General features: G+C 33.1%; 1 long non-coding RNA gene across 1 annotated transcript; it reads right to left on the bottom strand.

Moving 5' to 3' along the window:
• Positions 1–21,179: 21,179 nt before the first annotated feature.
• Positions 21,180–62,441, bottom strand: LOC141503006 (uncharacterized). Its single transcript, XR_012472738.1, has 5 exons — positions 62,261–62,441; positions 61,713–61,877; positions 49,398–49,461; positions 25,237–25,312; positions 21,180–21,684 (listed from the first exon to the last, which is right to left on the bottom strand). It is a non-coding gene; the product is annotated as an uncharacterized LOC141503006 (long non-coding RNA).
• Between the last annotated feature and the right edge of the window lie 9,648 nt (positions 62,442–72,089).

Below are 72,089 nucleotides of genomic sequence, written 5' to 3'. Positions count from 1 at the left end.
AGTAGCCTCACTTCATTTACATCTCACCAGTGATGAATGCCACAGATGTATAGTAAATACAACTTCTGTGGAATTTAATGGTTGCTTTAGATAATTCAGATCTTATTAGAAAAGGTCACCCATTATCCTAGCTCTGGTGATTAATGCAAGCTCTTGTATTTTTATGGGATATTTCTGCAATATGCATTGCGTCAATGACTGTTTGTTTCTCATTTCAGACTCTACCAAGGTTTAAAATTCAAAATAAATTTAGATGTGTTAAAGAAGGGAAAATGCCTCTCTACAAACCTCAGAGTTGTGTAGGTTGCTAGCCCTGATGAGAGAAAGCTGAAATCTTGGGGGCTAAAAAATACTCGAAACCCTTTCTCATATAATTTTCCCCAGCAGGTTTGTTTAAAACCATGCTCAGAACTCTATTTACAATAATAAACAAATTGCTGAATCTGCACAGCAAGGAGTGCTTCTTCAGAGGGGTTGGGAAAATTCAAACTAGAAGCATTTTCTTTTGAAATGTGATCAGTTCAATACCACCTGGCAGCTATTACCAAGGACAATGCATTCTTATTTTCTTCTTAAAACCACAAATTCCCTGTACCTCATTCGATAATGGGGATTATGGCATCAATGAATACTGGCTGTAAATTCCTTGAGGGATCATAGGATCATAGATCTAATTTTAGAAGAAACCTAAGAGATCCCATCTGGCTATACCTCCTCTACACCTCCCCATCCTTATATTACAGTTGTTGATATTAAGATCCAAAAATATTAGGTGACTTACTCAAGGTTAGAATCTGTGTTTTATGAAATAATAGCAACTACAACACATATTAATTTTCATCCTGAAAATCCTGGGATGTGAGTCATTCAAACATTACTATCCCCATTAGACAGATAAGGGATGTGAGACCAGGAGATATTAAATGAATCACCTAAACTCTAGCACTCTAGCACATAACTAATAAATATTAGGGCCAGGAGTTGACTCTATGAACAATGTTCTTAATCCATTCTGACTCCCCTTGCTCCTAGTATGGACTACCTATTAGGTACTGAATAAATATTTCTAGAGTTGATTTTCATTGAATTTTATTGATTATGTTGTTTAAAAGGATACTAAGGAACCAATGGATATTCAAATAGAAATAAATTAATTACAGAGAAAACTGAAAACATGCTGAACAGTTGAGTTAAAAAAATCAATATGGCTATTTAAGTTCAAAGTTAATAGAAGTTAACCAGGAGAAAATAAAATGAATTAATTTTACTGAATCAAGCTTTGAGTTTTTTAAAAGAGATAAACTGAATGTACTTGAATATAGAACTGATTGAATTTTGGATTAAAAGAACTACATACTTTGCTATCATGTATACATTATCTAGAGATGCCATTAATATACAACAAATAAGCCCAAAATGGTAAAATTAGATCATAGAGGTTCTATTTGTGGACACCATGTACTTTTTTTTTTTTTTTGGTTTTTGCAAGGCAATGTGGTTAAGTGACATGCCCAAGGTCACATAGATAGGTAATTATTAAGTGTCCAAGGTCAAATTTGAACTCAGGTCCTCCTGACTCTAGGACTGGTACCCTATCCACTGCATCAACTAGCTGCCCTGATACTACATACTTTGCAAGTTACCCTATAACTGAATCTTAGAGGGATTTGTACAAGGACACAAAGTTAGGTAGGACACATGATAGGGTTTGGAATGTAGACTTCTCCTAGATGAATTATCTTTTATAGTAATGTTTTCTTTTACATTGCTTCTTCAACTTCTCACTTTCCCTAATCCTATATATCTAACCAGTTGCAGATTTTTCCTTCAAGGCCTTAATGAGACCTTCATCACCTCTCATCTTGATTGTTGCCACAGGTTCCTTACTGATCTCTCTACCTTTTCTCTCTCCACTAAAACATCTTACACAGAGATGCCAAGCATGTTTTTTATAGGCACAGTTTTGTGAAGTCCCTTCCAGACTCAATCAATTTTTTTGGCTCCCTACTTCTAGAATTTTTTTAAAAGATTTATATTTAAAATTTTTCGTTTGGAATTATCTTTCCTTCCATTCTCTCCCACCTCCCTGAGACAATAAGCAATCAAACATAGATTGTACATATAAATCATGTAAAATATTTCCATATTAGTCATTTTTACAAAAAGACAAATGAAAAAATGAAAAATATCATGCTTTAGTATATATTCAAACAATAACAATTCTTTCTCTGGAGGCAAATAGTATGCTTTTATCATTAGTGTTCTGAGATTTTCATAGATCTTTGAATTGCTAAGAATAACTAAGTCATTCACAGTTGTACATCTTACAATTATTGCTATTAGTGTGTGCAGTATTCTCCTTGTTCTTTTCACTTCACTTCTGTTCACATCAGTTCATGTCCTTCTAAGATTTTTCAGAAATCATTCTGCTTGTGTAATGACCCAAGGGTTGCCAAAATCTGGGGTGAACACGTACACCCTGCTCTTCAGCACATTGGATAAAAGTCCAATACAACTACATACCACAGCTTGTTTCGTCATTTCCCATTTGATGGGAATTCCTTCAATTTCCAATCCTTAGTCACCACAAAAAAAAAACCCTGCTATAAATATTCTTTTATAAATAGGTCCTTCAAATCCCCCCCCCACGTTTTTTTAATATCTTTGGGTTATTGACTTAGTAGTGGTATTACTGGATCAAATTTGATATCCCTTTGACCATAGTTCCAAATTGCTCTCTAGAATATTTATATCAGTTGACATCTCCACCAATGGTGTATAATATCCTAGTTTTCTCACATCCTCTCCAACATACAACATTTTTCATTTTGTCATATTAATTAATTTGCATTTCTTTGATCACTAGTGATATAGAGCATTTTTTTCATGTGACTATAGATAGTTTTAATTTATTTCTCTTAAAACAGCCTATTCATATACTTTGACCATTTGTCAATTGGGGAATGATTTGGGTTTTTTATAAATTTTTATTAATTATATATATATATGTTTGAAAAAATGAATCCTCTATCAAAAATATGAATTGTAAATTATCTCCCCATTTTTCTGCTTTCCTTATAATTTTGGTTTTGCGTTGGGTTTTTGTGTAAAAACTTTTTCATTTTATATAATCAAAATTACCTATTTTATAACACTTTCTATATCATTTTTGGTCCTAAATTCTTCCTTTATAAATAAATCTGACAAATAAACTATTCCATCCTCTTTTAATTTGCTTCTGGTATCAATCTTTATATATAAGTGATGAACCCATTTTGACTTATCTGGATATATTGTGTGAGATATTGTTCTATACCTAGTTTCTGTCATATTGTTTTCCAGTTTTCCTAGCAATTTTTTTAAAATAATGTGTTTTTGTTTCAAACAAAATCTTGGATCTATTCCATTGATCAATTTCTGTACTTCTTAAGCCAATAACAAATATTTTTTTCAGTTTTCTTTGATATCCTTAAACTTTTGCTCTTCCAGATGGATTATTTTTAATAGCTCTATAAAATAATTTTTGATAAGTTGATTAGTATGGTTCTGAATAATTAGATTAATTTAGATAGAAGTATAATTTTTATGATTTGTTCAGCCTTTCTATGAGCAATTATTATTTTTCCAGTTGTTTAGATCTGGATTTGTGTGAAAAGTGTTTTGTAATTGTGTTCATATAGCCTCTGGGTTTTTCTTGGCAGGTAGACTCCCACATATTTTACATTGATGACACTCATTTTAAATGGAATTTTCTTTCTCTTGCAGCTGGACTTTGTTGGCAATATATAGGAATGCTGATGATTTATGTGAGTTTATTTTGCAACTTGCAACTTTGCTCATTTGTTAATAGTTTCAAATTATTCTTAGTTGATTTTCTAGAATTTTCTAAATATTACATCATATCATCTGCAAAGAGTGATAGTCTTGTTTCCCAATTGATCATTTCCATTCCTTTTTCTTCTCTTATCACTATAGCTAATATTTTCAGTATAATATTAAATAACAGAGGTAATAATGAACATCCTTGCTTCACCCTTAATTGCACTGGGAATGCTTCTAGCTTATCACCATTACAGATAATTCTTCCTGATGGCTTAGATAAATATTACTTAACATTTTCAGATAAAGTTACATTTATTCCTATGTTTTCTAGTGTTTTTAATAGGAATGGGTGATATATTTTGTCATAGATGTTTTCTCTATCGAAATAATCATTTGGTTTTGTTATTTGAAGTGGACAGTTTTGTTGATGGCTTTCCTAATATTGAACCAGCCCTGCATTCCTGGTATAAATCCCATCTGGTCATAGAGTATAATCTCTGTGATATATTACTGTAATCTCTTGGCTAGTAATTTATTTTAAATTTTTGAACCAATATTCATTGGAGAAAATTGAGCTATAATTTTCTTTCTCTGTTTTGACTCTTCCTGGTTTAAGTATCAGCATCATATTTGTGTGTCATACAAGAAATTTGGCAAGACTTTCTTCACCTATTTTCCAAATAGTTCACATGGTATTGAAATAATTGTTCTTTAAATGTTTGGTAGAATTTGCTGGTGAATCTATCAGTCCTGGGAAATTTTTCTTATGAAGTCCATTAATGGCTTGTTTGATTTCTTTTTTCTAAGTTTGGGTTATTTAATAATTTTATTTCTCCTTTTGTTAATCTGAGAAATATATATACACATACAATTCATTTAGATTGTCAAATTTATTGGCAGATAATTGAACAAAATAACTCCAGACAAATATCCTAATTTCCTCTTGATTGGTGGTAAATTTATTCCTTTCATTTTTGATACTAGAAATTTGGTTTTTCTTCCTTCCTTTTTTGGTCAAATTAATCAATGATTTACCAAATTTATTTTTTTTATCAAACAAAAGTCTAGGTTTATTTATTACTTCAGTGCTTTGTTGTTGTTTCTTACCTTCAATTTTATTCATCTCATCTTTGAATTATTAGGATTTCCAATTTGGCATTTAATTGAGGATTTCTAATTTATTCTTTTTCTTAGTTTTTTTTTAATTGCATGACCAACTTGTTGGTCTGTTTTTTTCCTCTAATTTATTGATGTAAACAATTAGAAATATACATTTTCTCCCAAGTATCACTTTGTCAGCATCCCATAAATTCTGGTAAATTGTCTCATTGTCATTTTCTTTAATGGTTTCTTCTTTGACCCATTTGTTTTTTAGAATTATGTATTAATTTTCAATTAATTTTAATCTATTTTCTATTGACGATTATTGAATAAAATTTCTATTGTATTATGATTTGAAAAGGATGAATTTACTATTTCTACTTTTCTGAATTTTGTTGTGAGGTTTGTGAACGGTCAAGAAAAAAAGTTACTATCTTTTCCAATTTAATTTTCTCCAGAGATCTATCATATATAAATTTTCAGGAATTTTTATTCATCTCTTTAACTTATTTCTTGTTATTGTTGTTTTGGATTAGTTTTATCTAATTCTGACAGGGGGTAATTGAAGTCCCCCCCTACTTGTATGGTTTTATTACATATTTTCTCTTATAACTCAACTTCTTCGGATGCCACATCTTTTGATGTATATATGTTCAGTGATGATATGACTTCATTGTTTATGATACCTTTCAGCAAGATATAGTTTCCTTATCTCTTTTAATTAGATTTTTACTTTTGCTTGAGATCATGATTGCTATTCCTGCTTTCTTTGTTTCAGGTAAAACATAATAATAAATTCTGTTTCAGGGCCTTATCTTTATTCTGTGTGTAATTCTCTGCTTCAGATGTTTTTCTTTTAAATCACACACTATAGGTTTCTGGTTTTTCTTAATTCATTCTGCTATAAACTTCTTTTTTTATGGGTGAGTGCATCCATTCACATTTATAATTCTGGTAATAATTATGTATTTGCCTCCATATATTGTTTTTCCTTGTTTATGCCCACCTCTTACTCCCCACTCTTTCTCTCCTCATAACTGTTTTACTTTTGATCACTGCCTTCCCTCGTCTATCCTCCATTTTGTCAGTCCTTCTGTACCCCTTCCTTTATCCCATTCCTTTTTAACTTCCTTATATGACAAAATAGATTTCTGAATCCAATTGAGTGTATATATTATTCCCTTTTTAAGTCAATTTTGATGAGAGTAAAGTCTAAGCTTTGCCCCTCCACCCTCCCTCCTATCTTCCTCTCCATTATAATAACTCTTTTATGCCTCTTTTATATAATACTTCTAATTGCTCTTATAGTAATAAAGTTCTTAAAAGTCATATATATATATATTATCTTGTCTAATAGAAATATAAACAGTTTAACCTTATTTTATTTCTTACATTTTCTCTTTCTTGTTTCTTTTTTACCTTTTTATGTTTACCTTGAGTCTTGTATTCAGAAATCAAATTTTTTATTCAATTCTGGTCTCTTAATTAGGAATGTTTGTATGTCTTCTATTTTGTTAAATATTCATTTTTCTCCCAGAAATATTATATTCAGTTTTGCTGGGCAAGTGATTTTTGGTTTTAATTCTAACCCCTTAATCTTCTGGTATATAATATTCCAAGCTCTGTCATTCTTTAATGTGGAAGTTGCCAAATCCTAATACTGACTATAAGTCCACAAAAGTTAAATTAATTTTTTGGTTGCTTGTTGCACTTTTTCATTGATCTATGAGCTCTATAATCTGGCTATGATCCTGGGAGTTCTCATTTAGGATCTTTTTCATGTGTTGATTGGTGGCTTCTTTTCATTTCTATTTTTGCCCTCTAGTTCTAATATATCAGGGCAGTTTTCTTTGATAGTTTCTAAAAGATGTCCAGGCTTTTTTTTTTATTATGGCTTTCAAGTAGCCAAATAATTTTTTTATTATTTCTTCCAGATCTATTTTCTGGGTCCTTTGTTTTTCCAATTAGAATTTTGACTTGTTTTTCAATATTTTATTTTGTTTTATCATATCTAGCTCTTTCATAGAATCATTGCCTTCCATTGCTAATTTACAACTTTGTAGGGAATTATTTTCCTATTTTTTTTCTATTCTTTAAGATTTTATTTATTTTGAGTTTTACAATTTTTCCATTAATCTTCCCCCCCACACACACACAGAAGGCAGTCTGTTGATCTTTACATTGCTTCCATGCTACACATTAATCTAAGTTGAATGTGATGAGAGAGAAATAATATCCTTAAGGAAGAAAAATAAAGTATAAGAGATAGCAGAATTATATAATAAGATAACGAGTTTTTTTTTCTAAATTAAAGGTAATAGTCTTTGGTCTTTGTTCAAACTCCACAATTCTTTCTCTGGATACAGATGGTATTCTCCATCGCAGATATCCCAAAATTATCCCTGATTGTTGCACTGATGGAATGAGCAAGTCCATCAATGTTAGTCATCACCCCCATGTTGTTGTTAGAGAGAACAATGTTTTTCTGTTTTTTGCTCATCTTGCTCAGCATCAGTTCATACAAATCCATCCAGGCTTTCCTGAATTTCCATGCCTCCTGGTTTCTAATAGAACAATGACATACATATACCACAGTTTGTTAAGCCATTCCCCAATTGAAGGGCATTTACTTAATTTCCAATTCTTTGGCACCACAAACAGGGCAGCTATGAATATTTATGTACAAGTGATGTTTTTACCCTTTTTTCATAATCTCTTCAGGGTATAGACCCAGTAGTGGTATTGTTGGATCAAAGGGTATGGGCATTTTTATTGCCCTTTGGGCACAGGAATTATTTTCTTCAGTGAGCTTTTGTACTTCCTTTTCCATATGACAAATTCTATTTTTAGAGTATTATTTTCCTCAGTAAACTTTTGTATTTCTTTTCTCATGCTATCAACTCTATTTTTTATGATTCTCTTGCATTATTTTCATTTCTTTTCCCAATTGTTTTCCTTTTTTAAAAATCCTTTTAAATTTCTTCCAGGAATTCTTTCTGGGTCTGAGACCAAAATATATTTTTTGAGGTTTCCTATATAGACATTTTGATACTTATTCTCCTCTAAGTTTATGTTATGATTTTCCCTGTTATCACAGCAACTTCCTATAGTTAAACAAAACTTTATTTGTTTGTTTTATCCTTATTTTTCTGCCTTTTGTGACATGGTGTTTTTATATGAGAACTGAGTTGTCGTCTTGCAGTGTCTCAAGCTTTGTAAGTTGGGGTTCATGGTATTACTGCTTGTTTTCACTGGAGGACGGGCATTCCTTCTGGCTTGTACTGGTGGGTAGGCCTCCCTATTGCTCTCCCCTGGGGGTGGAGGTTAGCTGCTAACCTGCCCCAGAGATGGGGCTCTTCTACTGGGTTGCTATGGAAACAGAACTTTTCTGATAGTAGACCCTGGAGGAGTAATCTGGCTGGTCAACCTCAGGTGTGGCACCTGCTACTGGGTGTGATGATAACAGGGTCTCTCCTGGAAAGTCCCATGGCTGGTCTTCGCTACTGATCTGCAATTGGGACAAGACCCCCCACAACTGGTTTTTTGCTGTAGGTGTTTGCTCAGGTGGACCCTTGCTGTGCTGCATAGATTGCTCACTTGCCTGGGGACTACTGGTTTGCAGGAGGACAGGTGGATAACACTAGACTTGTAACTTTGCTGCAGGGCCCCTGCTGAGAGGATGGCTGCTGCTGCAGCTGCTGCTGCTGCTCTTAGACCTCATTCCACTCCCATTCCAGCACCATAGCCCTTTTTTCCTTTGCTGGTTAGCTTCTAGACAATCCGGAGACAGTTATCTAATTGTTTGGAGGGGAATTTGAGAGGGCTTCTAAGGGCTCCTTCCTTACTCTTCCACCTTGGCCCCAGGATTAAAGAAAAAAATCTGCTTTTTGACTTTTATAAGACTTTGTGACCTAGCCACAAACATTCATTCCTAAACTATGTTTTGGTCAAATTGGACACCTTACTTACTCTTATGAAGGACTAACTGTCCCACATGTCTGGAATGAACTCTCTTCTCTTCTCTGATTTATAGAATGCTCTCTTTCTTCAAAGCACAGCTAAAACATGGCTTTACATTTGTTTTTATTCTCTATTGACTAATGCCTTTACTCCTAAACTCTTGCATTTACTTATATTCTCTATCTTTAGATTTATTCTGTATATAATTATTTCTTTTTTTACCCATTAGAATTCATTCATTCTTTGAATGCCTACCACCTAAAATAGTGCCTGGAACAGAATAGTTACTTTATAAATGTTTATTAACATTTATTGACTAAATGACTAGATGGTCTCTAAGGTCTTTTTCTCACTAGAGTCACGATCCTAAGATTCCAAATACTGATCTCTCCCTTCTGCATCATTTTACCCTCATCTCCTTCAATATCCCAGTAGTTATCTGGTACAATGGATAGAGCACCAGGTCTAGAGTCAGAAGAATCATCTTTGTGAATTCAAATCTGGCCTCAGATACTTATTAACTGTATAATCCTGGGCAAGTCACTTAACACTTTTTACTTCAGTTTCCCCATCTGTAAAATGAACTGCAGAAGGAAATGGAAAATCACTCCAGTACCTTTGCCAAGAAAGCCCTAAATGGGGTCAGAGTCAGATACAACTGAAAGGATTGAACAGTAACAATACTTCAACACCTATCTGCAAGAAAAAGCCTTCCAATATTATCTTTAATCAGTTGTGATTAGTCTATGCTTGAAGACATTCAGTGACTGAAAACTTGTTACAGGTAAAGAAAGCATATTCAATGTCTTTGGACAACTAATTATTAAGAAGCTTTTCCTTAGAGTGAACTAAACTCTGTTTCCTTATCATTTGCATATTAGTAATAGGTGTTCCTTTGGAGATAAGCAGATCTAAATTCCTCTTTGTTGAAGTATTTGAGGGGAATGAATATGTTTCCCCTAAATCTCACCCTCTTAAAGGTAAACATTTCCATTTCTTTAAACTTTTTTTCATGGTTTAGATTTGAATCCTTCACCATTCTGAATTCCCTGTTATGAAGAAGTATTAACTTTTGCCAATATTCATTCTAAAAATCAGTGGCAAGGATTACATGTAATATAGCATTGGTGTAACAGTGGTCTCAAGCACTCTAAAGGAGTTTGAGCATAACTAGGTGATAGTAGTCTATCTTTGAATCTAAACCAGAAAACCTGAGAGCAGATTGGGGTGAAAGCCAACATAGAGAGTGATGGATACCTACATACTTTGTCTGAAAACTGAAACAATAGATACACATTCATGCATGCTTATATGTGCTCGTGTATGTTAGTATGTGTGCATTTGTATGTCCATTTCACACTTCACACAAGGTATGTCAGAACCCACTATTCTCTGGGCATGTATATTTTTGTCATTGGTAGGTGACTAGTCTCATGTCACACAATTCTACTATTCCAGTTCTGAAACAAAAATGAATGATGTATTTATGAGAAAAATCTGCATCTGATATAATCATGAACTCTTTTTTTCCTTATATTTATTAAATGCAAAAAAATATAAAATTTGCTTAGATACCATAACACAAGTCTTCAGCTATAAGTCTAAGACATGTTCATGCTATTCTTTGATGTCCTTGAAATTATGCTTCTTTAATGAATAGCTTTCCAGTTTTTAATAAATTAAAGGTCTTTTATCTATTTCTATATAACTTCTTTCCATTAAAGTAAGACATCATTTGACATTGGTTATGAAGGATTTTGAATGTTTTTTTTTGTTTGTATCATAGCTCTATTTTAATTATTTCACTTGAAAGAGGAAATGATCATGAGTGCTTGAAGATTATGCTAATTTGGCACAAGTAAGACTACACTAATTGGGCACAAGTCTGGCAGTCTCCAAGCTAGGAGGACTTCAGTACCAACTTGAGTTGGAATACTTATTGTCTGACGAATACCTGAACGCTATATTCATGTAAATTCACCGCAAGGCTGATTAACTCTTTGGTTTACAGTGACTCTCAAAGACCAACTTGAAAGACCCATTGAGGCTGTAATGGGCATTGATTGGGGGGGGTAATAATAATCATAATCATAGTCCTTACTATATGCTCAGTGCTTTATAAATATTATCTCATTTTTGTTTTCCATAAGAATATAACCTCCAATGCTTGATAGTAAATTTAAGGACAGTTAAGAAATGGAAGCATGGCACAATACTAAAAGTGTCATACTGGAAATCAGAAGATACAGAGTCGAGTCCTATCTCCTTTCATTGACAAGTTATGGGTAATTCATTTACCATTCAGAACCTCAGATGCTTCATCTATTCAATGATTGAGTTAGATGAGGTGATCTCCAAAATCTTTTTCATCTCTAAAATTATATAATTCTAATATAAATGAGTACCATATTTTAGAGGGAGTAGATAGGGAATTTCTTTGTTTTGTTATTGTGTTATGTGAGTGGAAACTTTTCATCAAAGAACACAGGTGCTTCATCCTTTTGGCTTCTCTTTTGCCTCAGTTTCTTCCACTATAGACCTAGATTTGGATAGTAAACATCAGACAAATGAGGCTGGCATTATTCTAACAAAAGGCTTTCTTGTCTGCCAGGCTCCAATAGAGCCCCTCTGCACATGTCTTAAGGTTGTTGTACCACATTCCTTGGTGATGTGGATATTCAGTTTCTCTTCTATCTAATGAAGGGCCCTACTTCTCCATGTGACTACTACAGCTCAGGGTCAGCTACCTCCTCTTCCAAAACCAACTGATATCATAGTGATAAATACATCATGACCACTCAATATACATTGTTTTCTTGGGAATTTCCCTTTGAAATCTCTTTTTTTCAATCTCTTTGAAAAGTTAGTGTGTAAAGCAGCATGAGGTGGGGTGGGGAGAGTGAATGTCATTTAAAATAAATAAGCTCCTTTGAAAATGCTACCTATAGCTCACAGATCACATCTGATTCTTCTTTTTGAGCCCTTCAAAACCTTGAAGACAGAGGTCATGCCCCAACTAAATCTTCTCTAGGTTAATATCTCCAGTTCTTTCAACCAATCTTCATATGGTAATGCCTCAAGCCTTTTTAGTGATTTGATGGTCACCTACTAGATTTGTTTGAACTTAAAGCTCTTCCTAAAAATTGACATTCACAACTAAATAAGCTTTTCCAGAGGTTTTCTTATTGGTGCATAGTACTTTAGGAATATGTCCACTCAAGACAGCTAGGTGGAACAGTGGATAGAGCAATGGCCCTGGAGTCAGGAGTACCTGAGTTCAAATTTGGCCTCAGACACTTAAAATTGCCTAGCTGTGTGACCTTGGGCAAGCCACTTAACCCCATTGCTTTGCAAAAACTTAAAAAAAAAGGAATATGACCACTCAAGTACTAGACATAGCACATTTTAAAACCACATGAAGGGGGAAGCTAGGTGACACAGTGGATATAGCACTGGTACTGGAGTCAGGAGGACTTGAGTTCAAATCCTTACTCAGGATTTAGCTGTAAAACCTTGGGCAAATTACTTAATCCCATTGCCTTAAATAAATAAAATTTTTTAAAAAGATCACATGAAGTTTTTTGAATGCCATATTAGACTAGTAACTGATTTGAGCTTCTATAGTCCTACAATCTCTAGATCTTTTTACATTTATGTTTGGTTTTTTAAAAATTTAGGTACAGACCTTTATATATATTAATATTTTATTTTTTCTGAGTATATACAATGATAATTTTTACAGTCATTCTTTTACAAGGTTCTGAGTTTCACATTTTCTTCCCTCCCTGCCTTCCCTCCCCCTCCCACTGACAGAAAGCAATATTATATAGGCTATACATGTATAACCATTCTAAACATAGATTCATATTAATAATGTTTTAAAGGAAGAATCAAATCAAAATGGGAAAATATTAGAGAAAAATAAAAACATAATGCAAAATACAGCTTTTAAAATTTGAAGATAGTAGGCTTTGGTCTGCATTTAATTTTCATAGTGTCTTCTCTGAAAAAGGATGGTATGTTCTGTCACAAGTCATTTAGAATTGTCTTTGAATATTGCCCTGCTGAAAAAAACAAGTCCATCAAAGTTGATTATCACCCATTATTACTGTTAGTGTTTAAAGTGTTCTGGTTCTGCTCACTGCACTCAGTTTCAGTTCATGCAGGTATGCTATTCTGAAGTCCCATTCTTTATGATTTCCTATAGAATAATAGTATTCCATTGCATTCATAAACCATTTTGTTTAGCCATTCCCTAATTGATGGGCATCCCCTCTATGTCCAATTATTTGTTGCTATGAATATTTTTGCACATGTGAATTTTTTACCCATTTTTTTGATCTCTTTGGAATGCAGACCTAGTAGAGGTATTATTGGATCAAAGGGTATGCATGGCTTTATTGCCTTTTGGGCATAATTCCAAATTGCTCACCAGAAAGGTTGGATCAGTTCACAACTCTACCAACAAGGCATTAGTGTTCCAATTTTTCCATATCCCCTCCAACACTGATCTTTTTCTTTTTTAATTATATTGACCAATGTGTTAGTGTGAGGTCATACTCAGAATTGCTTTCATTTGCATTTCTCTAATCAACAATGATTTAGAGCATTTTTCATAGGATTATAGATAATTCTAATTTCTTCATTTGAGAATTGCCTTTTCATATTCTTTGGCCATTTATCAATTAAGGATTGATTTGGTTTCGTATAAATTTGACTCAGTTCACTATGTGTTTTAGAAATGAGTCCTTTGTCAGAAACATGAGCTATAAAAATGTTTCCCAACTTAATCCCTTCCTTTTAATCTTGGTTTCATTGGTTTTATTTGTGCAAAACCTTTTAAATTTAATGTAATCAAAACTATTCAGTTTGTTTTTTTATAGTATTCTCTATCTCTTTCTTGGTCATAAACTGCTCCCCTTTCCATAGATTTGACAAGTAAGCTATTCCTTGTTCTCCTAATTAGTTTATGATAACATCTCATGGCTAAATCCTATACCCATTTCAACTTTGTCTTGGTTTAGGGTGGGAGATGTTGGTCAATGTCCATCTTCTGCCATACTTGTGTTCAGTTTTCCCAGCAGTTTTTATCAGAGTGAATTTTTAGCCCAGAAAGTAGAATCTTTCAGTTTAATCAAACAGCAGATTACTATAGTCATTTACTACTGCTTCTTTTGCACCTGATCTATTCTATTGATCCACCACTCTATTCCTTAGTCAGTACCAAACAGTTCTGAAGACTGATGCTTTATAATATAATTTTAGATCTAGTATAGCTAGGCAACCTTCTTTTGCATTTTTCATTAATTTCTTTTATATTCTTGATCCTTATGAATTTAGTTACTATTTTTTTCTAACTCAATATAGCAATTTTTTTTTTTTGGAAATTTAATTGCTATGGCATTGAATAAGTAATTAAATTTAGGTAGAATTGTCATTTTAGCTCAGTCTACCCATGAGTTATTGACATTTGCTCAATTGTTTAGATATGATTTTATTTGTATGAAAAGGATTTTGTAGTTATTTTCATGTAGTTTCTGAAATTGCCTTGGCAGGTAGACTCCCAAGTAGTTTATGTTGTCTACAATTACTTTAAATGGAATTTCTTTCTAACTCTTGCTGCTGTCTTGTTTGTTATATATAGAAATGCTGATGATGTATGTGGGTTTATTTTATATCCTACAACTTTGCTAAAGTTACCAAGTAGTTTTTTAGAGGATTTTCTAGGGTTCTCTAAGTGAATCATCACATATCTACAAAGAGTGAGAATTTTAGGGGTGGCTAGGTGGCACAGTGTATAGAACAATGGCCCTGTAGTCAGGAGTACCTGAGTTCATTTTTTTTTTTTTTTTAGATTTTATATTTTTTTGCAAGGCAATGGGGTTAAGTGGCTGGCCCTAGGCCACACAGCTAGGTAATTATTAAGTGTCTGAGTCCAGATTTGAACTCAGGTAATCCTGACTCCAGGGACGGTGCTCTATCCACTGCACCACCTAGCTGCCCCCAGTACCTGAGTTCGAATCCAGCCTCAGACACTTAATAATGGCCTAGCTGTGTGGCCTTTGGCAAGCCACTTAACACCATTTACCTTGCAAAAAGCTAAAAAAAATGAGAATTTTGTATCTTGTAATTCCTTAAATTCCTTTTTCTTCTCTTGCTAAAAGCTAACATTTCTAATACAATATTGAAAAATTGGTGATAATGGGCATCCTTGTTTCAAGCCTGGTCTTATTGGGAATTTTCCTAGTCTATCTCCCTTATGTATAATGCTTGCTAATGGTTTTATATAGTTACTGCTTATCATTTTAGAGCACAATTCATTTATTTCTATGCTCTCAAGTGTTTTTTAATAGGAATGGATATTGTATTTGGTCAAATGTTTTCTCAGCAACTATTGAAATAATCAAATGGTTTCTATTAGTTTTGTTATTGATATGTTCAATTATGCTGATAGTTTTCCTTATATTAAACCAACCCTTCATTCCTGGTATTAATCCTTAGTGTATTGACTAAAGTATATTACTCTGGTAATAACTTGCTGTAATCACTTTGCTAATAATTACATTAAAATTTTTGCATCTGAATTCATAAGGGAAATTAGTCTAAAAGTTTCTTTCTCTATTTTGACTCTTCCTAGTTTAGGTATCCACCATATTGGTATCATAAAAGGAATTTGGCAGAACTCTTTTTCACCTATTTTTTCAAATGGAGTATGGAATTAGAACGAATTAGTTCTTGAATTTTTGGTGGAAATTCACTTATGAATCCATATTGCCCTGGAGAATTTTTTTCTTAGGGACTTTATTGATGGTCTGTTCAATTTATTTTTCTGAGATGGAATTATTTAAGCATTTAATTTCTTCTTTTAACCTGGGAAGTTTATATTTTTGTAAATATTCATCCATTACAGTTAGATTGTCAAAGTTATTAGCATAAGGTTGGGCAAAATAGCTCTGAATTTTTACTTTAATTAATTTTCCACTGGTGGTGAATTCACCTTTTTCATTTTTGATCCTGGTAATTTAGTTTTCTTCCTTCTTTTTTAAAATCAAATTAACCAAATGTTTATTTATTTTATTGTTTTGTTTTCATAAAATCAACTCAGTTTTATTTATTAGTTTAATGGTTTTCTTAGTTTCAATTTTATTAATTTCTCCTTTGATTTTAAGAATTTCTAATTTGTTATTTAAGTGGGAATATTTAATCTGTTCTATCTATTCATTGATCTCCTTTTTCTCTATTTTATTCATGGAAGCATTTAGACATAAATAATTTCCCTTAATAACTGCTTTCACTGTATCCCACAAGTTTTGATATGCTGACTCCTTATTGTCATTGTCTATAATGAAATTATTAATCATTTCTATGATTTGTTGTTTGACCAACTCATTCTTTAAAATTGGGCTTAGCTTCCAATTAATTTTGGTTCTATCTCTCTCTAGAAATGTTTATTATTGATACATGATTTTTATTGCATTACAATCTTATGCATTTAATATATATGCCTTTCTGCAGAAATTATGAGGCATTTTGCTCTAATATATAGTCAATTTTTGTGTAGCTGCCGCCATATGCTGCAGACAAAAAAGTATATTCCTTTCTATTCCCATTCAATTTTCTCCAGAGATGTAGTATATATAACTTTTCTAACATTCTAGTCACCTCCTTAACTTCCTTCTTGTTTATTTTATGGTTAGATTAAGCAAATGGTTAAATTAATCAAATTCTGAGAGATGGAGGTTGAGGTCCCCGACCAGGACAATTTAGCTGCAACTTCCTGTAACTCATTTAGCTTCTTCTCAAAGAGTTTGGTTGTTATACCGCTTGTTGGATGCAAGTTTAATTATGCAATTACTTCATTGTCTATAGTACCTTTTAGAAGAATGAAATTTCCTTCCTTATTCCTTTTAATTAGATCTATTTTTGCAATTGCTTTTTCTGAGATGTTTTTTTTCACTTCAGTTCTCACCTTTTACTTTTACTCTGTGTGTATCTTTGTGCTTCAAATGTGTTTCTTGCTAATAGCATTTTATTCTAGTTTTAATCCACTCTGCTATCCATTTCCATTTTAAGGGAGAGTTTATTCCATTCAAATTCACAGTTATAATTACTAACTATGACCCTCCATGCCGTCTCTACTCCATTTGTGCTTCCCCCCCCTTTTTTTCACCCTATTCTTCCCTTTTAAATACAGGGACTAACTTTTACCCTTTTTTGTATTCCAGCACTTAGTACAGTAGGAAATTGATAAATATTTATTGACTGTTGATTAGAAAAAATATAGATCATATCAGACTAACTTCATTTTTTAAAAAAGAGAAAAATTACTTCTTAAGAATGTGATATAATGTATCTAAATTTCAACCAAGAGTTTAATAAAATATCTTACTAATTATTGGACCAAATACAGAACTATAAGCAAGATTACAAAAGATTTTGCAAGTAATTGAAAGAATCAAAGAATAGTCATTTATGGCTATTGTGAACCTTGAAGAATGATCTTTACTGAAGTGCTTCAGGGAATCTTTCACAACATAAGTGGAGGGAGGGGAGAGATATACCATAAACATGTACCAAAAAAGTTATAGAGAATTAGCAAATAATTAAGATTTTTGAACTAAGAATTGGAAAAGTGTTATTGTAGAAGAGGGGATTTTAATTGAGCCTAAAGGAAGACCCAGAAGCACATAAGCAAAGATAAGGAGAAAGAGAGCATTCTCATCATAGGGGACAAATTTAAATTTTAATGATGTTTTTGTGTTTATATAACAGTCATTTCCCTTTAATTTATACTGTCCCCAATTAGTGAATCATAAAGCATTTAAAGAAACCCAGAAGACACAATGATTATGCCTGAAAACGTCTACTATACCCTACATCCATAGTCTCCCATCTCTCTTGTGATACAAAAGAAGTTTGCATCATCATCAGTTTTTTAGGGAACATTAATAATCATTACAATCAACAGAGATATATAACCTTTTAAATATTATTTTCGCCAATGTTATTGTGGTAATTGTGTAGAGTATACTGTTCTGTTTACTTCATTCTATTTAACTTCCTGGCTATCTCCAAGTCACACATATTCCACTGTAGTCCAGTTTTAATGTCTCTTGGGTCTTAGGCTGCTGAGTAATCAACTTATCTTGCCTAGGCTGAGACCCACTTCCCACTACTCTCCCTGTCATGCAGCCACATCACACCTGCATTTTCCTCCCACTTCTGAAAACAAAAATTATATTAATTATTTCTAATAAGAAGGACTTGATAAGCAATTTGCTTTGATTAATATCCATTCACTCTGATCTCCCTCACCAAGAAACTTTTTCCTAGTCACCCTTCCCCTGTATACATTGTCTTTTCCTATTACTATGTATTCTTAGGGCTTGCTTGTATTTCTTTCACCAGTCCTAGTACAGGGTCCAATATAGTAGATACTTAGGAAATGCTTTTTCATCTATCAATTTGTATCTAGCGATGCAAGTCTTCCCAAGTTTCCCTGATTTGCTTATATTTGTGGTTTCTCGTAGTTTTATAGTATTCTATTATATTCATGTATCATAATTATTTTCTAACTAATGGGTGTCCACCTCCTTTTCATTTTTATTTTATGGAATAATTTTATGGACATTGGGTCATTCTTTTGGTTCATGTGGTTCCTGGATTAATGCCTAGTATTAGTGTGGTTGGGTGAAAAGATATGAATAGTTGAGTGACTTTCCTTGGATAAATTAGAATTATTTAAAAGAATGGTATGACCAATGTAAAGTTCTACCAATAACATATGTCCCTGCAGTTATTGCCATCATTGAGTATTTTTATTATTGTCTTTGCTAATTTGATCAGTTAGAGATGAACTTTCAGAGTTGCTTTAGTCTGCTTTTCTTTTATTGTGATCTGAAGCAACATTTCATATAGTTATTAATCGCTGTAATTTTTTAAAGATTTATATCTCCTGACCATTTAAATGCTGGAGGCATGATAAAGCAATGCTGGTTCTTATTAAACCTTGTTTCTCTAAAGGTTCACAAACCATCTTTTTAATGTTACATTCTATTATTGGACTACATATCAAAGCCAAGTACTCAATCTAGCATTTGCTTTTGAAAATCGGAATAAAACTTACACTAAACAGTCATAATATCTTTCTCCAATCTACCAAGATCACATTTATTCTTTTTATTGTGAATTTATCAATAAAGCAAAGCATTTATAACTCCTTGGAAAAAAGTTTGCATAATAAACTGACATTCTATTATATATAATTTGTTTTTAAGAAATCATATATGCAAATATAAAATTTAGCAAGGAAATAATAATATATTCTGTTTACTTTTCTCTTATATATATATATATATATATATCAAAAATAATAAAATATTTATTGAAGTCTTCTTTTGGTTATATTCCCCTTACCTACCACCAAAAACAATCACTAATATAAGCCCTCTCTTTTTTAAAAAAATATGTGAATTGTATAGGAAGAGGGCAAGAACTTTCTAGTCATCTTCTGTATAGCCCATGTTATATATATTTAGTCAAGCAAAAAAAAAGATCAACACATTAACGAAATTGAGGATGCATGTCTAATTTTTTGTCTCTAGCCCATTAACTCTCTGTCAAGGCTTTTCAAGAATCAGTACTATTCTAATTTGTTTGTGTTATTTTTATGAATTAGTAGTTTTCAGAAGAATAAATTAAAGCTATCTATATAATTACATGAAAAATCCTTTAAATCACCATTGATTACAGAAATACAAATTAAAACAATTGTAGGTACCATACTACATCCATTACATTGATCAACATGACAGAAAAAAGAAAAATGACATTTAGGGGATGCGGAAAGATAGAGACACTAATGCATTATTGGTGGAGTTATGAACTTGTCTAACCATAAACTGGAGAATGATTTAGAACTATGTTCAAAATGCTATAAAATTGCATTTATATTCCAAAGAGATCAAAGAAAAAGGAAAAGGATCCTTGTGTACAAAATTATTTATGGCAGCTCTTTTTGTGGAGGCAAAGAAGTAGAAATTAAAGAGATGCTCATCAATTGGTGAATGGCTGAACAAATTATGATATGTGATTGTGACAGAATATTGTTATACTATAAGAAATGACAAGGGGAGGTGTTTAGTATCAGAAAAAAAAACCCTGGAAAAAACCTATATGAATTGATTCAGAATGAAGTGAGAACAATCTACATAGTAATATTATAATGATGATCAATTTCTGAAGTACTCATGATGAAAAAATGCTATCTACCTCCAGGGAGATAAATGATGAACTCTCAGTGCAAACTAAAATATATTTTTTCATTTTATTTTATTACTTTTTTTTGTAACATAGCTAATATGTAAATCTATTCTGTGTGATTTCACATGCACAATTTAAATCATATTGATTGCCTTTTCAATGAGTTGGGAGGGACTGGAGGGAGTGAGGGAATTTGGAAATCAGAATTTTTTAAAAATGATGAATATTAAAAACAAATAATATTTTAAAAATCTATTTCTGCATATTTTCTATCTCCCCATTAGATTTTAAGTTCTTTTAGAGCAAGGACTATGGTGTTACACAGTTGCATTCTTAGTATTTTGCATTTTTGTTGCAAGAAAATCAAAGTTAAATGACTCTACTAAGGTCACACAGCTAGTTAAGTGTGTCTGAATTCAAATCTGAACTCAGGGCCTCTTGACTTCAAAGCTGGTACTCTATCCACTACTTGAGTCTAAAGTCAGCTCCCTTTCCTTCTGTGTTACCTAGTTGCACAATGTTGAACATAATAGTTACTTCAATATTATTTGTTGAATTGAGTTATATTGGTTTTAATGCTGTGAGGATAAACAGAGAAGCCGGCCGTCTTTGGGTTGTTAGACAATTAAGTCAAATTCTTTGTGTTCCTCAAAAACAAGTCAAGTTATTTTTCATCCAAATCAAATGGTTAAGATTTATACACACATCTGCAGCATTCTCCATTTCTCTTATTTACCTGTTCAATATACCAAGTTCTTCTTTAGTCTACTCTTACTACCACTCATTTTTTCATGAGGAAGGCACTGCCTTAAACTCTGTACAAAGATTAAAAAATGCATCTCCCATGACAATGCTATTGATTCATATATATATTCAACATAGTTCTTAATACAGGAAGCATTTATTTACCACAATCCAGGAATATTAAATAACTGTCAAAATTAAATCACTCTTCAGTTAAGTAACATGCATTATTATAGATTTTATTTTAAATGAAGGGAAGATGAATTTATTTATGGTCATTATCATTGCTATGGAGTTATTTTAGGAATGAATTATTGATTATCAGGAGGAGAATAGACAGGCAATTGTTAGGGGATTGTCAAATAAGAACTCTGATGATGACTGAATTGACTGGCTGGTATAAAATGTAAAAAACCAAGTCCCTTGACTACTCAGCACGCATTTGAAAATCATTCTTGGAAAAACAGTGAAATAAGTTTCAATGAACATTTTCAGTTCAATTGTTAAGAAATCATGGCCTCCCTAAGAACCAAAGATGCTAAAGCTAAACAAATAAGAAATTCTGCCTTGCTTTTGCAGCACTCTCACTCATTGCTTTTCTCATTTTCTGTACTCAAGTAAAGAACAAAGTCATTGCATTCACCTAAGTCAATTAACCATCTATTAAATCAGCTAGATCTTGGAAGCAGGATGAATGATACCCTCCCTGAAGCCAGAGAGTTCTGCCTCTTCCAATTACCATTTGTGTGATTTTTGGGCATCTCTCTTAATTTCTCTGAATCTCACTTTCTTCATCTGTAAAAACAGAGAAAAGAAACCCGAAAGTTACCTCAGAGAATTGTGAGAATCAAATGAGACAATGTTAATCAAGGCTTAAAAAGAACCATACAAATATCAAATATTATTATTAAGGGACCATAAAACATCTTAGGTATCATTCCAACATTTGTGTCAGTGGTTTCCTGGAGAGCTCCCATTAGTCTAGAGACAACAAAGTGATACTGGGTCTAGAGTGATGAAGACCTGAGTTCAAATTTGAAGTTCAGTCACCTACTGAAGCTGAGAAAATCATCAAAATTCTGTCTGTCTCAGTCTCCTGAACTGCAAAATGAGGTTGATAACCGCATCTAGGGTATGGAAGTGACACAGTGGATAGAGTCCTGGGCCTCAAGTCAGGAAGACTCATACTCCTGGGTTCAAATCTGCCTTCCTAGCTAGGATGACCTCAGGCAAGTCACTTAACCCTGTTTGTCTCAGTTTTATCAACAGTAAAATGAGCTGGAAGAGGAAATGGTAAACCACTCCAGGCCTTTTCCAAGAATACCTCAAATGGGTTCACAAACATAACTGAAATGAGTGAACAAAAATACTGACTTACAAAAATTGTTGTGAGGATCAAAAGAAATAATATTTATATTCAGTGCCTGAAATATAATAAGCAATTAATAAATAATAATTTTCTTCCTTCCCACTCAGGTGATCTGAGAACTTCAGTTATTATGATAATAATAATAAATGTAACAAGTAGCTAAGTTTTATGTAGCACTTATTAATTTCTAGACACAGTGTGAAGCATTTTGCAATTATTCTATTGTCTTTTAACAATCCTAAGGGTGTAGGTGCTATTTTTACCCTCAATGACTTTACCTGATGGGTAGCCATCAGTTGCCCACCCCATCCCTGCATTTGTCCATAAGTTTCTCCCAAGGCTCAAAACATGCATAAGTTTAACTACAAGTCAATGGAAGCCAATAGGACTTGTAAATGCTTGTAGAAAGCTTTGATATCTTGAGAGAGCAGCTTCCATTCATTGTGCTTTTTCCCAGGCTTCCTCTATCTGCACTTCTTTGTTGAGAGCAGGTCTTGCCTTCAAGTTCTCTCAGTAGCATTTGCTTTTTGCTGCTTCCTGTTAATCTCCTATCCATTGCCATCCTCTACTGCTCTGCCGTAGTTATCCCTCTCGTCTAGCTCCAGTCAGGGCCCACTGGCACTAGGCACTGTGATCACTGCTTCCTGCAGTTTTAACTTTTCATTTGATGTTATTCTTCTCCTGGCTTTGGTTGCTGCCCTTTGCAGTGTCAGAATTGACTCTCCTCCAGAAGATGGCACTCACTCCCCTTGCCTGGGGACCAACTCTCTAAAATGACTATATTAGAACAAGTCTCTGAGAAGGGTTGTTTTGTTTTGTTTTGTAATAGCTAAAAGCAACAACAACAATAGCATCTCTCCTTCATAAACCTTCTTTTGTATAATAGAAGGCTTGGCCAATGGAGCTAATTCCTAAAAGTTTATGTAATGCATTGTTGCGGGAGTTTGTTTCCAGAAAGACATAATGATGTAAAAGAAAAGAACTTTGCTTCCCAGTCTGGCAAATGCACAAATGTTCTCTAATTCATTCTGATATGCTAACTATATAATGAAGAGAGAGACTTTTCACTGACTGTTGAACTAGTACAGGAATACATTTAAAAATCACTAATTCCCCCCACAAGTGAACCTCTTTTTTCTTGATTGGCATTTTTCAAGAAACCATAAGTGTGGTAGGTCTGTAGTAGGGAGAAAATCCTCAGCTTTTATTTTCTCTATGTGTCACCAACATATGGACACTGATCTCATGGTCTCTTTGCTTCTCTCTCTGTTGTGTCTGTTCTTCAAATGTGTAGGTAAAGTATTCAAGATAGTTATGATGTTTTTCTATTTTGAAAAATCAGACTAGTGAACACCAGAAAGACTGAGAGGTGGAATCTATGCAGAGCAGAAGTGAGATGGAACAAAGGTGAGGTAGCAGTAAAAGCTTGAAGAATAACTTGCTCCATATAAATCAATGGAAAGAAAGAGATTATCTATTGTCTATTGCACATTTGGATATGAATTTGGAGGTTTACTTACAAGCTTCACTATCTAGTTTACTAGTAAACACTTCAAGTATAAGCCCACTCTTTACAGGGACTCAGGTGATAGCTGTATGACCCTACCTCTTTACCCCATTGAAGCAGAAATGATTTGTAGCTTCTGATTTTGTTCTATTTTTTCAATAAATATATTTGTAAAAAACAATTGATATTAATTGGTTAAGTGAAACTGAGGCAAAAATCACTGGCAGTTAACTTTGGAGAAAAGACCAATAGGAGGACTGTGTCAACAGCAGTGGAGAAGACATTCCTAATCTTTCAGGAACTCCCCTATAATTCTCAGGGAAGGAAAGTTAAACCTTGCTCAAGCATCAGATTCAGTCATGGGAGTCGAAGTTGGGGTGAGGATTCCTCAATTTTATAAGTGCTAGAGGTAAAAAGTTCCAATTCTAGTCTCATGGAAGATTTCTTGAGGAACTGTGGGAGTCTTTCCTTTGTTTAGCATGAAGATAATTACATGCAGATTTATGGGAAGTCATTGATACCAGCTTTTTTTCTCACCCTGAATCTGGGCATTGTACACTCTATTCACAATGACAACTCCCATTAGGTTTGTTTAACTCAGGAGTAAAGTGTCTTTTCCTCCCTTAGTGTTTGCTTCTTCCATTTTTCTCTGTTTTTGAAATTACCTACAGCGAAGGGAAGAAGCTTTTACATAAATATTGCCAGACACTTCCCTAATTACCTCATTTGATCCTCTCTTCTACACTGGGAGATAGATGCTATTATTATCTTTATTTTACAGATGAGGAAACTGAGATAGACAGATATTAAGTGATTTGCCTGAGGTCACACAACTAGTAAATGTCTAAAACTGAATTTGAACTCAAGTCTCTAAGTCCCAAGACTCTTTCCTCTGCTCCACAAGCTTCCTGGGGTTGGTTCATGGCAATATGTAAAATTGTGAAAGGGTAGAGCAGAAGACTGATTAGAAGTCAACCCTTCATGATATCTTGAGCAATGTCTCTGTCTCGTAATACTATGAAATCATAAAAACTGAGTCCAATAATGTGATTCAACCCCAAGAATTTTTCTTGGATTTCTTCTTCTTTCTTTGGATAATTGCTCCCACCTGTATTTATTCCAGGAAAATATTTAAATATATATATATATATATATATATATATATATATATATATATAATATTAGGTTCTTTTTTTTTGTTTGTTTCTCCAAATATTGGTAAGAAAGTCCCAATTCCCAAATATCAATTACAATGTTTTATTTCATTCCATAGAAAGTTCAATAGAAACAAAAGACTCACAGAGGCCCATAAAAAGATATAGAAATGCATAAAGTATTGATGAGGCAACCATCAGCAACCTTCATAATGGAGCAGAATTTGAAGGGAAAATCAGTTTTCTGATGGATTCCTAGACCTCTTATAGTGAACTTGCACATCATCATTACCATTCCTCTTGAATTGTACTCTCACCTTGTAATTTGAATTCTTCCAAGAAAATAAATACTCTTTGGGACTGCTGATGAAGGATTCTCCTTTTCAATTTGACCTGTAGTGAACAAGTAACTCACTAATTTTCCTTTCCAAGGAGGATACTGTTGTTTAGAAACTCTGTCAGTAAAAATCTACTGCATTAGAACACACTCTTCTCTCCCTGGAAGTTTAAATACTGAACAATAAAATTTGGAAAATCTCCAACTTGGAAATTCTTTCTTTTTCAATTTTTAATATTTTTATTTAAAGTTTTGAGTTCCAAATTTTATCCCCCTCTTTCCTTCCTCCTTTTTGAGATGGCAAACAATCAGAGATAGTTATAATATACAATTATGTAAAATATTTCTGTATTAGTTATTTTCTTTAAGTAAGCTTGAACAAAAGAAAAAAATCAAAGAAAAAAAGTGAAAAATAGCTTTCTTCAGTCTGTATTCAAACAATATTAGTTTTTTCTCCAGAGGTAGATAGTATACTTCATTATTAGTCTTTTGGGGTTGTCTTAGATCATTATACTACTAAGTCATTTATAATTCTTTATCAAACAATTTTGCTGTTAACTGTGTATCATGTTCTCTTGGTTCTGTTCACTTCACTATACATCAGTTCATGTAAGTCTTCTTGGAAATTCTTGAATTTAATCATTTTTAACTTAGGATTGTTCCATATCATTCACCAAGTTGAATACCCAATGAAATGATTGCTTCAATTATGGTTTATCAGAAAGGTATCCTGGTGACTTAACTGTGAACCATTTTTCTGAACTCAGAAAATCTGCTCTCAAGAAATAGTTTCTTATTTCTGTTTTGAAGCTGTGGGGGAAACATTTATACCTCGGATGTGCTTCTGCCCCAGGAATGCCATTAGTGATTCCTGAGTGGGAGGTAGAGAGACTTTACATAGGCATAGTTAATCCCTTCTAACCTTCACCCAGAATGCCTATCTGTTCTGATGCATGAAGATATGGTTTCTGAAAAGGGGAAAGACAAAAAGAAAATCTAGGAATATGAGCTGATCTATTAGGTTGTTTTGGTTTTTTTTACAGTCAACCAAGCTCCTTGGAGGTAAGCCTCAGTCTATTAAATGAAATATTTGTTTTTTTTGTGTCTTTTCATAGTAGATTTTTATAGAATAATTTGGAAATAATCAATTAATTAACTTGAATTAAGGGAGGTCAGAAAAAGGCTTCATGGAAGGTTGAATTTTGACTGAGACTTGAAGGAGACAAATTTCTTCTCCTACAACATACACAGACACACACAAAGAACCAGGAAAATGGTACAGGAGAGTTTATGAATGTGGATACTATAAAGAAGTGTGTGAGAATAGTCCTGAGGTAAAGTAGTGAGTATTTTCTGATATAAGTGACAAATTAGAGATCATTTTCTCTTTTCTTGGCATCCATGAAAGAAATGGAAAGGTCATACAATACAATCACCCTTACAATGCAGGTGATATCTGTCTTAAAGGGATAATTTGGGATAAGAATACCAGATGGAGAAGCCCATTTACCTTAGAAAATGGCACAAGCGATGATGAATACACTATTATTGGGGTGATCACGTAAATACCATAAGATAGATCAAGGAAGACAACATGGTACAGTGGAAAGTGTGGTAGCTTTGAAATCAGAGAAAATGGATTTAAATTCCACTTCTGCCACTTGCTACCTGTATAACCTTTAGCAAGTTTTAACCTCTCTGGGCTTCAGTTTCTACACTTGTAAAATGAGGAAGTAGAAACTGATTATGTTTAAAGTCAATTCTAGCTCTAAATCTATGATCCCATGAAGAGTGCCATATTGTCCACATGTTCTATTTGGCAACACTTGGCAAACTGATGGAATGAAATTCAATATCTAGTGTACTAATTGCTAATAGTACTGACAAAATCAGGGTTCATTCCTCCCCAATTCATCAAAGAGGCTAAGGAAATAATTGTGATTAGAAAATCAATATATTGTCATTGTAATATCTATGATTGATTTTCTAATATAGGATTTGACTAAGTGGCACAGTGATTAGAGTGCTGGACTAAATTCAAATTAGAAACTAGCTGTGTAGCCTTTGGCAAGTTGCCTAACCTCTTTCAACTTCAGTTCCCTCATCTGTAAAATGAAAATAATAATAGTATCAACATCACAGGGTTGTTGAAAGGATTAAATAAAATGATATTTATAAAATGTTTTGCAGACTTTAAAGCAATATATAAAGTTTAATCATTAATGACTAGGTAAGTAACTAGGTAAATAGAATGATGTACCTACAGTCAAGGAGACCAGAGTTCAAATTCTGCCTTAGACACTATCTGGGTAATCCTGGAAAGTCACTTAACCTCTATCAGCCTCAGTTTCCTTATCCACAAAGTGAAATATTAATAGCATCCACTTCCCAGGGTTGTTGTAAGTATAAAATTAGATCTTTGCAAACTTTAAAACCCCATTTAATATTAGCTCTTATTAGCTCATATTAATCTTTGTCCTAAAACCTGAGGTTGAGGTCATACTGAAACTGATCTAAAATTTTGTTTACACTTTCTTAATGTAAAGAATGGATCATCAATTCTATTCCATAGTATATCTCTTCTATTTTGTTCTGTTCTATTGAACAACTTATTGTATCCAAAGTTATATCTATCAATATTCTCTGCTAGTCAATCATGAAGTTTAACTAAGGCACAATCCCTATACTCACAGAATCTGCCATCTTTGAGATGACCAAGATACATATAAATATATAAATGAGACATATACTTTTCAACAATACTACCTCTTAAGTCAATTGGAGTGATGCCATATAGGTTATTACATGACTGACTATTGCTTGCTAGGGAAAAGGAAAGATTCATGACATGCTGAATTTTAAAGAATAAGCTGAAATTTGATGAAGGGAGGGAAAGGAAGATATTTCAAGAATGGCAGATACTGTGAGCAAAGTCATGGAGATGGGAAAATTAAGCATGTTCAGGACACAGAGAGCAATCCAGTTTGGCTAAAGTATGATGTACATGACGATCAGTGATATCAGAGTAGTATATTTAAAATATTTATTGTTTTCTTTGCTTTCAAACCACCTACATATCCCAGAGTATCTCTGTTCCTCTCCTTGATAGAGGAATCTCCCTTTTTTATTTTTTTATTTTTTTTGCAAGGCAAATGGGGGTTAAGTGGCTTGCCCAAGGCCACACAGCTAGGTAATTTTTTTTAGGTTTTTTTCAAGGCAAATGGGGTTAAGTGGCTTGCCCAAGGCCACACAGCTAGGTAATTATTAAGTGTCTGAGACTGAATTTGAACCCAGATACTCCTGACTCCAGGGCTGGTGCTTTATGCACTGTGCCATCCAGCCACCCCCCAGAGTAGTATATTTAGTATTAGATAATGAAAATAGTTGGGAATAAAAATCAATTGAAGAATGAATGAGAATAAATGGGATTACATATATAAGTTTCTTCACAAACTTTAAAGTCAATTTTAGCAGATGAAAGGCATCATTAGATCTTTTCCCTGTCAAAAAAATGTAGTCTAAAATACGGAGTGGAGAGGAAAAAGATCATGGAAACAGGAACATATAGTTTTAGATTAACAGATAATTCTATCTCCCAGGAATCTTACTAGGATTCTCATCTTACAGATAAAGAAATTAAGGCCCTGAGGTGGGAAGGGAAGATATTCCAGGAATGGCAAATAATGTAAACAAAGGCATAGAGATGGAAAGACCAAAGAGGTCATGGTCAATTAATGGCTAGAACTTGAACCAAAGTTTTGATTCTTAATTTGGTACTTTTCCACTGAATTATATTGCTTGTTAGAACAGTGGCAATAATGAAGACTTGTTCTTTGAATATAGTGGTAGAAATAAAGAATAACGTAAGAATGCTATAGGTACCATGAAGGTAGAAGTCTAAGTCTTAGTAACTGATTATATAAGACTACTGGTAGAAAAAGTGAAGTGAGAAGAGAAGCAGGTTGAGAGAGAAGGTAATAAACTAACAAAGGATTGGAAAACTTAAAGCCCAAAGGGACTTTGGAGTTCATTTTAGTCTGAACTTCTCTCCACATTTGGAAAACTCTGAATACAAAGAGATAAAATGAATTAGTTTGCTCTATAATATAGAGGAGGGACTTGTGGACAAGTAAAATGAAATGAAAACCATTTCTAACACTACACAAAATGATAAGGAATTCTGTGGTTTCTCTGATATGTATAGTATATTCATACATCTTATGAATCAGAAAAATAATTATATACATAAAACATATTAAATGTATATGTATAGATAAATATTATCTATACATATATATATATATCAATATGTGGACATGCACAATTTAGCTCAGTGCAAACAACAATTTTATATCCTTATAGGAATCAAAGAAAGAAGTTGTATAAATTATTATTCTCTTCAATATTTAAAAAAAACAATGTGTAACTTTGTTAATGACAATTCTTTTCCACCAAAACAAACCAAACTTTTTATATTCTGTCATTGATAATCTTTGAGAGTTGCTAAGGCTGAAAAATTCATTTACCATGCCTGATGTGATGGTAATTTAGCTAAGCTTGTACTGAAAAGAGAGACAAGCAGCTAGTTATCAGACCTGTAACTCAAAAGATTAATAAGACCTGCCAAGTTGATTCTTGGACCAGGATTATCTGTACAACATAAGGAGGCACAAGAATCAGCATTTAGTGGGACTAGATTTTAGATGATAGAATGCCTGCATTTTTTTTCCATCTTCATAACCAACACATTTTGGAAGCTATTCTTGCAACCTAAAAATGACATCCTTCATCTCAGTCTTCCAATGACAAACCAGTCAAGTCCTGATAGCCATTTTATTCTCCCAGAATCAAATAAGGACATTACTTCAATTTTAATCATCCAATTTTGTATGGAAAAATAATTAATCAATAGTGTCATTATCAATCATCCATTGCAAACTGCTTTATAATGTAGATGGAGCAAATCCCATACTATCCAGTACTTTTCATCTCCTTTCAAGAATGAACTGAAGACAAACTTGTTACTGAGTAGTCTCCCCTATCCCTGATTATCACCACCATCAAACATCTACAGTGTTGTATTTTAATATTAGAGATTGAGACCTGGGTCAATAGGGCTCAGTAATTAGATTTGAGGAGGGGGTGCTGTGCTAAGTCACCAGCCTCACTATCTCCTCCAGAACCATCTTAGTTCAGTGGTCAAATATGGATCAGTATGACTGGTGATGGCCCTAGATGCCAGGCAATCAGGGTTAAGTGACACAGCTAGTAAGTGTCTGAGGTCAAACTTGAACTCAGATCCTTCTGCCTTCAAGACTAGCACTTTATTCACTGCTCCATCTGGCTGTCTCAATTAATGTGCATGTCATAGCATCACCTTCCTGATGTCATGTTTTTCTTTGAGAATGAAGGATACATATCATCAACAATATGGTTAGACATTTCAAAGGGCATCTCAGTAGGGTCAACCCTGTTTCCAATGATATTTTAATGCTTTCTTTCCTTCTAACAAAGGCAGAATGGCATAATCAATAAAGAATTGGACTCAGAACTAGGAAGTTCTGGGTTCAAGCCAGAAGAGGTTTATCAAAAGTAGGAACAAGTTTAGTAAGTCAACAAACATGTGTTATATATTCATGAAATGCCAGGCCCTATGCCAAACCATGGAAATATAAAGGCAAAAGTATATGTGTTATCCCAGTAGACTATAGCTTGTTTTCACGACACAACTTCATGATTAAAAAGAAAATATTCCATTATTTTCTATGATTTTTGTACCATTTGTGACTCAGTAAGCTGCCATGAAAATACAGAATCATATTCTTTCTATATGAGACTAGAAAAAAAATAGTTTACTCAATCAATTAAGAAGTATTTATTAAACTCCTGTGTTAGGAGGTTTATGAAGCCATCATAGTCCAAGACAGATGGTTGACTCAATCAAATGAGGGGTTTATAAAAGAATGTGTCCTGAGCTTATTTGGATACAGAAAACAGAACAAGGTATAGAACAGGTTCTGGTTCAATTCTGGTTTAACTGAGACATTCCCTCTTTTTTAAGGAAATTCTGTTGGGGTGGTGACACATGATAAGCTGGAAGTAAAGAATCCGGCAGGTATCAGGAGGAACTATGCTACCTACACACTGGGTGGCTTTAAATACTTCGGGAGCTCCCAGATGTCACATCACAAGTGAAAAACTTCTTTTATACATTAAAAAAAGAAAACTTACTGATTTAGCAGCCAAGGTGGCAAGGGGTTAATGTTCATCAGAGGCAGTGGGGGCACAGTGACTAGAGAGCACCAGGTCTGAGGTGAGGAAAAACTGTGTTCAAATCCTGCCTCAGATACTTACTAAATGTCTGTTTGCCTTGGTTACCTCAAATGTAAAATAGGTAAAAAAATAGCGCCTACTTCCCAAGCTTATTGTGAGAATCAAAGGAGATCCTATTTGTAAAAAAAAAAAAAATGCTTAGAATAGTATCTGAGAAGATACTAGGCACCATGTAAATGTTTTCCTTTCATTCACCCTGAACCCTCAAGAGATTCTATTTCACACTGCTGTATAGCCTAGAGACTCACCATGATATTCTATCCTCACTGCAACTGGGAACTTCCTCTGGAAACTCTAACTGTTCCCATAGATCTACTACTTTATGGGATTAGTTTTGGCCAGAGCCTACCACATAGCATATTTTGTGGCTAGTATGTGAGATAAAAAGGCTAAAATGAGACAATATTTGTTCTCAAGGAGCTTATATTCTTTCAGGGGGGCCAATATTTTCTTGAGAGAAAGACCCATTTTTTGTATCGAGACAAAGCTTATGGAAGTTATAATATTTACTGTCTCTTTATAGACTTCCCTTTATAAAATCTCACTTGAGAGCTGTATTTGCTTCCTACATGATAATCTCCTGTCAGGGTAAATTGTGAACAGGTGTTTGTGGTTCTTTGTTCAGAAGCCATGTGATCCAAATAACCAGTCTTCCAGTAGGAGTTCAAAAGTGCAGTCCAAAGGTACAGAAGGCTAAGTATTCAACACATGCGGCATATTTCCAAAGCCATCAATTCTATTTAAAAAGAGATTCCCAAGTGGTATTTGTCATACCTGTCATTCATGTCTAGGTTCTTTAATCAGGAAACTCAGGAGAGAGGGGAAGAAAATCCTACTAATTTGATTGGATGAATCCTTTTTTAAAAAAAATTGTGAATTCAACAATCACAAATATTTCAAAGCAATATGTTACATATATTGCATATATGTAATACATGTCTGGTTCTTTACCTCAAGTACAATCCTTTTTTAAATGAAAACAATACATTCAGAAATTGCTAAAAACTAAATGGTCTTCTTGCCTCAACCAATTATTCATTCTTTCTTTCCTTTTTTTCCTTTTTTTTCCATTTTCAAACCTATTGGGATTTATCATGCAAATACAACCTAATCTTCTATCCTTAGGTTAGCATCTGCTTTTCTACAGGAAAATTACAACTATAATAGCTGACATTTCAATAGCTCTTTAAGCCTTAGAAAGTATTTTCTTCACAACAATCCTGTCAGGATGCAATGAAAGTATTATTATAGCTACTAACTTACAAAGTAACTAAGCCTCATAAAAGTTATTAAGTTTGCTCAAAGTTACCCAACTAGTAAATGTCAGAGGTAAGTCTCAGATATAGACCCTGGGACACCAAGAACAAGTTTGTTTGTTTTTTAATTAATTAATTTTTTTTTGAATTTTACAATTTTTCCCCTAATCTTGCTTCCCTCCCCCACCCCCCACACCCCCCACAGAAGGCAATCTGTTAGTCTAGTTAGATTATCATGTAGAAAGCAAATACAGCTCTCAAGTGAGATTTTATAAAAGGAAGCCTATAAAGAGACAGTCAATATTATAACTTCCACAAGCTTTGTCTCGATACAAAAATGGGTCTTTCTTTCATTGTTTCCATTCCATACATTGATCTAAGTTGAATGTGTTGAGAGGAATCATACCTTTAAGAAAAAATATATAAGGAATAGAAAAATTACATAATAAGATAACATTTTTTTAAAAAATCAAATGTAATGTTCTTTTGTCTTTGTACAAACTCCACAATTCTTTCTCTGGATACCATCTGAGTATTCTCCATCAAAGATGCCCCCAAATTGTCCCTGATTGTTGCACTGATGGAATGAGAAATTCCATTAAGATTGATCATCAACCCTATGTTTTTGTTATGGTGTACAATAGAACAATTATATTTATCCATACCATATCACAATATGTTTAATAACCAAAATTCAGAAAGACCTGTGTATTGAGTTTTCTAGCTTTTTCTAACCAGAAATGATTTTATGAGCTACTTTCAAAAATTCCATTGTTCACAAGACTAAACCAATGAATGTATATGAGATGAAAGTCCCACTACCTTAGCCATTTTGAAAAAAAGGAAACCTGGCAACAAAATCTCTGCAGTGGAGTTAACATGATGAACCTAGATTTAATACCTAGTTCAACTGTAATGAAAGCTCAAATATCCATTTTAATGAAGGCTCATGAAGCCAAACTTTCACAGGAGCCCTGGGGAAACATGACTTCACACCCATAGAAACTTTGTTATATGATGGGAAAAGAAGCACAGAAATTACATTATCTCCAAGAGGATTCAAGGAAATACAGCAGATGTCAGTCTCACAGCATTTAATATTTAATGAGAGTTCTTTTCTGATTTCTTGGATGAACTCAGGAAAAACAATTAATAGTCATATGAGAACAGAACTCTCAGTATTTTTTGAAACTGAAGGAAAATCCTTGTCTCAATAGACAATAGTGGACTTCTTTTCCTTAGAGAATTATCCCATTTTATAAATATTTTGTCAAAAGGATACAACTGTGTTTCAGAGGGAAAGGAAAATGAAATAACACATTCCAAAGCCATTAAGTTATCACATATCTGACTTAGGAAAATATAAAGCCTGGGTCCATACCTAAGAGTCCCTACATTTGAATTTATATTCAACTTCTTTTCCCTCTATCCTCTTTTCTACTCACTTGTCCCTGATCTAAGAATGAAAAGCTAAAGTTGTATTGACATTCAAAAGTCTTCAGTGTCTTAGTAGAATTCAGTCCACCTAGGAAACACACAAACAAAAGAAGAATTTCCAAAGTCTTTAAAAATAAGTATGTAGAATTTTGGCAGCAAGGCTAAAATGGAAGAGTAGAGAAAACACTCAGCTGAGCTCTATCAACATTGCCTTTCAAATAGCTTTAAAGCAATAGCTCAAAAAGTTTGGAGTGACAAAATCAAGAAAATGTCAGAGTGTTACATTCTTTTTTAAAAATTTTTTTTTTTGCAAGGCAATGGGGTTAAATGATTTGCCCAAGGTCACATAGCTAGGTAATTAAGTGTCTGAGGTCATATTTGAACTCAGATCCTCCTGATTCTAGGGCTGGTGCTCTATCTATTGCACCACCTAGCTGCTGCTCAGAGTGATATATTCTTCCAGTCCAAGACAATTTAGTTGCTCAGGAAGAGAAATCTGTGAAATGGAGTTGGAGGCTGGCTTAGAGCCCACATGAATGAAACACCAGTGGAAGGACATGGTAATAATAACTAATGTAGCAGAAGCTTCCAGAGTTCTCAAATCAAAGACAATAAGGCACTTGGCAACTGGTCAAAAAGAGATTAAAGAAAGGTATAGGACATAGGACCAGACACTGTTTGATAACTCTTTAGCCTGTGACCACTTCTAGGTCATAGTTCAAATCATTTTCAGTAAAGAGTGGTCAGAAGTCTAAGTAGCAGTATCAGTTTGGGTATCAGGAAAACTGAGAAACAATATCACTTCTGGTCCAAAGGGAGGAAGAATCTGGAAGGGCAGTATCTATTTCAATAGCAAGGGATCAGAGAAGTTTCCTGGAAAACCATGGCCACATTACTCCATAGATCACCCTTTGAATGCCCCCAAATTTCCAAATCCACAGAACAAGTTCTGAAAACAAGACTGCCAAAAAAACCCAAACAAACAAACCTTGAAGCTGGAAGCATTTTAAGATAAAGCCCAGAATGAACAGAGTAAGAAAAAAATGAGCAAACAACAACCAAAAAAAAACCTACCTGATCACAAAAATTAACTATGGTGACAGGGAAGATCAAGTCACAAGCTCAAAAGAAGAAAATAAAGTAAAAATAGTACAAGTAAATGCTCCAAGAAAAATGCAAATTGTGCACAAAGCCCAACAAAAATTCCTAGAAGATGTAAAAAAGGATTTTAAAAATCAATTGGGTGTCAGAGGAATAAATTAGGTAAAGAAATGAAAGTGAATAAAAAATATGAAATTACAATTAACAGCTTGGTTAAAAAAAGGTCAAAAAACTGAAGAAAATGACACCTTAAAAAGCACAGTTGTCCAAATGCAAAAAAGCTACAAAAATTTAATTAAGAAAATAATTTCTTAAAAATTAGAATTGGGCAGGTGAAAACAAGTGACTCCATGAGACATTAAGAAGCAATCAAAGTCAAAAGAATAAAAAAAAAATAAAACGCAAATAGAGGAAAAGCACTCGAGAAAAACAATTGACCTAGAAAATGGATCAATGAGGGATAATTTAATAATTGTTGGACTTGGACTTTCATGATCAAAGAAAATCCTAGATGTCACATTTCAAGAAATTATCAAAGAAAACCATGCAGATATCTTTGAACCAAAAGGGGAAATAGAAATTGAAAGAATTCAGCAATCATCACCTAAAATACATTCCAAAGTAAAAATTTCTGGGACTATTATAGCCAAATTCAAGTTTCCAGGTCAAAGAGAAAATAGTTTAGGCAACCAAAAAGAAACAATTCAAATATCATGGAGCCACAATAAAGATCACACAAGGTTTAGCAGTAAGCACATTAAAGAAGTGGAGGATTTAGAATATAATATTCTGACAAAAGAATTGCTATTACAACTACAAATAATTTACCCAACAAAACTGAGTATAATCTTTCTAGGGAAAATGGAATTTTAATGAAATAGAGTAATTTCAAGCATTCCTGATGAAAGACCAGAGTTGAATAGAAAATTTGACTTTGAAATATAAGACTCAAGAGAAACATAAAAAGCTAAATGTGAAAGGGAAATTATAAGGAAATAAGTAAGATTAAACTGTTTCCTTTTTATATGGGAAGATGATATATGTAACTTCTAAGAACTTTATTATTATTAAAATAGAAGGATTCTTCTTAGAAATAGGGAGTCAATTATATTAGGGATGATAGGAAATAATGGATAGATACAGTGAGAAAGAATGCCCTGGGAAGGGAGAGGAAGAATGGACAGAATTATTTCACATAAAAAAGACATTCAAGGAAGAGACAGAGAAGAAACTGGGAAGGAAAGCAGACAATGCTTGACATTCACATCTAAATTGATTGGAAGAGGAAAAAAGTATATATACTTCCATATATATATATATATATATATATATATATGTATATATTCAATTGGTAATAAAAATTTATCTTACCAAACAAAGCAGGAGGAGGGGAAGGAGTTGAGGGAAAAGAAAAGTAGTTGATAAAAAGGAGGGCAGATAAAAGAAGGCAGTGATAACAAGTGAAACAGACATTAGAAGGAAAGGATTAAAAGAATGAGAAAAGTGTAAAAAGAAAATAGAATGTGGGCGGTGAGGTGGCACAGTGGTTAGAACACCAGCCTTGGAGTCAGAAATACCTGGGTTCAAATATGACCTCAGACACTTAATAATTACCTGGCCGTGTGGCCTTGGGCAAGCCACTTAACCCCATTGCCTTGAAAAATCTAAAAAAAAAAAAAAATAGAATGGAGAGAAATGCACAATATATCATCACAATCATGAATGTGACTGAGATGAACTCAACCATAAAACAAAATCATATAAAATGGATTAGAAATTAGAATCCAGCAGTATATCCAACACTCTTGAAATAGACACACACATGCTATCAGGACCTGGATTGCATTGTGGAAAAAAGCCTCCTGCTGGCTTTCTCCACTCCCCTACCACCTGGACTTAATTCCCCCTTTCCCCCCAAAGACCAACCTTCACTGAAAATCCTCCATGATGCCTACCGCTGAAAACTTCTTTGAATCTTCTTTTTTTCTTGGTGATGTTTGTAGCTTGAATGTCAGAACAGAGGCTTCATGTATTTTTGGTAGGGAAAAACTCCAGGAGCATGTTAGCTTCATGCCACTATCTTGGTTCTGGCCCAATAATCATAACCTTTGGAAGCATACTATTTTCACACTTTTATTGTTAATTTTGTTTTTTTATTTTTTGTGGTTTTTCCCTTTCATTCTGATTCTTTCACAACATGACTTCTGTGAAAATATGTTCAATATGATTGTACATGTATAATCTATATTAGATTGATTGCTGTTATGAGAAGGGGAAGGGAAGAGAGGGAAAAAAATTTGGAGCTCAACATCTTGCAAATATGAATTTTGAAAACTATCTTTACATTTAATTGAAAAAATAAAACATTAAATAGTAAAAAAAGAAAAAGAAAGAAATAGAGATACACCATAGAGTTAAAAGAAGGGGTCTGGGGGCAGCTAGGTGGTACAGTAGATAGAACATCAGCCCTGGAAGTCAGGAGGACCTGAGTCAAATTTGGTCTCAGACTTAATAATTACCTAACTGTGTGACTTGGGCAAGTCACTTAACCCCACTGCCTTGCAAAAAAAAGGGAAAAAAAAGAAGGGATCTGAGTAAAACCTATTTTTCTTCAGCTGAAGTGAAAAAGACAGGGGTAAAATTATCATCTCAGACAAAGTAAAAGCAAAAATAAAGCTAATTATAAATAAGAAGAGAAACTATATCTTGCAAAAAAGGAACCATAGACAATGAGCTAATAGCACTGTTAATCACATGCACTTAAATGGCATAACATCATAATTCCTTTTTTTTAAAGTTTTTGCTAGGCAATAGGGTTAAGTGGCTTGACCAAGGTCACACGGCTAGGTAATTATTAAATGTCTGAGGTTGGATTTGAACTCAGGTACTCCTGACTCCAGGGCTGGTGCTCTATCCACTGTGCCACTTAGCTGCCCTTCCATCATAATTCTTAAAAGGAAAAGTTAAATGAGTTACAAAATGAAAAAAAGTGAAACTAGGCTAGTGGATCACTTCAAATTTCCATTCTCAAAGATAAATCTAACCACAAATAAGAAAAAAAAATCAAGGAGATAAATAGAATCTTAGGAGAAATAGATATTACAGAACCCTAGAGAAAAGTGAATGAGAATAGAAGTACATCTTTTTTTAGCTATGTATTGTACTTTCACAAAAATTAACCTCACAACCAAATGTAGAAAAGCAGAAATATTAAAGGCAGGCTTTTCGGACCATAACGCAAATAAAAAGCCTTGGAAGAAGAGATTAAAAATTAGTTGAAAACTAAGTAATGTATCTTAAAGAATGAGTGCATCAAAGAAAAATTAAAGAAATATTCTACAATTTCATTAAAGGGAATGTTAATAATGAGACAACATTCCAAAATTTTGGAGATCCAAAGAAAGCAGTACTTAGGGCAAAATTTTATCTCTGAATACATATATCGGGGGGGGGGGGAGAGCAAATCAATAAATTTAGAAAAAGAATATATTTAAAATTCCTATTACATACTAAAAAAATCCCAAAAATCAAAGTAATAAGATTGAAATTAAAAAACAAACTGAATTAACAAATAAAACATGTTGATTTTATGTGAAAAACAATAAAATAGATAATAGGTTAATTTGATTTAGAAAATAGAAAAGGAAACCAAATTACTGGTTTCAAAAATGGAAAGGATGATATACCACCAATGTAGCTGAAATTAAAGCAGTTATTGAGTTATTTTGCCCAATTATATGCCAATGAAAATGACATGTGAAATAGGAGAATATTTTTTAAAAAACCTATTCTGCTCAGATTACAAAAGAAGAAATAGGATATAATCCTATCATAGAAAAAAAGAAATTGAATAAACCATCAATGAGCTCCTGAAAATCATTTCCAAAGCTAAATGGTTTCACAAGTGAATTCTACCAATCATTGAAGGAACAATTAATTCCTATAGTATATAAATTATTTTTAAAATTAGGCAATTTTTTTTATAAAACATTGTTTTCTAACTAAACCAGGCAGAGCAAAAGCAGAAAAAGAAAATCATAGATAAGTTTATTTCATTAAAATTGATGTCAAAATTTTAAATAAAATTCTAGAAAGGAGATTATACTTAATAAAAACAACTAGAAAACATAGGAACAAGATACCTTCTTAAAATTATTAGTATCTATATACTATCAAGAGTACATGCAATGGGAATAAACTTGAAGCCTTCCTAATAAGATCAGTATTGAAGCAAGGATGTTCATTGCCACCATTATTATTCAATATTAAACTAGAAATGCTTTTGTTGTTCAGTTGTTTTTAACCCCATTGGGGTTTTTTTTGAAAAAGAAACTGGAGTGGTTTGCCATTTCCTTCTCTTATTTTACAGGTGAGGAAACTGAAACAGAGCTTCTTGCTTGGAGTCACATATGCCATAAATTTGAACTTTAAACTCATAAAGATGAGTCTTCCTTTGTCCAGGTCTGTTATTCTATCCACTGCATCACCTAAAATACTAATTTTTAGCAATAAAATAAGAAAAAGAAATTGAAGAAATGAATATAGTCAATGAGGAAATAAAACTATCACTTTGCAAATGATAAGATGGTATACTTAGAGAACCCTAGAGAATCAATGAAAAACTAGGTGAAATATTTAAGAAGTTTCAGCAAAATTGCATGATATAAAATAATGCCACAGAAATCATCAACATTCATATATATATATATATATATATATATATATATATATATATAATATATAATCAACAAAAGTCAGCTGCAAAAGGTAGAAAAAGAATTTCCATTTAAAAATAACTAAAGACAATAGAAAATACCTGGCAGTCTATTTGTCAAGAAAAATCCAAAGATTATGTAAAGACATTTTAAAACACTTTACATGCAAACAAAGGCAGATCAAAACAATTGGAGAAATAGTAATTGCTTATGGGCAGGCTCAGTCATTATAATAAAAATTATGATTCTACCTTAATTATTTACTTATTCAGTGCTATAGAAATCAAACTACCAAAGAATTATTTTATAAAGTTAGTAAAAATAGTTACAACATTAATCTAGAAAACTAAAAGGTCAAGAATATCAAGGCAATCAAAGGAAAAAAGTTAAGGAAGGTGGAAGTTTCAAATTTCAAACTATATTACATAGCTGTAATTTTCAAAGCTAAGAAATTTGCTAAGAAATAAAGTAGTAGATCAGTGGATCAGGTACAAAATGAAGTCAGGCATATCTAGTATTTGATAAATCCCCAAAATCTAAGCTTTGGGGATAAGAACTGAACATTAGGTAAAAATTTCTGGAGAAACTGGGAAGCTATGTGGCAGAAACTAGGCATGGACCAACATCTCAGCCTTTACACCAAGATAAAGTCAAAATAGATGAATTATTTAGACATGTAAAGTAAAGTGAGGGAGTATAAAATGTGCCCTTCAGACTTATGGATGAGGAAACTAGTTTTAGAAAATCATGGGAAGTAAAATAGAAATTTTATTATATGAAATTAAGGAGATTTTGTGCAAACAAAGCTAATACAGCCAGGATTAAGAGAAAAACAGGAAATTGGGAAAATTACTGCAAATTTCTGTGATAAAAACTTCATTTCTGAAATATATAGAGAACTGAGTCAAATTTATGAATAATAGGAGCCATTTTTCTATAATTAATGGCCAAATATATGAACAAGAAGTTTTTAGAAAAATAAATCAATACTATTTCTATATAGCAATCCCAAACAAATGAAAGAAAATGAAAAAGACCCATTTGTATAAAATTATTTATAGTAGTTCATTTTGTGGTGGCAAAGAATTGGAAATCGAAGAATTGTCCATCTATTGGGGAATGGCTGAACAAATTGTGGTATATAATTGTGATCCTCTTGTGGAATGAGAGATTATGAGGAAGATAGTTTCAGAAAAAAACTGGGAAGACTTATATGAGTCGAGTGAGTTGAGTGAGCAAATCCAGTAAAACATTGTACAAAGCAATCTTGTAAGGATGATCAGCTGTCAAAGCCTTAGCTACTCAGATCAAGACAATGATCCAAGAAAATTACAAAGGACCATGATGAAAAAATTCTATTCACTTTCAGAAAGAGAAAACTGATAACCTCCGGATGCAAATAGAAGCAAACATATTTTTACTTAAAAAAATGAAATAAAAACAAAACAAGCACATATTTTTTTTTAAAAAAAGATGAGTTAGCAAAAGATAACTCTTATTATGAACTGTTTTGCTGGACCTGGCACAGGTCTTACCTATTGACAAATAAAAGTTTTAGTTTCTTGCTTTGAATGTGATGCCTTAGACCAAGGCCCTTGGGAATAGAGAGGAAGACGCCTTTTCATCAGTAAAATTTTAGGGACTTTTGATGTGATGGTCAAAAGACTTTCTAACTTTATATATTGCAATCTACACATGATATTAACAGTTTGGGGAGCTGGAATCCATACTTGATAGCCACAGTTTAGGGAACTGGAATCCACACATGATAGTAACAGTTTGGGGAACTGTCAGTCATATACTCTTCAAATTGGTTCCACAAGTATAGATTTATAGAGAATTTTGTTAGGAAAGCCAATATTTTATCACTAATAAGCAATCCTTGGAAGATTCATTCATTTTCTGAAAAGCTGATTTGGATTATTCTCATATTCATATATGTTATTTCAAAAATATATTGTGATATAGTCAAAAGTATGAATTTGAAATCAGTTCTTTACAATTTGAGCCCAATGTTATTATCCATTAGTCCCTTTCACAATTCTATATTTGAGTGAAACAGGCATTCTAATTGTTTTTCAAACTCATACAAAAATGCAGCTAGGGAGACACTATGACTTTACTCACTATTTTTACATTGTATTTAATACCACAAATATAAATATGATACCCCCTGAACATTATTATTATTTTAAATAGAAGAAAAAAGCATTTAGTATCATTAGTAAATAAAAATAATAAATATTATATAAATGTTTATGTGTACCAGTAAACAAACAAACATATATATATATATATATATATATATATATATATGCATGCTTTAAAAAATGTTTTACTGAGTAGTCTGGATGATCTGGATGTTCAAAAATATTTGGCTACCATTGATACAGACAATATCCATTTATCCATTGGAATTTTCCCATGTGGACAGTTAAGTTAAATTCTTTGAGTCATAATAAATTCCATTTACGGGGCTCTGCAATGTTCCAGGACTTAATGAACAATGTCATCTGGAAAGGAGCATCTGGAAGATTTCCCCATATATGGAAAAACTTCTTCGGCTTACAATCTACATTAGATCTTCTCCATGATAGAGGTGAACAACTTTGGCAAATACATTTTATGTTTTATTTTATATTTATGATCAGAAGCTTGTTAAACAGTGCAATTAGTCTGTGTTATATCTTTTAAGGAATTTTATATAATTTTGACAGATGCTTGTGAGGCATCAAGGTAGTATTTTGTTCTGTCAAGTCAGTTTTTTTAAATAGCTGCCAAACAATCAACACAGAATTTTGAATTTTCCATATATTTCACATAATTATGTTTTGGTACACATATGCTCTACTGTAGCATATTACTTGCAAAAATCTATTTCTTTTCTATATATCCTCATCAAGAACATCATCAATGCTTATATTTCTCAAAACAATTTTACATAAATTGGAATTAGACATATGGGTGAATTATCTTTGTTTCAGTCACTTTTTATGAGGATTGGTAAGAAAAATAATGATCAAGATTTTTTTTTATATCTTTGATATTTTCCCCTACTTAAAATATCATGATTATTTGAACTCTCAACCCTCAAAACTAGTATGAAGTAAAATATAAATTATTTTTCTTCTGAGAGTATTGGCATTCAGGTTTGAAAGTAATAATCCAGGAATAAGTACCCATTTGCCTAATATCAGAAAAGAAAAACACAGAAAAAGTACCCAGGTTTAGGCTTGATTAGTCAGGCAAGTCGGTTGTCATGTGTTCAAGGCACCATAGGAACTGGGGGGGGGGGGTAGCTAAAATCACTCCCTTCTATTTCTGCCACCTATTTAGGAAGAAACTTGAAACAGTTATTACAAGAGAGTCAGAAAAGATCTACTAAATAATCTATATCTTCATCATCTGAGAGTGGAAACCTTGAGTTATTCATGTCCAAAAGCAGGACCCAAAGTTTTTGACCAGAATCAGAAGTAGCAATTCTAAACATGCCAAGGAAATAAACCAATTTGACATCATACAGCTACCCACTTTGTTCATTTTCTTACAATGGTTTTGCTAGAGGGAACAATATTGGGGCTAGAAATCAAAGCTGACTTAGCTTCTTCCACTTTGGAAGAATTAGATTTTACCAGTGCTGGTCACCTATGCTAAGTAATTTCTTGGGAGACAGCACTGGTTTGGCCCCCACCTTTGTTTAATCCCTTTTCCTTCAGGTCCTGTGTAGCCATGGAGACTAACCACCATTCCCTTCCCCCCACCCCCACCCCCACCACCATTTGCTCCCTTGACTATTGTTTTTGCTTTTGTTTTTGCTTCTCTGGCTGGACTGAATTAGCTTCAATCTTTTTTTTTTTTTTAAGGGGAGGAGGATAAATAGAGTTTTTCAAGAAGTGTTCTTGTAACTTTGGGAATCTCTAACCTAAAGACTACTTGTCTCCAGAAAAGTAGTACAATACCTGTCCCTTCCTTAATTCCCCTAACTGAATCAAAGAGAAAAGGTTAGGCAGGAGATCAGTTGCATCAGCAAAGTCTCTATAGCACAAAGGGGTCCCAATATTGGTCCTAGGCACCAGTCTGTTTGTCCTTTCCAGCATGGAAGTGGGTGGAACAAGGCTGTTGAGTGAGCACATTAAGGATTAGAGCATATCTCTTATGCTGATTCATGATATTGTCTTCATCAAGGCTTCCTCTTTGTTTGCCCTATGGATTAAACTATAATTTCTGTTTAGCTAAAAAATAATTCTTTATCAGTAATGGGGGTGGGAGTTTGGAGGTGCTGATAGTCCATAGAGAATAAGGGAAGTGTCTAGTCAGTCATTTTCTTGCTCCTATGGCCTGAAAAATCCATTAATTTGAATTTTAGTATTCTTTTAATCTCTAAAGTATAATTAAGCTATATTTTTGAATATATAAAACACTGCAAAGCACCTAAGTACTATATACTTTTTTTACTTTAAGTTATTATATCAAAAGAAAGGAGGACAGAAAGAAAGAAGGAAAGGAAGAAGGGAGGTCAGAGGAAAGGGAAGGAGGAAGGGACAGACAAGGAAAGAGGAAAGGAGGGAGGGAAGAGAAGGGAGGGAGAGAAAGAAGAGAAAAGGGAAGGAAAAGGGGAAGAAGAGAAAAGAAGGAAGGGAAGGAAAGGAAATAGGAATTTATTATTTTCTTCTTCCTGTCTGTGCAAATATACTTTAAATACATATAATTACAAATGAATATAATTTATGTTGAAATAAAAACATTCATACTACTAAATTTCCTTTGCCTTATTAAAAGAAACACTATATCATTTGATGCAGCTTGGTTGGTCTTTTCAGTAGTTGGAAGCTCCTGTCCTAATGATATAAAAGCAGATGATGTTTGCCATGATCAATGTCACTTAAACTTTAGCCCTTATGGTGATACCCTTAAGTGATAATCAGGATCAGTAAATTGACAGTGTCTATTATAACCTTATGCAGATAAATTTAAAAAAATTAAGCATCAAAAAAAAAAAGTTAAATTCAAGATGCTGAAACTAAAGAGCTGAAATTCCTTACCTTAGAAAATGTATCTTCCCACTACCTACTTTCAATTGGATATAATCTTTTGGCTCCAAATTGAATTTATTCTTCTTTTCAATTTATAAATATGATATTCAAGTTATCACTGTTAAATAGTTAGTTAATTAGATAGAATTAAGGAAGAAGGGGAAAGGTACTATACTTCTTTTTGGAGGTGAGTAGTCTCTAAATCAGGGACCCCCTAAGTTACAAAAACACTTCAGGGTACAACTATGATCCCATTTTTTGAGTCGATATTTATTGAAACCATTTAAATCAATTTAAAAAATAATAGAAAAACAAATAGTTTTATCTACAAAATTTCTTAACATGACTAAAGTCATATATATAATTTCAAGATAACTTGATAAAGTAGGAAGAACATATGCAAATGTATCCAATTTAACATTTGCTGGAGGAAGTTTCATAGAAACAGAATTTCATTGGCTGATGGAATAAGAATGTCACTTTGCTTTTGCATAAAAATTAACACATCCTCTCACTGACATTTAAGACCAGTAATTGGCTGAGAAGTGCTCAGCGATGCTTCAGGATGAACTGCACAACGAAAAAATAAATGGCATTATTAAACTGAGCTTGTAGTTCTCCTCTAGACAATTTCATGCAATAGCTGACATAACTCCCTCTACCTTGGTATTAAATTGTGTGTGATAATATACTATGGGTAATGACTGGTTCTCTCTGAGACAGATTTCTGGAGATAGGAATATTTGAATTAAGAAGTCTATCTAAGTCCCAATAAAACCAGTGATTTGAGATTCTTCTAAAGAGGCAAGTTCTAAAGTTAGGGTAGTTCTTTTAGACAGGTTTTATTCATCATTTGACTCCCCATTTGTATGTGACAGGGAAACCCTCAAACTATGTAAATGAGGGTTGTCCAGAAGAACATTATACACATAACAACAACATGAGGTGATGATCAACTATGATGGACTTGTTCATTTCAGCAGTACAATAATCAAAGACAATTTTAAAAGACTTGTTTTGGAAAATACCATCCATATACAGAGAAGGAACTGTGAGTTTGAAATCTTCAATTTTTAAAATTTTTTCCTATGTATTATGTCATTTTTTCTCTCCAATGTTTTCTTTCTTCCATTTGGATTTGATTTTTCTTTCACAATCAGATCAATATGAATTGATGTTTAGCATGGTTATAATATAGCTTTTTAGCTATATTAGATTGCTTTCTGTCAGTGGGAGGGGGAAGAAGGAAGGGAGGGAGAAAAATGTAAAACTCAAAACCTTGCAAAATATAATTGATAGGGGCAGCTAGGTGGCTCAGTGGATAGAACACCAGCCCTGGAGTCAGGAGTACCTGAGTTCAAATCCAGCCTCAGATACTTAATAATTACCTAGCTGTGTGGCCTTGGGCAAGCCATTTTAACCCCACTTGCCTTGCAAAAAACTAATATATATATATATATATATATTTGATAAAAACTACAGTTGCATGCAATTGGAAAAACAAATAAATAAATAAATGTTTGGTTAAAAAAAAGTCAGTGAGAAAAACTTCTCATTTTCCTGATGAGGAAACTGAGGTCCAGAGAGGGTTAAGTGATTTTCCATAGCTATTATATGTCCTGTGTATCTGGGAAGGAGGTCTCTGTCATTGTAGCATCTAGTATAATTTTCCAAAATTATTGTCCAATACCTATAGCTAGCTTAGCATCAACTATAGAATGGATAATTATTGGACCTGACATTTATGTATCTTCTTTGGTCCATATATGACTGCTGAGGTCGGCAGAACAGGTATCATTATATTCGTTTTACAGATGAAGAGATTAAGACTCAGAGATATCTAGTGATTGGGGTAGCTAGGTGGCACAGTGGATAGAGCACAGACCCTGGAGTCAAGAGGACCTGAGTTCAAATCCAACTTCCGACAATAATTACCTAGCTGTATGACCTTAGGCATATCACTTAACTCCTATCCCTAGTAAAAACAACAACAACAACAAAAAACGTCATCAAGTGATCTGCTAATATGTGATCAAATTAGACTAAAACAAAGGTTTTCTGACTCCAGGGCAAATGTTTTTTCTTCTTCACTATTCTTCCTCACTGATGAGGGATGGAAAATAATAGGAAGCTAGAGAAAGAATGACATAGAGAAAAAAATATATATTTTTATACTTGTGTGAAACTCTAAAATTCACTAAATTTCTATTCCATCAGGATGTGGGGGTAGTTCTATTAGATTAAAGAAGAAGAACTCAAGTTCTAGAAGGCTCCATGAAGTTGAAAATTCTTCCTTTCTAATAACTAACTACTGTCTGAGGTCCAGCCCAGTCACTAAGCTAGGGTTCATAGGCAGGGTTCATTCATTACGGATCACTTTATAATGACTTTTTTTAGTCATTCTAGCTCTCAAAGGTTATCTACAGAATCATAGAGGGAATATTTATTGACAGAGGGAATACACAGGTTGACAAAATAACCAATCCTTAAGGAATTTAAATACATTAAGTATAAAATCTAATCCATAGACTGTGAGCTTCTTGATGGCAGGGACTACTTTTGCCTTTCTCCTTTATTCCTGCTGCCTGGAACATAAGCACTTCATAATGTTTTAGTATAAAACTTCTGAAAAGTAAATTGTTTTTAAGATTTTTTTTTCTAATTATTCTCATTGAAAAACAAAATTCAAATGGGGCAGGGGCACAAATAGTAGTCAAATGACCAAAAGTCAAATAAGAGGAAAGAGGAGGAGATGGAAGTATAAATTATAGGACAAGTTTATTCAGTCTTCTTTTTGACTAGCCAAAACTGAAGATGGACTCAATAAAATAAGACTGCCTACAATGCCCACGTCTTGAAACTCTTTATCAAAGTTTCTAATCAAAATCATTAGAAGTGTTTCTGGGTTAAAGAATAATCAGGTGTCAATTTGTCTTATGTTACATTTTCTGATACCATATCCATACTTCCTGATCCCTCCCTTAATATAGCACATACATGCAAAATTTGATTATTATGCCTCTCTCACACATACACACACATTTGATTATTATAACCTCAAGACCTCCTTCCCGGATACACAAATATACCAAGAGCTTTGATTTATTTATACCACCAAAAAAGCAGTCTGGACTCAAAACTGGATAATCACCATATGCAAATCAGCAGTTGACATACAAATGCAGTTTTTATTAAATTTCAACATTTGGGATCCTGGTAATATACTACTTGGTAACCATATCCATAATAATCTCCTAGGTTTGGGGATTTATGTGTATCAAAACCCTATTTCAACCTATATTGACATTTTAGCTTGAGACTCCAGGAAAATGACATACATGCTGCTGCTTGGAGGGTTCTTTTACAATACAATGTGGTAAGTATTGATTTAGAGTTTAAAGACAAACACAAAATCTACTTGTTCTGAATTTCTTAATTTTAAGTGTCAAAAGGATTTCTTTAAAAAATCTGCCATTCTATGATATCTAAACTCATAGAACATATGGCTTTTTATTCCTTAAAAATGATTGAAGGGATATTTGATAATCCTGCTTATTCATTTCTCTGGGAAAAGGGGTCTCCAAGTATCTTTAATTCATATTTCCTTTTTCAAAGGCAGAAGCCAATAAAGACATTTCAGGTTTTCTGACCAAGTACTGCACTCAGAATAATTTTTGGAATGTAAGAATAGATATCCATTTATTTAAAATCATATAATCATAATTAATTCCTGCTTCTATACAGCATTTTACAAGGTACCTTCAATTATTGAGTTATTATCTCTTTTAGGATGTCCAACAAGTGCCTGAATTAAGTAGGGCAGGAATGAGTTCTTAGTTTTACAGGTGAAGAAACAGTGCTCAGAGTTAGCCAGGCTGATTGATCTCTTAAGTAAATGAGACATCTATTGCTTTTAAATGTTAGGAAGAAACCTGAGATCTTAAGAAATAATTTTTATTCATGTTAAGAAAAAGCTTGGCTCTTCAAAATATTATAACAAAGTATAGAAAAGGGTAGATGCTTCTACAATATTTTACATTAAGGCAAATATGAAATATACTTAGAGAAGTTGAAGTGTTTTGCCTTCATTCTTACCCTAGACTATCTTAGTATAATTAAAGGTGTTATTTAGTAAACACCCACATCCGTTTTTAGGTAGGAAAGAAAGCGAGAGCCACGATATTTACATTCAAAGATTTTAAAAATAAAACTGGAACATTCTGATGTGTACTTTTTATAAGGAGATAGAAGTATGATAATATTTACCTCAAGTGAAAATGAGAAGCAGCCTTGGAATTTGGAGTCATGGAATAATTGTTTCTTCTTTTCCCTTTCAGTAAAAGATAAATCATTATAAATCAGATGACTTGTTTATTTACTTTTTTCATCCATATACATATACATGTTTTTAAATTACAAAATTTCCTTCCATCCTCACTTTCCACTCCCCTCCCTTGATCAGTGAACAGTCAGGTTAGCACTGTATATACATATTTTTTTGATAAATGTGTTTACAGATTAGTTATTTTCAGGATGGGAATTTAGGATTAAGGGAAAGAGATACATAAGGGATAATTTTTATAATGTGTTCATCAGATTCTGAAAGGTTGGTTCTTTAATGTTTTTGTTTGTTTTGTTTTGTTTTGTTTTTCTTCCTCTGGATAGGGATGACATTGTCCATAGCCATTCTAATACAGTTGTCATAACTCTCTGAACTGCTGGGAGGAGCTACTTCTATCAAGGCTGATCATCTCACAAAGTTGTTGTTAATGTGTACATTGTTCTCTTGATTCTGCTCTCTTCACTTAGCATCAGAACTCATAAGTCCATTCCATGTTTCTCAAGAGTCCAAACATTTATGGTTTCTTATACAACAATAATATTCCATAGTATTCATGTACCTTAATTTGTTTAGCCATTCCCTAGTTGATGGTCATCCCCTCAATTTCCAATTCTTTACCACTATGAAAAAGAGCTGCTATGAATTTGTTGGAACATGTGGTACTTTTCCTATTTTCAATGATTTCTTTAGGATATAGGTCTAAAATTGGAATTGTTGGGTCAAAGGGTATGAACAGTTTTATTGATCTTTAGTATGGTTCCATGTTGTTCTCTTGAATGCTTGGATCTGTTCACAACTCCACCAGTAAATGCCTCAATGTCCCAATCCACCCACAATCTCTCCAACACTGATCATTTTCCCCTTTTCTCACCTTTGCCAACCTTATAGGTGTGACGTGATACCTGATAGTTGTTTTAAGTTGCATTTCTCTAATCAATAATTATTTGGAGATTTTTTTCATATGAATGAAAATAAGTTTAATTACTTCATTTGAAAACTGTCTATTGGGGAAGGCTAGGTGGCACAGTGGATAAAGCACTGGCCCTGGAGTCAGGAGTACCTGAGTTCAAATCTGGTCTCAGATACTTAATAATTACCTAGCTGCATGGCCTTGGGCAAGCCACTTAACCCCATTTGCCTTGAAAAAACCTTAAAAAAAGAAAACTGTCTATTCATATCTTTTGACCATTTATCAATTGGGGAATGACTTGTAACCTTATAACTTTGACACAATTCTCTATATATTTTAGACATGAGACCTTTATCAGAACTCCTAGTTGTGAAGATTATTTCTCTGCTTTCTGCCTTCCTTCTAATTTTAGCAGCATGATTTTATTAGTGCAAAACCTTTTTAATTTAGTATAGTCAAAATCATTTATTTTGCAGTTTATAATATACTCTATTTCTTGTTTGGTCATAAATGTGTCCCCTTTTCATAGATAATAGATGAGTTTTTCTTGATCTATTAACTTATCTATGGTGTTGCCCTTTATATCTAAATCCTGTACCCATTTTGACCATATTTTGGTATAGGATGTGATATTTGAGTCTATGCCTAGTTTTTGCCATACTATTTTCCAGTTTTCCCAACAATTTTTGTCAAATAATGAGTTCTTTTCCCAGAAGCTGATGAGTTTGGGTTTGTCAAATAGTAGATTACTATAGTGATATAAATACAGTTTCTTTTGAACCTATCCTAATCCACTGATCCATTGCTCTATTTCTTAACCAGTACCAGGCAGTTTTGCTGACTGCCACCATATAATATGGTTTTAGATCTGGTAGAGCTAGACCTGCTTCCTTTACATTTTTTTCCATCATTTTCCTTGCTATTCTTGCCCTTTTGTTGCTCCAGATGAATTTTGTTTCTATTTTTCCTAGCTTGATAAAATAGTTATTTAGGAACTTGATTGGAATGGTACTGAATAAATTATTCAATTTGAATAGAATTATCATTTTTATTATATCAGCTCAACCTAACCATGATCAATTGACATTTTCCAGTTATTTTGATCTGACTTTATTTGGATGAGAAGGGCTTTATAACTGTTTAAATAGGTTCTCGATTTTTATTGTAAGATAGATTCCCAAGTATTTAATGTTGTCTATAGTTACTCTAAGTGGAATTTCTATTTCTATATCTTGCTCTTGGGCTTTGTTTTTTATATATACATATATATATATATATATATGCTGATGATTTATGTGAGTTTATTTTATATGCTGCTACTTTGCTCAATTTGTTAATTGTTTCAAGGAGTTTTTTTAGATGATTTTCTTGGTTTCTCATTATCATCTGCGAAGAATGAAAGCTTGCGTCCTCATTGTCAATTCTGATTCCTTCAATTTCTTTTTCCTCTCTTATTGTTACAGCTAGCATTTCTAATACTTTATTGAGGAGAAATTATTATAATGGGCATCCTTGTTTCACCCCTGATTTTATTGGAAATGCTTTGAGTTTATTCTCATTACATATGATATTTATTGATGGTTTGATAGATATGATTTATTATTTTAAGGAAAACTCCATTTATTCCATTTATATTCCCAAAACTCCATTATATCCATTTATTCTAAGCTTTCTAGTGTTTTTTTAAAAGGAATGTATGTTGTATTTTATCAAAGACATTTTCAGCATCTATTGAGATAATCATATGATTTCTGTTGGTTTTGTTATTGATATGTTCAATTATGTTGAGTGTTTTCTTAATATTGAATCACATCTGCCTATCTAGTATAAATCCTACCTGATCATAATATCCTACCACTATCCTAGTAATAGCAATCACATTGCTAAAATTTTATTTAAGATTTTTGCATCAATATTCATTAGGGAGATTGGTCTGTAATTTTTTTTTGTCTTTTTTGGTTCTTCCTGGTTTAGGTGTCAGCACCATGGTGGTGTAATAAAGGGAGTTTGACAAAACTCATCCTATTTTTTAAAATAGTTTATGTGGAATAGGAATTAATTATTCCTTAATTGTTTGATACAATTCACTTGTAAATCCACCTGACCTGGAGCCTTTTCTTAGGGAGTTTATCAATAATTTCTTCAATTTCTTTTTCTGAAATGGGGTTAAGTAATTTATTTCCTTATCTGTTAATCTAGGTAGTTTGTATCTTTGTAAATATACATCCATTTCACTCAGGTTATCCAATTTATTGGTATACAGTTGGGCAAAGAAACTCCTCCTCATTGGCTGTTAGTTCATCCTTTTCACTTTTGATACTGGTAATTTGGTCATCTTTCTTTTTTATAAAAAATCAGATTAATCAAAGGTATGGCTATTTAACTGGATTTTTCATAAACAACTCAGTTTTATTTATGAGATAAATCTTGCTTTCAATCTTATTAATCTCTCCCTTGATTTTCAGTATTTTTAGTTTGGTATTTAATTGGGTGGGGGTCTATAATTTGTCCTTTTCCTAGCTTTTTTAACTGCATACCCAATTTGTTGAGTTCCTCTTTCTCTATTTTATTCATATAGGCATTTAGAAATATAAAGTTTCCCCTAAAAATAACCTTGGCTGCATCCCATAAATTTTGGTATGATGTATCATTGTTAACATTTTCTTGGATATAATTATTGATTATTTCTATTATTTTCTATTTGATCCATCCATTATTAAAGATAAAGTTATTTAATTTCCAATTAGTTATTGGTTTAACTTCCCATGACCCTTTATTACATGTAATTTTTATTGCATCATGGTCTGAGAAGTGTGTATTTATTATCTGCCTTTCTACATTTAATTATAAGGTTTTTGTGCCCTATTACAAGGTCAGTTTTGGGATGGGTGCCATGTACTGCTGAGATAAATGTATATTCTTTTCTATCCCCATTAAGTTTTCTCCAGAGGTCTATCATATCTAAGTTTTCTAAGATTTCATTTACCTTCTTAACTTTTTTCTTATTTATTTTGTGGTTAGATTTATCTAGTTCTGAGAGAGGTGGCTTGAGTTTCCCCATTATTAAAGTTTTGCTATCTAAGTCTATATGCAATTCATTCTACTTTTCTTTTAGAAATTTGTATGCTATACCTCTAGGTGCATACATGTTTAGTAATGATATAGCATCATTACCAATGGCGCCTTTTAAGAAAATGTAGTTTCCTTCCTTATCCCTTTTAATGAGATCAATTTTTGCTTTTACTTTATCTGGGAACAGGATTTCTACCCCTGATTTTTTTACTTCAGCTAAGGCATAATACATTTTGCTCCAACCTTTTACCTTTAGCCTGTGTCTATCTCTCTGCTTCAAATGTGTTTCTTGTAAACAGCATATTGTAGGATTCTGGTTTTTAATCCATTCTGCTTCCATTTTATGGGACAGATCCTCCCATTTTCATTTAAAGTTAAGATTACTAATTCTATATTTCCCTCTATTTATATTTTTCTCTTTCCTTTCCTCTTATTCCTCCTTACCAATATTTTACTACCTTTTCCCTTTAACTTTTATTTTAAAATTTAACTTTCAGTTTATTTCACTTCTACCTTCTCCTTCACCTTCCCTTTTATCAGTCCCTTCTTCCCTTATCTTTCCCTTTCCCCATCCCCCCCCCTTCCCTGTAGATCAGGATAGATTTTTAAATTTAAAATGTATTTTACCTCTCTCAGTCAAATCTATTGAATAAAATTTACTCAGTTCACACTCTCCCTTCTTTCCCTCTAAAATTATAAATCTTTGTACCTCTTCACCTGGTGTGATTTATTCCTTTAGTTCTATTAATCAGGTATCATCAATCACAGTTTGATGACTTGATTGCTTGATAAACTCATATTGTTATCAAAGTATCATCACAGATTGCTTGATTTCTTGATAAGTAGGATTATCTCAAATTATATCAAATTATAATTATGATCATTTTTACCTTATTCCCTTTTCAAGGACACACAATTCTCCTCATGAGCCAAAGTATCACGCAAAGTCAAATTATTTCTTGAACTATTTGTGCCCCTCCTCCCAGGCCTATTTTATTCACACTTTACCCTGCCCCCCAGGGTATTTAAGTGAAGCATAGGTTAAATCAAGCTTTGATGTAATTAACTACAAGATTCTTAAAGGGGTCTAAGCATTGGGAGGCTCCAAAGGTCTCACCTGAGAACTTTATAAATGATTTCAGCAGACACTAATTTAGGATCATCCAGTTTATGATGCCCTCTTTAGACAAAGTGCTAAACTTTGTCAGAACAGCAGAATTAAAGTAGGTCAAAAATTAACACCCCCTGCTTTTTATCAGAACTTTTTGTCTCAAACATAGTGATGTCATCTTGGACCTTTTCAATGTAGAGACAAGACCCAAATATATCCATATCCTTTAAGTCCAATCTCTTCAGTTATATTTGACTCTTTAATTATCTTGAGAGAAGTAAAGTACTCAGGAATTTGATTGTATAATCCCTTTTAAGGTTTATATAATTTGATGGTCTTGACCACCATTCGTTTTGTTTCATTTTTTCCTTCCCCTTTCCATTTACCTTTTTATGCAACTTTTTTTTGTTTATTTGGTTTTTTTAGCTTTTGCAAGGCAATGGGGTTAAGTGGCTTCCCCAAGGTCACAAAACTAGGTAATTATTAAGTGTCTGAGGTCACATTTGAATTCAGGTACTCCTGACTCCAGGGCCGATGCTCTATCCACTGTACCACCTAGCCAGCCCATGCAACTCTCCAGTCATGTATTAAACAATTGAATTCCCTGTTCAGTTTTGGTCTTTGTGTCAGGAAATTTTGGAAGTTCTCTAATTTCATTGAACATCTATCTTTTTTCCCTGATAGCATATGCTGAATTTTATAGGGTAGTACATTCTGGGTTGTAATCCCAAATATCTTTGCTCTCCAATATGTGGTATTCCAGGTCTTTCAATCCTTCAGTGTTAAGGTTGATAAGTCCTATGTGAGTCTGATTGTCTTTCCTCTGTATTTGAATTGTTTCCTTTTTTGCTCCTTGCAATATTCTCTCCTTTATTTGAGAGTTCTGGAATTTGGCTATAACAGCCCTTGGAGTTTTATCCTGGGGTCCCTTTCTGGAGGGTTTATGTGTATTCTTTCAATGGTTTTATTGTATTCTTGCTCTAGCAGATTTGGACAGGTTTATATTATAATTTCCTGCATGATATTTTCCAGGTACTTTTTTTTATCTATTTTTGTAGTTGTTCAATGATTCGCAGATTGTCTCTTTCTGATCTATTTTCCAGGTCGTTTGTTTTCTGTAAAAGGTATTTAACATTTTCTTCAATTTCTTCAGCTTCTTTATTTTGCTTGATGGAATCTTATAGTCTCCTAGATTAATTTGTTTCTATTTGTTCAATTCTAATTTTTAGGGTTTCATTTGTTACAATTATCTTTTATATTTCCTTTTTAAAGGTGTTGAATTATCTGGTCAATTTTTCATAATTTTACTGCATGGCTTTCATTTCTTTTTTCCGTTTTTCTTCTTCCTCTCTTCTTTGGTTTTTAAATTTTTTTAAAGTTCTTTGATGAGCTTTTTTATTTGAGTTCAATTTATAGACTTTTTTGATACTTCCCCTGTGAATGATTTTTCACTGTTTTATTTTTTCTTCAGACAATGGCATTGTTATCATCTTTGTCTGTGAAGTAGCTTTCTATAATGAGCACTCTTAGCTTTTTTGCTCATCTTTTTTGTTTTAGCTCTGTTCCTGGGATATAAGGAGTATAGATCCAAGGTTTTGGGGGTTTTTTTTGTTTTTGTTTTTGTTTTTGCTGTGACTAGGGTCTGATCCCCACTATCATTGATTAAGATATTGCCTATGCAGTCCAGGCCTTGCCTTTGCAGCAGTTTATTTTCTCTTATGTTCAGTTTCTGACTTAGTGTTGGTTTGTTCTTATCTATTACCCCAGCCTTCTCAGGGTTTGGACTTTATTTGGAATTCCAATCCTCCCTGTTGACTTGACTGGGACCTCTGCTGCTGTCAAGTTGTAGGGATCTGGATTGCTCTGTGGCTAAAAACCTCATGCTGGCTTTCCCACTCTCCTAACTCCTAGACTTAAATTCTCCTTTTCAAGAGACAGACCTTCATTGAAGATTCTCCTCAATGTCTACTGCTGAAAACTTCTTTGAGTCTTTTCTTTTTCTTGGTGGGATCTGTAGCATGAATGTCAGAATAGAGGCTTCATTTAGCTTTGGTGGGCAGTTAGGTGGTGCAGTGAATAGAGCACTGGCCCTGAAGTCAGGAGTACCTGAGTTCAAATCCGACCTCAGAAACTTAATAATTACCCTGCTGTGTGGCCTTAATCCCATTTGCCTTCCAAAAGTCTAAAGAAAGATAATTTCCTAGCTGTGTGACCTTGGGCAAGTCACTTAACCCCATTGCCTTAAATAAATAAAAAAATTAACATTTATCTTTGGTAGGAAAAAGCTCCAGGAGCTTGTTAGCTTCATGCTGCCATCTTGGCTCTGCTCCTGAACTCCCATAAGATGGCTTTCGAGAGACTGTATAGTGTAGTAAACAGAGCACTGGACTGCAAACCAAGTCACCTGACTTGAAACTCCAGTTCTGACACTAAAGAGCTGTGTTATCTGGAGAAAAAAAAATCATTTAATCTATATGGTCATTTGAAAAAATGCTCTAAATTATTGATGAGAGAAATGCACATTAAAACAACTCTGAGTTACTAATTCACATCTATCAGATGGATTAATATTATAGAAAAGTTACAAATATTGGAGGTTACCTGGGAAAATTAAAACACTACTATGTTTTTGCTGAAGTTGTATATTTATTCAATTATTCTTATAGGGCTATAAAACCATGTATGTCCTTTGACCAAGCAATACTACTACTAGATCTGTATCCTAAAGAAATAAAAAACAAAAAGGAAAAGAACCTATGTGTGAAAAAAATATTTATAGCAATTCTTTTAGTGGTGGCAAAGAATTGGAAATTGAAGGGATTTCCATCAATTGGGGAATGGCTAAATATGTTGCTGAATATGATTATGATGGAATACTCTTGTGCTCTAAGAAATTATGAGCATGATGCTCTCACAAAAACATGAAAAGACATATATAACCTGATGCAGAGTGAAATAAGCAGAAATAGGAAAACATACATAGTAAAAGCAATTTTGTATGATGATCTACTATGAACAATTTAGTTATGCTCAGCAATGCAATGAACCAATACATTTGTGTAGGACTTACAATGAAAGGTGTTGTTCAGCCCTAGAGAAAGAACTGGTAGATTTTGAATGCAGATTAAAGACACGTTTCTTTATTTTTCTTGTTTTTGTGTGTTTCTTTGTCTTGTGTGTGTTTTCTTTTACAAAATGACTTACATGAAAATGTGTTTTGCATAATTAGATGTATAATCTCTATCAAATTTGCCTTCTCAAGGTGCGGGGGGCGGGGAGAGGAAAGGAGAGAATTTGGAAGTCCAAATATGAAAAAAAGAATGTTACAATTTTTTTACATGTAACTGGGAAAAAATAAAATATTAGATTTTTTAAAATGGAGTCTATAGCAGAGGACCCACAGAATAGGAATACTTAGGAGATATGATCTTCAGAATTGGTTCTGTCTTTCAGGAAGATGTGCTTCTAGAGATAATGATGAAATCCAGTAGGTATCAAATTTAAAAATAAAAAAATAATTTGTCCTAGGCCCTCTCCATATATGAGTTATGTGGACTTTTTTTGCAGCTGCTTTTGGGGGGATCAAATGAGAGTGTTGGGGTATAAGGTCATCTGTAGATTCACTAAAAATATTTCTGGAATAACTACAATGACAGGGATCTCATGTACCTTCCTGTTCTCATGTGATTTAAATTTCTACTGCCTGGTGTCTATCTTTTGAAAGTCAAGATATTGCCTATGCAGTATTTAATTTAAATTTAAAGTATTAGTATTTGATATGGTTTCAAGGATTTATATTTTCATGAGTAAATGTTATGGGTAATAATTTTGCATACAATGATTTTCTAAAACTAGTATGGTTTTATATTCATTATCAACAATATTTTCTGGTTTGTATTTCTAATGTAAAGACCTGTTGGCTTGCTTAATAAAGGATAGAACGATCCTGATGTAACATTCTAGCCATTTTTAAATATCTAAAAGGTGATATTTTTCAACCTAAAGTGATATCTTGAACATTTTCATCCCTTCATTAAACACCTATAAGTGAATCTGCATGACTCAATTATTAGTTTGATGCTTCCTTCTTGACATATAGGTTGGGTTGAGTTCGTGTCACCCTTGGATAGAGACTTCTGTTTCCACTCTTTTCCACTAGTTTCCACTAGTTATCTAATTGACTCTCTCCAGAGATAAACAACCTTCAGTCATATCCAACAAATCTAGTAGTGTAAACCAGTTGTTAGTTATTAATATTGCTTTATAAAGTAAGATCTTTCTAAAATATTTGTGGACATTATTCATTTCTTTATTACATGCTTGGAGAATATTTATCAATAATTTTCCTCACTTTTACAAGAGGGAAACATTTAATCTTTCTATAGGTGATTTGACCTGATTAACCATATATTGTTTAACATTGTATTGTTTTTGTTTGAGTATGTTTTGCCCTATTTCCATCTACTGAGGCATACCAAAAAGTTTAACATAAAGTTTATTTTATAGAGATATTAATTTTTGTAGTTGTATTTCCAGTTCAACCTTGACTCTAGAATTCCAATTAATTTCTTAACCTGTACAACCTCCATGTCTCCTTGATAACTTAATGTTTGATGGCCTTATAAGTATCCATTCCATTGGTTAAATTTGATCACTGTATTCAAGTTCAAAATCTTTCTTCTCTGTTCTTTTTTTTGGGACACATTAAAAATTTTACACTTTTCACAAGCAAAATTTTTATATCTCAGACAAAGTTTCACAAGTTAAAATAGTTCTTTAATATGGTTTTAAAGGGAACCATATAATGATGTCATCCATGTACATCCAACTATTAATAGCAAGTTTTAATATGATTCTATCTTTGACTTTAAAGCCATGCTCAGTTATTCAGTTCTAGGCACAAATGTTGATAATGGATTTATGGCTAGGTAGAACAATAGGAGGCCTGGATGATGTCATATTTTATATCAATTATACCTAACATTGTGATGTTAGTGGCATGTTTTAAGCAGAGAATAGTTTTCCAAGTCACTGTCAAATACTCTAGCATTTTTTCTATAAATGGATCTATTTTGTATTTTTGAAGTAAATAACTAAGTCATGAATGTGGAGATAATCATTAAAAGCCTAAGTCATATGATGTTTTGGAATGTCTTTTATTTGAATAAATGAGTTGCTTTTCACACCTCTGGACTTTTTGGCACATGGTTGTTGCCCCTTATCAAATTACATTATTTTCTAGCATGCGTTGATTGTAGTTGTTTTGAGGGAGGTTAGTTCAAGCTAGAAGTGTTTTGAATGAAGCCCACAAACATACAATATATTTGGAATAGTCATTGATCATTTTGTTAATCAATGTGTGGTGCCTTCTGTTAAGAAGAAGAGGATCAAACTTACATCAGAGGAAACTGGTAGCATTCTTCACTGGTAATTATGGATCTCATCCAGACTCAATGCTTTCCATATTGGGAAAAAAAACTAGCATTTCATTCACCTGCATTGACATATTGGTTTTGTCATGCATTATATTAATGGCACATAAGTATTCTGTTTGAGCTATAATCCAATTTTTGTTTCCCTTACATTGGATATTTTCTGACCATATAGACAAAAAAAAATTTCCACATCCTCCAGGGGGTTCTCTTTCACCTTTAATTTCTTTGAATTTTGAATCTCTATAGCATCATTTTGATTGATGTTTGATTGTTTTGTTCTTTGCATTGCTTTGACAGAATGTATCACATTAGCTTTTGGATTTTCATTTCCAATTGTTAATGAAAGATATCAAGAATTCCTGATACACTTTTCTTTTCTAAAATTCATTACACATAGATTTTTTTGATTGATGCTGCTTATAATTAATCAAGATGGTATTCTTTCTACAATCTTCTATTGTATTTCTGCAAGGTTTCCAGATTTTCTGGAGCCATTTCTTCCAGTTATTTGTTTGATGTCTGTCTTAGGAATATTCCTAGTTAGTTCCTCCTATAGTCCTCCTGTGTCTCCTATCACACTGACTGGAGAGTAAACTGAATGTGCTTTCACTTTTAGACCAAATAATGTGGGAAAAAGTTTCATTAGGTTGATGTTTATCAGTGGAATCATATAATTTGATCATTATACATCAAGAAATCAACGATATATATATACATATATATATATGTATGTATATGTTTATAGCACTCATATAGCTATAGCAAATACCAGCTTTTAAAATTATATTGTTTTAGTATAGTTGGTCTATTAACTAGTCATTCTGTCAGACTCAAAAAATATTTTTTGAAATCCCATTTTAGGCATCCCATCTCCTTTTCAAAATCATTCAAGACCCTGGTTTTATTTTTTGGCATATGTTTTAAAATTAAGAAATACTTTAGGTATTTCATTAAGAATAATTTTTTATAGGGTAGCTAGGTGGTGCAGTGGATAGAGCACCGGCCACAGAGTCAGGATACCTGAGTTCAAATATGGCCTCAGACATTTAATAATTACCTAGCTGTGCAGCCTTGGGCAAGCCACTTAACTCCATTTGCCTTGCAAAAAAAACCCCTAAAAAATAGAGTAATTTTTATGCCTACAGATTCTTCAGATTTTCTCTCAGCAAATTTATGTAACTGCTCAATTTTTGCTCCTAGTTCATCTAATCTGGGTGTAAAAATGAACATATTTATTTTGATTGATTTTCATTGATTCAATAACATCCTGCTGTAGGAGGACTTGCTTTTCTTGTGCCTGGATCACCTGATATTAGGCACACATGCAGGAAGGAGCCTTGACCTGCTTCTGGAAGAAGGTAGTCTGCACTCTCGAGCAGCCTCTTTCAATAGACCACATGGCAACAACAGACTACAACTTTTAAACTATCAGACTGGGAGAGGCTGTATCCAAAGGACAAGAACCTATTTATCCAAAGCATGGGCACCACAAACTAAATTGGGTGTTGCAGAATGGTAACCATTTATGTCATATCTCCTCTAGAAATGGGCTTGTAGCTTTAATATATTAATATATTATAATAAATATTAATAATAGCTGACATTTATATAGTGTCTACCATTTCCTAGACACTTCAAAATTATTTTTTCATTTGATCCTTAAAACAGAGTTGTGGGATGTTGGGAGAGATTCTAAGGTTAAATGACTTACCCAGAGTATGGATTTGAACTTGGGTTTTTCTAGATTCAGGTCCAGGAGGTACATTGGACTTGGAACTTGATGGAATTGTACTATATCTAATCTTCTCTTCTTCAAAGATCAAGAGACTCATAGGGAGAATTTCGCCATTGTTGAGAGGGAATGTTTGCAAATTACCTTTAAATTAAATATTCCTTTGTAAAATTTAATCTACTAAGGAATGGGAAACAAAAGGACTAGGGAGTTGAGTTAATAGAAGAAACTAAAACATCCCAAAAACTCTATTAAGGGTTTTAAAGAACTCTGGGGGAGGGATGAAATATAAAACAAGAGCTCTCAGGCAGTGGGAACCAATGAAGTCACTATTGTGTAATTTAGAAATGATATTACAGTTGGCAAAAAGCAACATGAGTTAAATATAAATATAAAATCCTCTAGTCTTATAATTAATAATATGTATGACCCATTTTGTCACAACATTTAAAACTGACCCTTAATAAAAGCATTCATAACTTCAGTTCATTTCACATACACTCATGGTTTCCCTATATTCCACTTACATTAAATGTGGTCAGTGCTATCTGCATCAAAACATTTCCAGGAAGCAGGGCATTTCTGATTTATTATATATGTATTAGCAATCTGAAAATGAGGGAGAACTATTTCAATTTTAGGCTACTATGTGTCTAATGGATGGTTACCGATCATGGCATTGACTTCAAGGAGGGCCAATCTACAACCTGAAAATCATCTTATCTCTTAGGTTTATAAGTTCTATCACACTGGCTAGTACAATGATCCAATCAGTGACATCACCAGAATCCAATAGTTGAGAATTTTGGAATTCTAGATGAATCAAAAAGAATGTTGAAGTAGTGTCAGTGTCTTTAGAGTCCCTAATGAATATAACCCTCACTAGCATCTCCCTACTTTGACATTGAACTGCCCCCCTGCTCCCCCTTTACCCTTCCCAAGGATTATGGGCCAGACTTGGTTAAAAGTGATATATTCACATTATACTTTATAATTTAAATGGCAATTTCAATTTATATAATGAAGAGAAAATTAAAGCTGACCCACCACAGGTCAGTAAAGATAATAACAATAATAACAGGGCATTTAAAGCTCAAATGGAGAAGTATTATCTAAAATATGCTACAACGCATTGTAGCAATAGCAATTAATGTAAAGTGTAGCTTCTTTAAGGAAGACTGTGCTAGACTATTATGACTCTGTCTAGTTTTAAATACATTATTACATGTGACTTTAAAAACAGCTTTCCTGAAAAGAACTAAGTATGACTTAAATATTAAAGAGGAAAACATGTAAAAATGTCATATTAACCACTTGATATATATGTGGATCAAATTATATGGTTCCACTGAAATAGATAAATCTCTACATACATGTATATGTATATACATATATACATATATAAATATAATTCTAATAGAAACTTTCTCTAATAATAAAAAGTACAAAGATGTGAAAAAAATTTAATGTACATAGAAGAAATAATATAGTTTAGACTTAAATATAAAGGTCAAATTGAACCAGTGAATGAAGGCAATACATAATAGATATCTTAATCTTTTCCAGGGCAGATATATTGGTCATAAAACTATCAAAGTGAAAATTGTGATTGTATGTTAAGAGTTGTAATGGAATCCTAAAGTTAAATCTTATTGGGAAGAATGTACCTTAGAACAATTAGTTCCTAACAGTAAAACAAATGATAAAAGATTTAAGGAGTATCCCAACAAGAAGTCATACAATATTAACAATTCACAAAACTTCCCTACCATGTCCCCGATCTCTCTTGATACCAAGTGTCATCTTAAATTCTTCATTATCTTACTTTCTATATGCATTCTGTCACCTAAGCCTGTTGATTTTTATCTTTCAAACATCTTCAGACTCTGCCCCATTTTCTTCTCTACCAATCTGGTAAGGTCCTCATCATGTCACGACCGACTTAGTGCAATACCCTACTACTAGGTCCATTTGTAATCAGTCTCTCCCCACTTCAATCCATCTTCCATTCAACTACCAAAGTGATTTTCTAAAGTATAAGTACCACAATGTCTCCTTTCCTGAATAATATCACCTTGTCATATTAATCATACATTCTAAACATATTAATACGATCACCATTAGGATTAAATATAAAATCCTCTATTTGGTCTTTAAAAACTTTCACACAACTCACACACACACACACACACACACACACACACACACACACACAGGTACCCACACATATCCAAAGCCTTCCTAGTCTTTACACCTTACTCACAACCCACACAACCCACCATGTACTCTTTGGTCCAATAACATTGTCCTCCGTGCTGTTCCTCAACAAGTCACTACATCTTATGACTCTGCTTTTATATTTTCTCACACTATCACCCATGATGGGGGAACTCTACTCCCTCATCCCAGGTTCCTGACTTCTTTTTCAATTCCAGTTAAAATCTTCCCTTCTATAGGAAATCTTTTCCAATTCCTTTTAATTCTGCAAATTCTTCCTTATTTTTCTTATATACATATAGTTTGTTGTCTCTCCCATTATATTATGATTATGAGTTTTTTTGAGTATAGGAATTAGGGTTTTTTGCCTTTCTTTGTATCCTCTTAATAAATCTTATTGGCTGATCAACCCTAGGAAGTTCTAGAAAGATTAACATTTCCTTGTCAAAAAGGAAGAAGACAATTGATGGTTCTTCACAGTTTTACAGGAATACTTTGATAACAAGCAAAAAATGAATTCATAAAACAACATTAAAGCTTGACAACAAATAAATGTTTCTGGATTTGCCAAATGAAAGCAACAATTCCTTCATATGGAGCCATGAGATAGTTAAGACAAGAGTGCAATCTAGACTCCCATAGACAACATCCATATGAGCTCAACCAACAATATAGGAATAAAGACATATTCAAAAAGTTATTGAGCTATATGAATTTGTTTAAAAAATTAGAATGGTTTATAACAGTGATTCAGGATTAAGTCACTGCCAGCAGAAAATTATAGAAAAGTTTTACTTAGGGAGTACCAATTTAAAGATTAATTGAGATTATGAAAGTAAATAGGAAACTGTACAACATAACACTGTGAATTGCAAAAAAGTTAATACTAATTCAATATCTAGAAAAGCATGGTTTTTGTGCTGAGAGTTTTCTACTCCAAAAACTTCCTGCCCTTAAAAAATTGTTAAGTGACAAATAACCATATTATAAGTACTGATCCAAAAATATTCTTGAGAATTAAATAAATAACAGTAATGGAATGGGAGCATTACCACATAGAAAACCGTCTTATATGATTTCCTAACACTTTGAGTGCTTTTTATAGATGTTCTCATGCTGGATATTCGTAGTTCTCTAAACAACAAGAGATGAAGTTTTCAAAAGAGGGAGACAGAGTGGAAGAAATGAAAACCATATGAAGAGAGTAAAATATTGTCATCTTCAGCTTTCTGAATACTACTGCAGGTGTCCTAACAATGTTTTCAGCAGCCTTATGGAACATGAGCCTACATCCCAATACTTTAATTCAGTTATAGAAAACTATCATTTTTTCTACTGGTGCAATAATCCTCAGGGTATTAAATGTATAAAGAGTAATAGCAGGAGACTAACTTGTCCTAGGACCTATTACAACTGAAATCCTCTAGGAAAGATGAGTAAGATAATAATACTATCAATGTGACATTTATATATAGTGGTTTTTCATTGTTTTCACTCTTCATCTAGTATTTCATTTGATCCTCACAACAAATCTATGACATGAGAAATAAAAGTTTTCCTTATTCTTATTTTGTAGCTATAGGAAACTGAGGCATAGGGAGCTAAAAATGTCAGTGGCAGAATAATAATAAAAGCAACAACATTAATAGAGTATTTTAAGGTTTGCAAAACACTCTATAAATACTCTCTCCATTGATCCTCACAAAAACCCTGAGAGCTATTATTATTAATAATATTTTATGGATGAGTAAACTGAGACAATCAGCAATTACATGCCTTGCCCAGGATCACATGACTTGTAAATATCTGAGGCAGGATGTCCGAGATCTTCCTAACTCTAAGGCTTATACTTTACCCTCTATATCATATAGTTTCTCACATTTCTACTCTTTCTACTGCACCAGAATTTATCTAGGTGTGTGAGATTTCCATTTAACATATCAACCAACTGACCTCCAATAACTCAATAAGAGACATTTACTAAACAGAAATCAAAACAAGAATAAAAATAATATAACATTCCATTTATAGATGAAGGAAAACATTCTTCATATTGTTCCTTCAGTATACAACAACAATGGCTAACATTTTATATAGCACTTAATATCTGCCATTCCCCAGATGATAAATTATCAAAAGATATGAATAGCTCATAAGAAATAAGAACTATGTATATTCAGCAGCTATGTGATGCAATACGGAGTTCCGAGGAAGACTCATCTTTGTGAGTTGAAATCTAGCCTTAGAATTTTCTGTGTGACCCTGGACAAGTTACTTTAACCTGTTTGCTTCAGTTTCCTCATCTGCAAAATGATCTAGAGAAAAAAGGCAAACTATGTTAATATATTTGCCAAGAAATCCCCAAATGGGGTTATGAAGAATCCAGCATGATGGAAGAAAAAGTGATATAAAAATTATCTAAATCATTATTGAAGAGAGAAATGTAATTAAAACAACTCTAAGGTACCACTTTGCACCTATCAGATTGGCTCATATGACAGAAAAGGAAAATGACAAATGCAGGAAGAGATATGGAAAAATAAGAACACTATTGCAATGTTGGGGCAGTTGTAAACTGGGGTCCAACCTTTCTGGAGAGTAGTTCAGAACTATGCCTAAAAGGCTATAAAATTTTGCACGTTCCTTGACCCAATAAAACCACATTTCTCTATCAGATGTCTGATTTGTATGTATTGTAATATATGTCACTATTCACTCTACAATTGATTTTCCTGGGGTACATGCCCAGTCGAGGATTCACTTGACTGGCTTTTCTTGAATACCTATAAATTATCTTCCAGAATTGGGTTGGGTTAATTTACAGCTCCACCAACAGGCTATCAATTTGTCAGTCATCCTATAACCTTTTGGATACTGGATATTTTCATTTTCATCATATTTGACAACTTAATGTGTCTGAGGTGAAATCTTAGAGTTGTTTGAATTTGCATTCCTATTGTTGTTGCTTTGGATAATATATTCATATAGCTGTCTCTAATATTATTTATTCATTTCCTAATAATATTCTTAATTTCTTTTGTGTTTCTTGCAATATCTTTTTACCATTTATAATTTGCTATTTGTGTTTTCTTGTTCCTTTTTATTACATTTTCTAAAAACTTGGCAATTCTAGCTCACAGGGTTATGAGGATTAACTGAGATAATATATATTTAAAGCACTTTGAAAGCCTTAAAAGTTATGAAAATGCTTACTTTCTTACTATTATTAAATAACAGATGAATTTTTAACTTCTCATAATTTTGTAACTTATTATTATTACTACTTAATTATAACTTGTGCATTGCTATCTCCTCTTCTTCAGAACAAATATTCCTTGTTCCTTCAACCAATCATTCCTTATAGCATTTGATGTCAGGGTGTAGTATCATTCTCTGCACTGCAAAACACAGCAACTAGACCTGGATGCAATAATCTTAGATACAGACTGACTTAGACAAAGTTGAGAGCAGGGATATTACTTCCCTAACCTTATACTCTATGCTTCTGAGTATAACCACAAATCACATTAATTGACACAGTGCATTGTTGTCTCATATTAAGTTTTAAGTCTACTAAAACCCACATCTTTTTTTTCTTTTACCCCATAATACAAATTTCTTTCTTATTTGTTTTGAAATGAATTTGGTTCTTATAATGCAGGGTCTTTGATTATCCCCCCCAAGAATGCTTTCTTTTCTGGGTGAAGCAGACAGATTCTCCATTTGAATCCTTGATATTTATACTATCACTCTTCTTTAATGTGTGGTCATACATATACATATATAATACATGCATTTATATATGATTTTTCCCAACTGAAAAATATATATTTTCAAAAAGGCCTACAGAACATGTCTGAGACATACTAAATTCCTTTTTTCCTGATGTGTTGTTCATATTGCAAATCACAGAATTACATTTAAGTGTGAGAAGTTTCATCCATAAAGGAATATCCAGTATAATTTTTCCTGAACCATATTAGCAACCTTGGATCAGAAATAGATTCTGAGAGGCTGAGGAAGTAAAAGGATGTTAGAAAGTCCCAGGTGATACTGCCTGAAATATTTCAGGTCTTTTTCATTTCTGTTACAAAATAAGGTTTTATTGATACCTTCTGTTTTGCTTTTTTTTTTTAGCAACATCAATATTGAGTCCTTACTCCCAGTAACTGGAGTCTTTGTGTTTGTCAAATATTAGGGTATTTGATATATTTGCTTTGTAAGTTTTAAACCAATTTTGTTCTACTGATTGAGCTTTCAAATTTGTTTAATAGTAGCCAACTGCTAGATGTAGAGGTAAGTAAGACATTGATCCTGGAGTCAGAAGGATCTGAGTTCCCATCAGGTCTCACACATTTACTTGCTGTATAACCCTGGGTAAGTCACTTCCTTATCTGTAAAATGGGGATAATAAGAATATCTACTTCCCAGAGATGTTATAAGGATAAAATAGTGAAAAAACAATACAGGTGCTGGCAAATAGTAGGTACTTAATAATTGTTTCCTTTCTTCTTTTTCAGTTTAGTTTGAGATCTAACACTGCTACCCTATTTTGTTTCCATTTCTTTCATTAATTCTTTTGAGGGTCTTTATTTTTCTTTCTTCATGTGAATTTCATCATTATGTTTTCTAGGTCTATAAATAGTTTAATAGGTATATCATTGAAGAAGTAAATTAATTTAGGTAGTAGTAAAAAAAAAATAGGTAGTAGTGTCATTACATTGGCTTATATTTCCTCATGTATAAGACGCACCCTTTTTCAAAAAATTTCGGGTCTAAAAATTGGAAGCATCTTATACAGTGGTTGTAGATTTTTTTACTTGCATTTCCCACTTTTTTTGTGCTTGTCTTTGCACTCATTGTTTCACATTTGTTACCAATATATTAGGTTATGTTATGCCATGATCTGCCCAGAAATGGCTCAGAAAAGATTTTCGTACAGTGCTGAATTCAAATTCAAAGTGTTCCAGTTTGCAAAGGTGAATGGAAATCATGCTGTTGAATGTCCTCCAATTGAGAAGACAACTGGAGACTGGCTATGGGAAGAAGAAACCAGACTGAAAATGCCCTGGCAAAAGAAGATCATGAGAGGCAAGAAAGTCAAATGGCCTGAATTAGAGAGGGAATTGAAGAGATATATTAAAGAGCAAAGAGCCATTGGAACTCCTGTATCCACAAAGATGATTCCAAAGGAGGCCAGAAGAATTACTGATGAAAAAGAAGTGACTGATTTCAAAGGACATAATTGGTGTTTCAGAATCATGAAACAGAATGGACCAAGCACTAAGCATGCATCTATGCACCAGACTTGCCCAAAAGTTGCCTGAAAACTATGAGCTGAAGGTCCTTGAATTTCATGATGAATAAAACTTGAGTTCAATAACTTTATGAACTCAGAACTTGAGTTCAACTTTTTTTTTCAAATATTGGGCCCCAAAATTAAGGTGCATCTTTTATATGGGAAAATATATTAATATTTTTTCCCCTATCATTTAGGTCAGGCTGTAGTTGTATTTATATAGTTCTTGTGTATAATTTGGAAAACAGTATCTCGAGTCTTTTATACATTCCTTGATTTTTGCTGTCATTTTTCATATAAGTCTTTATAGGCAGCAAGCTAGCACTATGGGTAGAGAGCCAGACCTGAAGTCAGAAAGACTCATCTTCTTAAGTTCATTTACTAACTATATGTTCTTAAGCAACCTAACCTTCTCTGATTCCATTTTCTCAATGTTAAAATGAGCTGGAGAAGAAAATGGCAAATCACTCCAGTATCTTGACCAAGAAAACTCTAAATGGGGTCACAAAGAGTCAGACAACTGAAATGACTGAACAAGTCTTTATGAAATCTAAAGTGGTAAATAAAATGTTTCTCTTACAGACATTTTTATTTCAGTAATTCACCCTTTCATATATACACATATAATATATTTCCATTATTTCATTACCTAGTAATTGTGTCAGGTAATTCAATTATCTTAACTTATTATGAATTTCGTGAACCCATTATACCTCCTGGTGATTATCTATACTGAGTGCTCACATATTTTTGATTTAGTAAGTCATTCCACAATTTTATCCAAAATTTATATCAACCTCTCTATGTGCAGTTTATAAACTTACAAGAGACCTAGAAGTGACAGCATCCCCCATACCAGAGGCTCTACTTTAATCCCCATTTCCCACAGCAATTATTGAAGGGGGAAGAAACGCATTCATATGCAACCATCAGCAATAAATATTGATCCAATGCTACCAATAGGCAGATAAGCATAAGAGCCAAGAGAATGGCAGCATCCTCTCCATTCCATTTTATTCGTCCTGTTCCCAGCCCTGCCCTCACAGACATCAGTGTTGGGAGTGGGGGAAATTCCTGCTGAGGAACCAAGCATCCCCACCAACTGAAACTCATGAAACTCAAGCCAGTCCATTAAAGCACCAAGATATCTTGAAGGAAAAATCAGGAGGTAGTGGGTGCTAAGTAAGTCAAATTCCCTTCAACACCTTGATCACTGTCTCTTCAGACCTAATAGAGATGACCCTGGAACTTGAACATAACATTGAAAATAGCAATGTATCCAATCCGGGGTGAGAGCCATTGTCCAGGTAAGCAACCCTATGGAAATTCAATCTGGTAACTGATTCTAAAGGTACTACAACCCAAATTATTGAAGATACATAAAAGAAAGTTCTTGCTACTCAATTTAACAGTTCAAAATCAGAAGCTAATAAGATTATATTGTTGGACATGTTATTTTAAAATGTCATTACCATTTTCTTTGCCATTGCAAAGGACCATAAATCAACTGATTCATGGCTGAAATCTTCAATAACTTATTTGTAGTATTGAGATATTCTCTTAATCATGAATCCTTGGCTCAAATTTTCTCATCTCAATGAGAATTCTACCCTTTCCAGCCTAAAATCATTTCCTTGACCAGCACTTGACCAGTTTCATTGTATATATCCATTAATTTTATGCTATCTTTCCAGAACCAATGCATCAACATCTTTTTATTATTCTCTATGCCCCAAATACAATTTAAATAGCATGCTAGTTCTGATTGGTTTTCCCCCTCAGTTGAGGGAGATTCTCAGTCAACAATGAGCCAACATTCAATTATTAAGTGCTTACTTTGTTCCATGCTATGTCAAAGAAAAGTAAAATACAATCCTTATTTCCAAAGAGCTCAAATTCTGACTGTAGAGACAACATATACATATATAACCATATTTTTACAATATAAACACAGTACAAATAGTTTAGTATTACTATTTTCATTCTTTTGACTTTATATTCAAAATACATATAGATAGGTCCTAGAAAAATTGCTATTTCTGTATTGTTCTTTTATATTTATTATCTGGTGAACTGTTGCATAGATGAATCCAGTGATTGCTTTTTTGGAGCAATGCAAAGTATCAAGATGTCAACTCATCTTCTAAAGGCTTGCTCAGTCATCTTTAGGAAAACTTCAGTAGGAGATGATAGTGACATACTTCCTCATATTCCCACATGTTATTTTCCTGCTATCCTTCTATATTTTGAGAGTTTTTCAATCCACATAATTTAGAGGTTATATAATCTGGCACTATGGCATAAATTCAAAATGTTATTCTTAAGTTGTATGGGGTTTTAATCCTTTCTAAGTCCATTTTATCCAGATCATTGTTTCAAAAGTATAGAGTAAAAGTGGTATTGCTAATTATTGTCATTGTTTATTTTTCATTCATTATGATAAACTTTATTGATGAAATAAGTATTATTGATCCTTTTTATTTTTAAAAACCATTTCTGAATATATTTCCTCTCTTCTACCCCATCTCCAGTACTAAGTCCCCCTTTGTAACAAACAAAACAAACAAAATAACTGATAACTGGGACCTCAACTAACAAAATATAAAGCACTATCTTTCCCTCCACCCTGATGACCTCCCATATTTCCAAAAAGAGAAAGGTAAGTTTCATCAGTTGTCTACTAGGATCAAAATCAGTTATTCCAATTACTCAAAGATCCCTGTACTTTAAGTGATTAGCATTCTTTTCATTTACTTTATTATATTAATTGTAAATATTTTCTTTGTAGTTTGCTTATTTCATTCTAGATCATTGCATACAAATATTTCCATGTTTCTCTT

This window comes from Macrotis lagotis, chromosome X (assembly GCF_037893015.1).
Source record: "Macrotis lagotis isolate mMagLag1 chromosome X, bilby.v1.9.chrom.fasta, whole genome shotgun sequence".
Lineage (NCBI taxonomy): Eukaryota > Metazoa > Chordata > Mammalia > Peramelemorphia > Peramelidae > Macrotis > Macrotis lagotis.
Note: the sequence above shows the minus strand (reverse complement) of the source record. Positions and strands in the feature narration are given on the sequence as shown.